At 34.4% G+C, this 72,089-nt stretch overlaps 6 protein-coding genes, 1 long non-coding RNA gene and 1 other non-coding gene across 8 annotated transcripts; 4 read left to right on the forward strand and 4 right to left on the reverse strand.

The window, feature by feature from the left end:
* Positions 1-6,944: 6,944 nt before the first annotated feature.
* LOC101256876 (probable carboxylesterase 11) lies at positions 6,945-9,777 on the reverse strand. The gene is made up of 2 exons (XM_004239127.5): positions 8,842-9,777; positions 6,945-7,763 (listed from the first exon to the last, which is right to left on the reverse strand). Exons 1-2 carry the CDS (start codon positions 9,501-9,503, stop codon positions 7,220-7,222), a joined length of 1,206 nt encoding a protein of 401 aa, XP_004239175.2. The 5' UTR covers positions 9,504-9,777; the 3' UTR covers positions 6,945-7,219.
* A 7,595-nt stretch (positions 9,778-17,372) lies between these two features.
* LOC101253286 (stemmadenine O-acetyltransferase) lies at positions 17,373-19,261 on the forward strand. The gene has a single exon (XM_004239451.4). It carries the CDS (start codon positions 17,373-17,375, stop codon positions 18,666-18,668), a length of 1,296 nt encoding a protein of 431 aa, XP_004239499.3. The 3' UTR covers positions 18,669-19,261.
* Positions 19,262-20,057: 796 nt separating this feature from the next.
* On the reverse strand, positions 20,058-28,835 carry LOC101257170 (serine/threonine protein phosphatase 2A 57 kDa regulatory subunit B' theta isoform). The gene is made up of 2 exons (XM_004239128.5): positions 27,040-28,835; positions 20,058-20,632 (listed from the first exon to the last, which is right to left on the reverse strand). Exons 1-2 carry the CDS (start codon positions 28,195-28,197, stop codon positions 20,282-20,284), a joined length of 1,509 nt encoding a protein of 502 aa, XP_004239176.2. The 5' UTR covers positions 28,198-28,835; the 3' UTR covers positions 20,058-20,281.
* Positions 28,836-31,036: 2,201 nt separating this feature from the next.
* On the forward strand, positions 31,037-32,061 carry LOC138348614 (uncharacterized). The gene is made up of 2 exons (XM_069298164.1): positions 31,037-31,534; positions 31,591-32,061. The coding sequence occupies exons 1-2, from the start codon at positions 31,037-31,039 to the stop codon at positions 32,059-32,061; spliced, it is 969 nt and encodes a 322-aa protein (XP_069154265.1).
* Positions 32,062-45,888: 13,827 nt separating this feature from the next.
* LOC138348616 (uncharacterized) lies at positions 45,889-50,112 on the reverse strand. Its single transcript, XM_069298166.1, has 5 exons — positions 50,095-50,112; positions 48,301-49,615; positions 47,939-48,027; positions 46,849-46,980; positions 45,889-46,620 (listed from the first exon to the last, which is right to left on the reverse strand). The coding sequence occupies exons 1-5, from the start codon at positions 50,110-50,112 to the stop codon at positions 45,889-45,891; spliced, it is 2,286 nt and encodes a 761-aa protein (XP_069154267.1).
* A 10,665-nt stretch (positions 50,113-60,777) lies between these two features.
* LOC104647336 (uncharacterized) lies at positions 60,778-63,690 on the forward strand. Its single transcript, XR_002027691.3, has 2 exons — positions 60,778-61,464; positions 63,374-63,690. It is a non-coding gene; the product is annotated as an uncharacterized lncRNA (long non-coding RNA).
* Positions 63,691-65,009: 1,319 nt separating this feature from the next.
* On the forward strand, positions 65,010-65,081 carry TRNAW-CCA (transfer RNA tryptophan (anticodon CCA)). The gene has a single exon. It is a non-coding gene; the product is annotated as a tRNA-Trp (tRNA).
* A 398-nt stretch (positions 65,082-65,479) lies between these two features.
* Positions 65,480-67,424, reverse strand: LOC101257469 (mitotic spindle checkpoint protein MAD2). The gene is made up of 6 exons (XM_004239129.4): positions 67,154-67,424; positions 66,568-66,698; positions 66,354-66,474; positions 66,050-66,153; positions 65,825-65,946; positions 65,480-65,739 (listed from the first exon to the last, which is right to left on the reverse strand). The coding sequence occupies exons 1-6, from the start codon at positions 67,240-67,242 to the stop codon at positions 65,680-65,682; spliced, it is 627 nt and encodes a 208-aa protein (XP_004239177.1). The 5' UTR covers positions 67,243-67,424; the 3' UTR covers positions 65,480-65,679.
* Between the last annotated feature and the right edge of the window lie 4,665 nt (positions 67,425-72,089).

Below are 72,089 nucleotides of genomic sequence, written 5' to 3' on the forward strand. Positions count from 1 at the left end.
TAATACCTCAAAATCTTTGGCTTCCTCCTTGTCCATTGCAACATAATCATCTTCTCCACTCGTTTTTTAGTCAATTTTACTAGAAGATTTTTTTTTGTTATTTTCTTTTTTAGATTTGACAGTAAAACCCGCAATTGCTTCAAAATCTTGAGTAAAATCCAATGAAAAATATGAATTTTTTACATATTTAATTGTGTGCAAATGTATACCTCTAGTGATTCTCTTTGTTATGCCGTAATTTTGCTATCTTTAGAAAAATCACTTCTAAAATATTCTAAGTATAAAAACATTTTAAGAAAAATACTTGGAAAAGAGTAGCCACTTAATTTTTTTAAAAAGAAATTAAGAAAACTTGATTTAAAAAGACTCTAACAGATTAGTGCCTCATTTTTTTTGGCACTTAATGGAGGTCTGAATCTTAATTATTAAGATTCAGCCAATTAAGTACGTTTGATTTTAGGTTTAAATCTGAATTATTCAAATTCAGCCCATTAAGTTCATTTGTTTTATTTTTTGAAAAACCTCTTAATGGCTCTGAACAAGTCTGAATGAATCAGATCTGTAGGAGACTCTTAACAACATTCAAACTCATTTAATAAGCAATCAAATAATCGCTTCTCTGCTTTAAGCATACTTTATTATCTCATAACTAAAAACTTTATTTCTCGCTTTTCTCAATCAAACACCATTTTCCTCTTGAATTGGTAAATTTTCATAAATCCTTTCAAGTTTTTTATATTAATGATTGTGTCAAGAACACTGTTGGTGTATTAGTGTTTATCAAGGGTTTTAAATGAAAAAAATTGTACTCCAAATCATGATTATTAAAAATTTTAGAACTTTTTTTTTTTTATCAAAAGTGATATATTTTGTTAGAATGAAATTTTTATGATATTTTATTAATTTAATGTTAATTTCACATGCACATTCAGATATTGAAAACTAACAACATTTATTATTTAGTGCTCAGATTTAGAGATCACGTCTTAATATTCAGATGTGTATTCAGATCAAAACACTTGAATCTTAATGCAAATCTTAATATTCAGATGTGTATTCAGATCCAGACCTCTTAATCTTAATAGAAACAAATGAGGTCTAAGTCTTTAAAAGTTTAGAGAAAATAGGTAAGAGATTCTTATTACTACTTTAAGAAGGTATTATTAGCACTTAAAGTGTCTAACTTGCAGTTATTCTACGACTTAGGATAAATATTTGACTAACTTGAAGAAAAAATAATTAAGTGTAAAAAAGAAAAAAAAATTAGTGGGGGTAGGGGGGTGGGAGGGGGTTATAGGAAAATGAAACTAATTTAATTATATGAAAGTGATCAAAAACTTCTAAAAAAAAAGTTTAAAATTAACACTAAAAAAAATGACCTTAAGATTAACATTTTAAAGACGAGATAGAAATTATTTTTTTTTAAAAAAAATATATATTATGTAAAAATTTATTTAAATCACTTTACAGATAATAGTTTAAATCAATTTGGTCACTTAAATCATGAATTGATGAATAAATAAAAGTTTTGACAAAAAGATTATCAAATAAAGTATAAGAAATAAAAAATGTGAAATTGTATTAAAATAAACTAACATAAAGTATATAACTCATTTTTTGGAGAATTTAATTAAATTAAACCAAATTAAATAAAGGATTAGAGTTAAACAAATAAATCACAAATAAGCAATAAGCAATAAGTATAAGTCAAATAACTAAGAAAATAATTGACTTAAGCCCAAGTGAATGACTTAAATGATACATGTAACATTTGAATTCAAAAAATTATTTTAAAAATGAAATTCTAAAAATTAATAATTTTAATCTATTTATCTAACTAATTTTTTTTTTAAAACCTCACTCACACCCACGCCACAACTCCTCTTTGTCAAAGCGTGTATTACTTTCACCGACGACATAACAAATCATTGTCTTCACCTTTTTAATTATTCTTCATTGAACATTACTTCTTCAGCATGGGTAGTATGATATAGTTGCACACTCAAGCTAAAAATTCATTCATCTCTTAATCGAATATAACATCAAAATTTTTCATCAATTACCTTTATTTTCTTTCCATTACTAACCATTTTTCATAATTATATGAAAAATAATAACGTATTTTATCCAAAAAAAAAATGATTCGAATACTTTCTTTAAAATAATGGAGTTATACTGGAAAATTTGAGACTTAGATATATGTAATAATTATAAAAATGAAAGGATAAAAAAGAAATAGAAGAATGGGAGAGAATCGGAGAAAAGAGAGAGAGAGGTGGACGGGCGTGCAATAAATAATGTTGAATAAAGATGACGATTTTTATCAACAAGTTGATTGTATTGGGAAGAAGACCGATCTTTCCTCCTTTTTTTCTTTGTTAATTATTTTTTCAAAACAATAGTTATACAAGTTGAAATTTTTTTAAAAAAAAAGAGAAAAAATATTATTTGAAACTTGTTTAATGAGCTTAAAGAGGGTGAAACATACTTTTTTGTCATGTCAACATTTTGTGTTTATGGGAATTACTTGAACAAATAAGGTATTCAATAAGTACAAATCATAATTGAAGTGTCTAAATGACATATCCGGACAACTTTCAGTGGTTGTGGATGACTTAACGTTTTTATATACTTCTCATTTTATAACACATTATCAACACAAGTCTCTAACCAATTGAGATTTATTTAGGTCGAAATTATCTTCTTCTTTTTTTGTTAAAAGTTAATCAATTTTGTTTCCGATTTAGGTACACATCTATATGTTTAAAACATTTCTAATAGGACTTTCGTAAGTCTTTAATTTGTAATTTAATTACTCTATACATGACTTCATTTAGGTATTATTTGATTGAATTGAGCTGATTCAAAACAAATATGATAGTTCAATCAATTTTAAACCTGATCAAATGATGATGGTGAAGATTGAATTTCAGCCATTCATAACATTTTGACCAATGACTCTTATGTCATCCTTTCAAAAAATACAAAGACTTCCAAAAAATCAAAAATTTGATCCTATTTTTGTGTTTATTTTTTTCTCCCCTTTCCTTCTACCTACCACCATCGTCGTCGGCTTGCTACCGCTGGCCGGACACTCTGTTGCCATAAAATCTCTCCAAAGTTTTTTCACTTCTTCCTTCCACCCAAATCCACAAGCCAATTCATAGCCAAACTTCGTAGATCTAAGAAAATCGAACACAAATCATCACTTTTTCCTTAGATTTATGAAGTTTCTGTCATTCCCATTTTGTACCCTTTTTATAATATGTGTAGAGATCTTCAAGGCTATCTGTTAATAATGAAAAAAGTTTAATGAAGTTTTTCGATGACCCCATTCACTCGAAAATCTATGTGAATCCTTTCCCTCTCTCACTCTCTATTTGAATCCGCCTCTATCACAATCTTTTAAACCGTATGAGTCATTTTAGTCGAAGTATGTATTATTTTGTTGGTGTTCTTTAAATTTTATCATCTAGAGTTTTGCTTGAATTTTATTTATTTTTATTTTTGTTTTGATTTATTGTGTTTGATCTTCAAGATAGGTTAGATGTATGAATTTTGTGTTAGTAGGTTGGTTCATCTTTTGAATCTTGGTCTTGATCTTGGCTCTACCCTATTGGACTCATTTTAAATGTTAGATGATCAATTTAGTTATTATTCAATCAATGAATAAAAGAAATGAACCATCTACAAGAGAAATACATTCTTTTTCTAATTAATCCTTCTTTGAAAAAAAAAAGGGAAAAGAAAAGAAAAAAAAAGAAAGAATTTCATTGGGGAAGATAAAGAGTCTCATCATGTATTGATTCATACGTTATCAAGAAGAATGAAATATTTCATATTCTACGACTATTTAAACTTCATTCTTCTTTCATTTGAAAAAGAGAAAGAGCAAGATCATTTGAAAAAGAGGAAGAGTAAGAAAAACTAGACAAAAGAGGAAAGAGTACTAACGTTTTATAAAAAAAAAGATAGAATTTTTTTTAGAATTAGAAAGAAAAAAAAGAATTTCATCTTTAAGTTTGTTTGATTTAGCCAAGTCTATTGTGATATTTGATATTATTATGTTTTATTATTATGTCGTGTGTTTATTATTATTAATGAGGTGTTTAGTTTAAGTTTATCTCACTGTAAAGTTGATAATTAAACTCATGTTTTGCTAAAAAGAAAAAAAATATTTCAAAGTCTTTTTTTTATATTTTAATTTCTGATCGTTTTAAGCAGAAAACAAAGAGGTTGTGTGTTTTTGTTTTTTTCACAAGTATAAAACTGGTCACTTTTACAAAAAAAAAAAAAAAAAAAGAAGAAGAAAATTTGGTCATTTTGTAATTCTTTTGAACCAAAAGAATTGTTTTCTCTAAAATAAACATATGAAATTGATATCGAAACAAAATACAAATGTATTAATATTTTGGTTAGTAATTTAACTATAGAATAAAATTGACTATTTTGTCAATTTTCTTTCAAAAGGAAGCAATGTGATATTTTTATAAAACTCTAAGTTACAAGTATTCCTATTTCTGATAAGGTTGTGATTAGTAAAAATGATGAAGTGTGTACAAGAAAAGGCTACCTCCCAAAGAACTTTTTTAGAATCAATGTAACTTCTATTTCAATGAATACAAATTTTGTTTGTGTTTACTTTCTTAAGTCACATTGTTGCATGAATGTTTGAGACACGTCATAAGTTTGTGGGACTTATGTCTCATATTTTCAAATAAATTTTTACGTTCATCTTTAAAATACTTTTGATTAGAATGATATAAAAATATAAAATGAGGTAGGTATCTCGAAGAATTAAACCTTTTTTCACTGAATATTGTAAAAGAGATGTTCCAATTAGTTTGAATCAAAATAAACAAAAAATAAAATAAAATTTAGAGAAGAATATTGTCTAGCATAGTTCTATTGTTTTCTTAATTTTTATTTCAAGATTCTTCGTGTAACTTTCAATATTGTGGTTTTGAATTGTGAATGATTTGAACCTTTTAGAAATACGTTCAATCTTCATAAATGTCGAAATATTCCGTTGTTCGAGTTGATATCAATCATTTGAAGAATTATATAGTCGACGTTGATGTTTTGTTCAATACTTGCAAAATGTCCTCAGAAAATTACGTACCCTTCTATTTATAATTGTAGGGTCAAAGTATAAATTACCTCTCTCGTCACTTTTGTTTGAACTATGTAAATCATCAAACTCATCAATAATATCATATGATAAGATTAATTGTGATTGGTCAAAATATACTATTTCTCGACTATTTTTATTAGTTCTTGAATTTGACTGAGATTGTCACATCATTTGGACGCATGGTATCATTTTGTTGGTTTTGAATTTGGTATGAATGTCAAGTCACTTTAACATGTGACATAAGTTCGGACTTTAAAGTAAAATAAATCTTAGAAACTGAATTTAATTAAATAAACATATTTATTTGTAAGACTAAAAAGAATCACTCAACTCAAATAAATATAAATTTATCTAAATTTTATATGAATTTAATCCAATAAAATTTATGTGTCATCGACTCTACGGTATGTTTTCCTATTTGGAAATTAGTTATAATTTGAAAAAAAAAGGAAAATAATAAAAAAAATAAAACCAGCGAAATCAATAGGAGCAGACGACTTTAAGACATTTGAACGTGTCCCATGAATAAGTCAATATCTGTTCAAACACACACTTGACAACAGGGATGAAATTGTACTATAATATTCTGCTATCATCTTTTAACCGCCAAAAAATTCATTAAGAGTGTTTAAGGTTCAAAATATGTGAATCAAAAATAATATTTTGTATAATTTTTTATCTATTTAGTAAAAAATTTTAAAGAAAAATGATCGACCGACTACTCTGAGCTATATATAGCTATGCCAGTAGTTATTTTTCTAGAAGATAAATAATTTGAACCATTCTTCTGCAAACTAAGGCCGCAACTGCAAAGAACATAACGTATCAAACAACAAAAGTTACTTTTCCTCTTTGTTGATGAATACTTTACACACATCATATATTATTTTTTAGCAAATTTGAGCTGACTAATCTCAGCAGTTTCTGTTTGACCACATAATGAAATTTAAGAATTTTCACATAGTAGAATATTCAAATTAGAAAATGTCAATCTTTGTTCCTTGATCTGGCTGGAAGATTTCTATAGTAAACTACTATCTTTTCAGATTAACCAACGTAATGTCACTCTTATCTGCATTAATGACATAATATCTCATTCAAGATATTAAATATTAGGATATCCGAGACAAGGTGAAAGTGATTTGGAGCGAAAGATGAGATGCGGGAAGCGAGCTCGATATGATTTAGGAATGTGATGAAGTCACAAAGGATGCCCCAGTATGGATGAATTTAGAAGAGGCAGAGGTAGACTGAAGAAGTATTGGGGAGAACTGATTAGATAGGACATGACGCAGTTACAACTTACCGAGAATATGACCTTAGATAGAAAGGTGTGGAGGAGACGACGAATTAGGGTACAACCCTAGAAGGCTAGTTAGGTTAGAGTGTATTATCTTGTTGTCCTTGCTAGTAGTCGTGGTACTACTCTTGGAGTTCCTTATTCTTCGATTTATATTACTATCTATTGCTTCGTGTAGTTCCATTATATAATTATTATTTTAGTAGTTTTCTACTATTATTTGTTGTTTTTGTTATTATCTATTATCTCTTCTACTTTCATTACGTTTTTTTCTAAACTATATTTGCCATAAATTGAGAGGGGTATATCTGATACAACCTCTCCACCTAACCTCAGAGGTAAAACTATAATCGGCATACATTCTACCCTCTCTAGACTTTATGCTGCGGGACTACCCTAACTTCGAAAGTAAGGCACACCTTAAATACATTGATTGGTGTAAACATTTCATTTTTTACACTAGCAATGGATATAAGTTAGATCCTCTCATCAAATGGTTTCCAAGGCAGCTGAAACCAAAAAGGGAAACTCTTTATATTAAAGAGCAATTTTTCCAAATTTACATTAGATTTCAGTGTTTCCTCTGAAGTCTTAAGCTATGTACATCTCTACAGTCTACATATTTTGTATATAAAAGAATGATCATGAACTAATAAATGAAACAATTTAACCAGGGACAACAATTGAAACAAAAATCTCACTTTGAAACTAAATATGTAATGAAAGGAGGTAGGGCAGATACCCTAAGAGCAGGAACCTGTGCCGTCTCCTTTCTGATTCTTCACTCAGTATGAAAATTCATTGCCTCTGAGGGATATATACTTTTTGACCCAAATCGAGATGTCCTCTAAGCAAGCCTGAGCTTTAGGCGTTTTCTGAAGCACGTAGAGGGTAGCAAAGTCATGCACAGCATCCTTGTAATCAAGAAGAGGGGCATCGACATTCACTCTTCGAAGTTCTTCTGAATAAGCAATAGCCCTGTCTCGCATCCAATCATACTGAGCGACCACTGTAAGCGTGGGTGGCATATGCTTCAAGTCCAAGGGTTTCTCGTTTCCTGGTTTAAGGGGATTAGCAGCTAGGTGGTCCAGATTGAAATCCGTCTCTGGGAGGAAAATTTTCCAAGCAAGAATGCATGTAGCCTTGTCGTAGAGGTAAGAGTTTGCCAGTTTCATCTCTGAATGCGTAGGAATATTTCCAATGAAGAAAGGGTACATAAGAATTTGAGCCACAACTTTTATAGGATCCAAAAGTTTCCCTGCCTCAACAGCATATCGAGCAACATAATTAGCAATGTTGGCTCCGCAGCTTACTCCAAGAAGAACACACCTATAAAATCAGATTGAACCAAAGTTACAAGCACTTTCTAGTATATTTCACCTCAAGTCATATGATCTTTTCAATCTGTCATAAGCTATTTAATAAATTGAAATGTATAGGTGTGAAAGGAAAGTAATTTGGTTCATTTACGCTTCTAAATATCAACTAATATACAGACAATATTCAAAAAGAGAGGCAGGTTTTTGAGGAGGATCATATATCTTAGTTATGATTTCATACTAGAGTCTCGTCTTCCAAACTGAATTTATCACACTAAGTCACTAAAACTCTAATTTGGCTTCTCAAAACTCCCTGTTTCCCAGGTCTCGAGACTTAAAACACCATCACACGGTCATATCTGTTTAGCTTACAGCTCAGGAAATCAAACGTAAACATCATTCAATAGTCGGGGCAGGCCTAATTAGATGTTATTTTTTTTGCATAATCCTAGCAGATGATGTAATCCATATTAAGGAAACTATTCCTCAAACAAGTACCACTATATCCAAAATAGAAGCTGAAATTACTTAACTTAGCTGGTACTCCCCTCAGCTCTATCTTTTCTTTTTTAATGACAAGGGAAACCCACAACCGCTACCCTTTGGGTGCACACAGGATAAACCTCCCACTCCTATGCTATTAGCTCGCAAATCACATAGGAGAGGTAACCCGCACCAGGCTTGGAGCTCGACCCCGAAGGCAAACCCCTTGCTTTCGTTGGCAAGGGGCTTCGAACTTGAAACCTCCAACATGGAAGTCCCAATCTCAAACCACTGGGCCACCCAGGGTCTCCGCTCTATCTTATATGACACTTTTAGTTTGTTCGAAACAGACAAACACATTTCTATATTTGAAGCCTCTAGCTCTAACCTTCTCAATTTACCTTTAATGAAATACCCTGTGACATGTGTAAGATCACAATTTCTTTCTTTGACATAGTTAACAGCACCGAACAAGAACAAAAACGAACAACGAAAGTACAAAATCAAACAAGATAAACGAAGAAATCAAAACTACTAGAAGTGATTTACTAAGGCAAGAACATCAATATTATACAACAGAAGGAATTAGTAACAGAAAATTATACCTTGAAGGATCTAGATGAGCTTCTAACCAAGGCTCAACCATAGAAGCCCCAAATCCATCCACAATTTGCCTTCCCCTATGCTTCTCTCCATTAACAATCCTCTTATCCAAACTTGACCTACTACATTCCGCCAAATTAGCTTGCTTCCCTAACCACTTAATCGCCGCAACCCCATCTTCAAACGCAGCCGGAAACCTACTCTCCGGTGCCAATCTATACCCAACAGCAATCACAATAGCATCACAAGATTTCGCCAATTTCCTACAAAAAACATCATTGGAAACCGTATCAATACCCCCAGTCACCCAAGCACCACCATGAAACTGCAAAATCACCGGCAATTTCTTACAATTTTTCCCATTTTTTCCCGGTACATAACCCCCATAAACCCCTTCACCAGATTCCAAATTTCTCAACGAAATAAGTGCAGATTGAGGGAGGTAAATCCTGAGAGATAGACAAGTCAAAGAATCAATATGCAGGTCCTTAGTTGCAACACCGTCGGTAGAGAAACTAGGGTTAGAAGTGATAATCGATTCATCGGCGCGTGAGACGACACCGTTAAAAGGGTATGAAATTGGGGATTGGATTAGTGATTGCAATCGGCGATTAAGGTTATACTTGAAGAGTAAGCTGTAAACTTTGACAATTAAGCTCGGCATATCTACTCCGATGAGAAGAAGAAACTTTCGGCAGTAGAAAACAGATTTCTTTATATATATGTATATAAGAATTAATTAACGAAATATGTTGAAGATTACAAGGGTTCCACCGCCGGAGTTGAATTTAGTAAGAGTTTGAGAAATTCAAGAAATGGAAGCTTCCATTGATGGAGCAGTTGTTGTTATAACGTGTGGGCGTCAGCCATAAATCACTATGAATATGGCGCCGGATTTATTTAATCTTTTCCAGATACTACGACTAAATCTTTTTTATAGGCCGATAATTATGCTTAATGATTCGACTTATTGATATTTCAATTTTTTAAATATATTAATTTGTTAAATTATTAATTAGATATAGGTCGATTTAGTATTGAGTTGATAATTATTGGACGAATAATATTTCAATCAAATTTAAGAGATTTTTTCATACAATCCAAATTGCTTATAGCACGGATCCGACATATTAAGTACTATTACTATACTTCATCTATACTCATATTTGTCACTGTTGACTTGACACACACCTTAAGAAACACTAAGGGATCGTTTACAAATATTAACAATACAGAGATTAGCATGCAAAATTTATTTTTATCAAGTGTTCGGTTCATTTTTTCCCACCTCATCTTGTGTTTAGATTATAACTCTATAAAAAACTTCTTTTCTATTATACCTTTAGATTATTATGTAATTGCGTTAAGGTAGATAATTGTTGGATAATATTATTTTTTTATAACCTTCTAATTAGCTATGGGAAGAACGATTTAGTTGTTTTGTTATTTTTTTCACTTGAATTATTTGAGGATAAATAGTTGACATCTTAATAAATTAATCACTCACAAAATGTCATTTTTCAATTTTAAAAAAAATAAATCATCTACTTTTAAAATCGAAAAAATGATCAACAATGGCAAAATTGAATAAACCATCTATATATACACATAAAATTGCAAGTTGTAGTTTTAATATGTATGTAAATTTTATATATATATATATATATACACACACACATTCAATTTCGATCACAAACTTCATATACAAATATACAACTTACATTTCAAATTTATATTAATTTGTATTGGATTTATTAGTAACAAACAACTCTCTCTAAATAATTTGTAAGCTAATTTATTTAAGTAAATTTATTAATACAGATTTAAATCATAAAATCAAGAAAATACACAAAATAATTAAAATGATTTGAGGGATATTTTTGTCTTTACATAGGTTTATCTCAAGGTATTATATCCTATGTATTACTAATTGCTCTAAATGAAAGGTATTAATAATACATCATATGATACAATGTAGGATGTATAACTAATCTATGGATTAGTTGTACATAGGCTCAAATTCCTACCAAACATGATAGCGAATAATACCTTACATAATCCATGAATTATTTCTTCTAATGCAGCATACCAAACGATCCCTAAATAGTTGGATAAAATTATTATTCATTTGACTTTATTAAATTTAATGCTTTGAAAAAGGTATTAAATGAGGAGTAAATAATATTTAATAGAAGTAGGACTGGTCATCGTTATGGTTAAAAAATCAAATCAAACCGTAATTCGAACCAAATTGATTAAAAATCGATATTTGATTTGTTTTAATCTGGTTTCAAATTTTGAAAATCTATATTATTTGGTTTGATTTTAGTAAAAAAGAACTGCAAAAATAACCAAACCGAAGTGAGAAATATATTATTCTTAAATAAAATATAATTGTTTTGCTAAATGTTATTAATTAACTTTAAGTCCTTAACATTATCAATTTATCAAGTCCAACAATTAAATTTTATCCTTTACAATCATAAGTTCAAGTCCATCAAAATTCATTATTTTAGTTTTACGAACCCTACCTTACATAAAATATTCACACTTTCTCTTAATTGAATCACTTTGTTCATGTAATAATAACTCTAGTATTGCATAATTGAGTCCACAGTAACTTTCATGCGGATTATTCATGTAATATGTCTATGTCTATCAAGATAAGTATCTCCTCAAAAAAATTATTTTTTCAAGTCGAGAAAACCAAAAAAATCGATATCAAATCAAACAGACAGTTATTTTTGTTTGGTTGAAAAAAAATTCATTTAATTTTGATTTTATTCAATAATCGAACCAAACCGGGTCAGGAACATCCCTAAATAGAAGGATAAAATAGACAAAAAAAAATAATTATCTCTTAATTTATCAAACTTAACAAGTATTAGTTAATAACTATTGTTGAAACTTTGATTGATTGACACATGTATATTTATTTTTATAGTTAAGATTATCTCTTAATTTTGTCATAATTTTTGCCTAAAATTTACGTGGACGTCTATTAAGACCTTAACTATAAAAAAAATTGGTCACCACGCCCAAAACATCCCTATTTAAAGGTCAAACGAGCCGCACAACCAGTAAACCCACCATTTTGTCAATTTTCGTGTGCTATATTTCATTGAATTTTTGGTGATCCAGAATTTTGACATCATTTTTGTAGAAAATTACATGGACATGCCTTAAGACCTTAGCTATGGATTCATTTGGACACCATGGCCAAAACGGTCAATTTTAAAAGTCAAACGAGCCCCACAACAGGTAAATCCCTCATTTTGCCTATTTTCGTGTTCTACATTTCACTATCTTTTTTTTTGTGATTTGAAATTTTGACGTCATCTTTGTCAAAAAATTACATGTTGTTAAGACAATAGTTGTGGAACCAGTTGAACACCACAACCAAAAGGGTCCATTTTGAAGGTAAAAAAAGCCTAGAGCAGGTAAACCCCCATTTTGCCGATTTTCATGATTAATAGTCCACCATCTTTTCTGGTGATCCAGAATTTCAATGAGATTTTTTTGTCAAAAATTTACAAGGGCGTCCATTAAGACATTAGCTATGAATCCACTTGGTCACTATAGCCAAAACGACTCATTTTCAGGGAAAATGAGTCCCACAACAGGCAAACCACCTATTTTGCTAATTTTCGTATGTTGTAGTCCACGAAATTTTTGGTGATTAAGAATACCAACGTCATTTTTGTCGAAAATTTCATTGATATCTATTAAGACCTTATTTATGGAGCCAGTTGATCACCACGGCCAAAACGGCCATCTTCTTCCAGGGTTTGAATTTGGTTAAGGAGCTGTTGAATGCGTTGTTCCACCAGCTACGGAAAATAAGCAGGAACATGCTCTAAAAAAGCAACTTTCAAGGTCAAACGAGCTTCATAGCAGGTAAATCCCTTATTTGTCGATTTTCATGTGCTATAGTATATCATCTTTTTTTGTGATTCAAAATTATGACATCATTTTTGCCAAAAATTTACATTGACGTCCTTTAAGATCTTATCTATGGAGCCAATTTTTCACCCCGACAAAAAAATACTCATTTTCAAGGCCAAATGAGCCCTAGAGCAAGTGAACCCCGCCCCCCCCCCCCCCCCCCCTTGTAAATTTTCGTGTGCCATAGTCCACCATATTTTTTGGTAATCCAGAATTTTTACGTCATTTTTGTAAAAAATTTATATGGAAATCCGTTAAGGCCTTAGCTATGGTGTGAGTAGGTCACCACGACGAAAACGACCTACTTTCAAGGTCAAATGAACCCACAACAGGTAAACCCCTCATTTTACCAATTTTCGTGTGCTATTGTCCACCATCATTTTTGGTTATCTAAAATACCGACATCATTTTCACCGAAAATTTACATAGACATCCGTTATGATCTTAGCTATTGATCTAGGTTGTCACCATAATAAAAGAACATCCCTTTTCAAGGTCAAACGAGTCTTAAAACTGGTAAACCCCCAATTTTGCTAATTTTCGTGTCCTATAGTCCATGGAATTTTTGGTGATCCAAATTTTAACGTCATTTTTGCCGAAAATTTACATAGACGTCCGTTAAGACCATAACTATAGATCTAGTTGGTCACCACAGTCAAAACGACCTGTTTTCAAGGTGAAACGAGCCCATACTACAAAAACCCTTCATTTTGTTAATTTTCGAGTATAGTCCACCATCTTTTTTAGTAATCCGAAATTTCGACGTTATTTTTTCAAAAAATTTACGTGGACTTTCGTTAAGACCTTAATTATGTATTCAGTTGGTCACGATTGCCAAAACATTCCATTTTTAAGGTCAAACTAGCCTCACAGTAGGTAAAATTCCTCATTTTGTCAATTTTCATGTTCTATAATCCACCATTTTTTTGGTGATTCAAAATTTCGATGTCATTTTGCAGAAAGTTTACATGGACGTCCGTAAAAATCTTAGATATGGAGCCAATTGGTCACTACGATCAAAACGATCCATTTTGAATGTCAAACGAGCCCAGAGTAGGTAAATCCCCCATTTTGCCGATTTTAATGTGATAAAGTCTATCATCATTTTTAGTGATTCAGAATTTCGCCGTCATTTTTGCCGAAAAGTTGTTACAAGGATGTCCGTTAAGACCTTAGATATGGAGTAGTTGGTCATCACGGTCAAAAACATATTTTAAAGGAAAAACGAACCCCACAACCCGTAAATCTCCAATTTACCAATTTTCGTGTGCTATAGTCCTTGGAAATTTTGGTGATCCAGAATTCCGACGTTATTTTTGTCGAAAATTTACATGGACGTTCGTTAAGACCTTAGCTAAGGAGTCAATTGTCACCATGACCAAAACAATCCATTTTTAAGGTCAAACGAGCCTTACAGTGGGTAAACCCTCAATTTTGCCGATCATGTTATATAGTCAACCGTCATTTTTGATGATCCAGAATTCCAATGTCATTTTTATCAAAAAATTATATGGACGTCCATTAAAAGCTTACTATAGAGAAAGTTGGTCACCACGACTAAAATATCCTAATTTCAAGGCTAAACGAACCCCACAACAGGTAAACCCCCCCCCCCCCCCCCCCCCATTTTGCCAAATTTTTTGTGCTATAGTCCATTAAATTTTTTGGTGATTTGAAATTTCGACATCGTTTTTATCAAAAATTTACATGAATGTCTATTAATACCTTATCAATGGAACCACTTTCAAGGCCAAATGATCCCCAGAGCATGTAAACCCCCTATTTTTCTGATTTTTGTATGTTATAGTCCACCATATATTTTGGTGATCCGGAATTTCGACGTCATTTTTGCCGAAAATATACATAGATGTCTATTAAGACCTTAACTATAGAGTCAATTGTTCACCACAGCCAAAACCACCCATTTTCAAGGTCTAATGATTCCCACCGCAGATAAACCTCCAATTTTACCAATTTTTGTGTGCTATAGTCAATGAGATTTTCGGTGATCTGAAATTTCGACGTCATTTATGTCAAAAATTTATATAGACGTCCATTGAGACCTTAGTTATGGAGTTAGTTGGTCACCATGGCAAAATTGGACCTTTTTAAAGGTCAAACGAGTCGCACAATAGGTAAACCCCCGTTCTAGCGATTTTCATGTTCTACAGTCCACAGTCTTTTTTGGTGATTCGTAATCCAACATCATTTTTGTCGAAAATTACATGGACGTGCATTAAGACCTTAGCTATAGAGAAAGTTGGTCACCACGATGGAAACGTTCCATTCTAAAGGTAAAACGATCCCGATAGCAGGTAAACTCTCCCCCACCCGCCCCATTTTGCGGATTTTCATATGCTATAGTCCATCTGATTTTTTGTGATACGAAATTTTAACGTCATTTTTGCTGAAAATTTACATGGACGTTTGTTAAGACCTTAGTTATGGATCAAGTTGGTAACCACATCTAAAATGATCTTTTTTCAAGGTCAAACGAGTCCTACAATAGGTAAACCCCCAATTTTGCCGATTTTCTGTGCTATAATCCGCCATCTTTTTTAGTGATCTGAAATTCTAATGTTTTTTTTGTTCAAAATTTACATGGATGTCTGTCAAGACCTTAGTGATGGATCTAGTTGGTCACCACTGCCAAAACAACCCGTTTTTAAGGTCAAACGACCCTCATAACAGGTAAACCCCATATTTGTCGATTTTCGTGTGCTATAGCCCACCATATTTTTTGGTGATGAGGAATTTCGACGTCATTTTTGTCAAAAATTTACATGGACGTTGGTTATGACCTTAGCAATAGAGCCAGGTGGTCACCACGACCAAAATAGCCCATTTTCAAGGTCAAATTAGCCCCACAGCAGATAAACACCCCATTTTGCCAATTTTAATTTGCTATAGTCCATGATATTTTCAGTGATCTGAAATTCTGATGTCATTTTTACCAAAAATTTATAGGGTTGTCCGTCAAGACCTTAGCTATGGATCTAGTTGGTCAACATGACAAAAATGGACCATTTTCAAGGTTGAACGAGCCCCACAACAAATAAACCCCTCATTTTGTCAATTTTCATGTGCTTTAGTCCATGAGATTTTGGTGATTCGAAATTCCGACGTCATTTTTGTCAAAATTTTATATTGACGTCCGTTAAGAATTAGATATGGAGTCAGTTGGTCAACTACGATCAAAACGACCCACTTTCAAGGTCGAACGAGCTTAGAGCAGGTAAACCCCTCATTTTATTGATTTTCGTGTGCCAGTCCACCATCTTTTTTGTGATCCTGAATTTCGACGTCATTTTTGTCGAAAACTTGTATGGATGTCTGCTAAGACCTTAGCTATGGAGACAGTTGGTCACCACGACCAAAACGATCCATTTTTAAGGTCAAACGATCCCCGGAGCAGGTAAACCCCCCATTTTTCCAATTTTCATGTGCTATAGTCCGCCATTTTTTTTGGTGATCCAGAAATTCCGACGTCATTTTTGCTTAAAATCAACATGGACATCTCTTAAGACCTTAGGCATGGAGCCAGTTGGTCACAACGACTAAAACATGCCATTTTTATGGTCAAACGAGCCCCACAGCAGATAAATCCCCCATGTTGCCGATTTTCATGTGTTATACAGTGAGAATTAGATTTTCGATGAAATAATGAAATTTTTTCTAATTCTTTTGTATAAAAACATACAATAACTAAACGAAAACTCTACAGAAATAACAATCGAATAGTTTTTAACGGAAAAATTCAGTGGAAAATAGTAATTTTTTAGTAATGAATATACTTTGACAGAACTTATAAGAAATTAAAATAAAAAATTGTCAATAAAATTTAAGGGATTAAGAGCACATATTCCCCATGGTAAATACGTGGAAAATTAGTTTTTTGACAATAAAATATGTTCCAAAATAAAATCCACCTCAACATGATTCATTTGGATGCATAAAGGTCAAAATAAGCCGGTTGGGTAATTCTTCCTTGTAATCCTAGGAATGACGCACAAAATTTTAGAATTTTCAAATATTTAAACACAAACTAAAATATAAGATAATGTATCAAACTCAATTCATAAATAAAATATGTTTTTCATATTTGGCATTTCATTAAATCCTGTGTAGTTTTTATTTTAAGTTGCAGTATTCCACCACTAAAAAAAGTTCATCGCGAATCGATGAGAAGTTCGTGTCATAAAATATAATTTTCTCACCTATTTTCATAGAACCAGCTAGCCCACTGTGAAAATGTATGATGAAAAATAAATTTTAACATTTTTTCCTCATTAATTCAATCAAAGCATTTGAGTATTTTATGAGAATAGTCACTGAACATTTTCCAGTCGATAAAATACTAATCTTATAGTATTGTTAGTTTCCTATTCAAGCCATAATAATCATTTCTTAGTGACAAGACGGCCATATAAGCTACATTCTGAAAACATGAAGACACACTGCATTTATTTATACATATTTTTCCAATTATATATCATTTTATACTATATAGCTAACTTAATTTTTGGTCTATTTATTGTCATCAATTTCATCAAAGAGAAAAACACTACTAGTAAACAATTTTGTAAGTATGAAAATTGAAATAGAAATCATCTCCAAATTGGTAATCAAACCATCTACACCAACCCCACATGAACTTCACAATTACAAACTTTCATATCTTGATCAAATTACTCCAAATATTTTGATGCCACTTGTTTTTTTCTATCAAGCAAACAATAACTTCACCAAAACACACATATCAAACCAACTCAAGACATCTTTATCACATACCTTGACAAAATTCTACCCTCTTTGTGGATGTCTAGACGTAGCCAACACCCACGTCAACTGCAACGATGAGGGTGTTCCATATGTAGAAGCCATAGCCAAATGCAATCTCTCAGACTTCCTTCTTGATCCACTTCCTAACGAACTTAACAAGCTCATCCCTTGTGATTTACATGATGTTAAAGAGTTTTGCTTACTAGTACAAGCAAACTTTTTTCAATGTGGAGGAATGGCTATTGGTATAGCCATTTCTCATAAGATAGCTGATGCATTGTCCACGTTCATGATTATTAATACCTGGGGAGCTATTGCAAGAGGGAGTATCGACATACCTTGTCCAAGATTTGATTCTTCCATACTATTTCCACCAAGAGATGTAACAAAGTTCAAATCAAGCGTCATGATTGAGAAAGACAACATTGTGACTAAGAGGTTTGTGTTCTCTGCCTCTAAAGTATCAGCACTCAGAGATAAGTATACTGAAAAGGGCACTGAAAATACTAGACCTCCCTCGAGGATTGAAGCTTTATCAGCTTTCATATGGACACGTTTGATGGCAAGTATTCATGCTGAAAGAGATGAAACTAAGATATATGGCATGGTTCATACGGTGAACTTACGTACCAGAAGTGATCCTCCATTGCCTGATTCCTTATTCGGGAATGTAATGCAAGTAGTCGTTACAGTACCAGCTACAGATAGTAATGATAATAATAGTACTAATAAGGAACAAGATTTTGAGCTAGTAAAAAAAGTAAGAGAAAGTATAAACAACGTAAACAGTGAATTTGTCTCAGGTCTCCGGAAGAAGGATCAAAAACACTTGAGTTTCATCAAAGAGAAAGCAAATGAGCAGAGGAAAGGGGAGCTAGTCGTGTTCAACTTCACTAGTTTGTGTCGATTGCCTTTATACAAAGCTGATTTTGGTTGGGGAAAACCGATATGGGTAGGATCGGCTAGACTTGTTCTCAAGGATGTTATTGGTTTCCTAGACACAAAGTCAGGTAATGGCATAGAAGCCTGGGTAAATCTCAGAGAAGAAGACATGGCTATATTTGAAGCTGACAAGGAATTGCTTTCTTGGTGTAGTGACTGATCCTAAAATTTGAGTCTTTTGACATGTTATAATATTGGAAGTTATGTTTTTTAAATTCTTATATTCATCACCTAAAAGCTCTTACTATAGGACCTTTTACAAACAATACAATATTCTCACTCGAAATACACCTTTGTGGTCAAGCTAGCCCTTCCCTGGACCCGTACATAGCGGGAGCTTTAGTGCACCGGGCTGTCCCTTGTTAGTTGATCACTCAAGAGAATCAATTACAAGAGTAAGATATAAATAGGTCCATCTCCCAAGAGATGGATATAGTTCACAAGTTATATAAAGTTTACTCTCATCACAGAAAAGTTAACTGGCTCAACGCCTCAACCTATTGAGAAAATATTTATGGAAATAGCAGTTAACAAAAGGAGATACCTTTGAAGACGATGTAAGGCAGACGTTGGATAAAATAAAAAAAGGGGATATTTCGATCAATTGGACATTGCAGATTCAGATACTCCCTGGATTTTACCTTCAAATTTGTTCTTTTTGTTGCAAGTAGTTAGTAGTATATTCTTGTTTTGATATAAAGCATCATGTAGCTTTTGGTTCATTTCTCTTATAGCCAGCTAATGCTTACAAATGGACTATCCTGACAAAGTTTAGTTCCTAAGTACACGAAAACATTACGAGAGCCAACACATTCAGCATCTCTTTGTTCACAACGATTTGCTAAGATCATTCAGTTCCACAGAAAGCCAAATGAGAAACAAACAAACAAATTAGTAAGACTTTGATGCCATAAGTTACAGGCTTCCTAATGACAATCTGCAAAGTTCACCCTCTGTTGTTTATTATGTTTCAATCATCACACTATTTTGAGGCTCTTTTGTAAGCAACCTCTCTACCTCGACGTGGTAGTTCCTTAAAACTCACTTGTAGAATTCCACTAGGTATGTTGTTATTGTTGTACTTTGTGATATTCCGGTTACACCAAGCATAAGTGACTAATCTATTATTCCCATCAGCTTCTGTAGCTTCTCTGATTGGGAATGTATGTAAAGAGTGTGTTGAGCAAAATGCCAAACTTACAACATCTTTTAATCGATACCACATCTTTTTTTTTTCTATTTTGATGACAAGGGAAATCCACAGACTACCCTTTGGGTGCGCACAAGGTAAAATCCCGGCTCCTATGTAATAGCTTGCAAACCACACATGAGAGGTAACCCACACTAGGCAAGACACGTGCAAAGAGCTAACTTGACCTAAAAGGCAAACCCCTTATTTTCGGTTGGCAAGTAATTTCGAACTTGAGACCTCTAAAATGGAAGTCCCAAGACCAAATCTCATCATAAGAATTATAAGCATTGTTGAAGAGTGGTCTTTGCCAAAAGTTAACCAAAAGAATGAAAGTAAATACGTTCAACAAAGTATAACTTTGATAAAAATACTTGCTCCCATATCATTTCCAAATTGCCAAAGTTAACACATATAAACAAATTATAGTTACAACTACAGCTATCAGGATGAAACTGACCAGGGGAAAAAAGGCAATGACACAGAAAATCCCTTTTCCCCTTGATGAATTCATTGCTTCCAAAATGTAAATTTAACCAGAATTATGAAAATTAAAAACAAGGAAGAACAAGCATATCTTAACATTAAGTTCGAGAATGCCCGGTGGATGGCACAAGCACAGCTTCATTGCTTGTAGTATTTTTGGCCGCAAGTTCTTCTAATCGTTTCCATGTAGCTTCACGTTTTGACTTAATCTCATCTTCCTTCAATTCATCTTCTTGAAAGTTGTGCAAGCACTCCTTGAATAGCTCAGGATCAAGATCATAGAATATCTTCCGAATATTCAGTGACAAACTGTGAACAGCCTGATTCCAATGGTTTCTGGCATTTCTTTCTAGTGCAGGAAAGATGATAGGCAGTATCACTTTTCGATGTTGCTTTATCAAATTCTCAATATGATCGTTATTCCACAAGAATAAAGCCCTCTCCGCCACCTATAGTGAACACAAACAGAGTCTTCTGAATTGACAAATTTGAAAATCAAGCAAGAGCAAAAAAAACAAAAGAGAATTTGTATCCAAGCCAACTCCTGAAGCAACATGGTAGAGACACGAGGCCATGATCTTTATATTCCAAACATTCTCTATGAGCTCAGTCAGTTCACACGAACAATATCAGTCGATCAACAATTTGTGAAAACTCATTATGCAAAAACATCAAATAACTGAATTTTCATCCAGATCAATAACCAAAAATGTAAAGAGACCTCTATAATTAAGCAATCGATAGTTTTCCAACATAGTTAAAAATCAATAATTTAATAAATGAAATAAAAAAAATTAAAGAGGACAGGAAGAAGAAGAATAAGACACAACAGAAGAGCAGGAACAACTTGCATTTTAGTTCCTCAACTTACACAAAGCTTCACCACTGACCTCCTAAATCCCACTAAGCATATTTAACCTTCAACTAACTGGCACAAGCTTTTTGGTCTGTTAGTAGAGGGACCAAAGGTGAGCTAGCTCTAAACAACATGTCGCGCAACATGCACCAACATGCAGCCACACTCCCTGACTTCAATTCCACTTTACTGAAAAGTTGAACATTCTTGTTGTGACACAATATTAAAATAACTCAAGAAGATGAAAATAGTACAACAGAGAATAAGTACAAGAAGTGAATTTGTTTAGCTATATTCCTATGGCCTATACTAAAGATATGGAGCTCACAAAGACCAAAAAGGTGTCAGTGAAATTGTAAGGGCAAAAATTACTCTAACTATATAAACATAAAAGACATTTAGCCTTGAGAGAGTGAGTTGGAGTTGATACCATCAAAATACCTATAGTTCCTTTCAATCTAGACACACCAAAATACAGGCAGGAACTTTTTTCCAAATTTTCCTCATGAATGTACCAATTTTCCAGGAACTCTAACATATAAAGGCATCAATGATATTCACACGTCCACAGGCATGACCCAACTAAGTCCAAAAACTGAAATAACCATGTCCCGAATAGCAGCAACAACTGTTGATTTCTATGCTTTGTTGATACATATAGCATCTGTTGACAATATGTATGTTCCTTCTGCTGAGATTGTCTTGACTCAAACATGCTTCATAAAGTATCGTCCAGTTGAAACAAATCATTACTGAGGGTGATTGTCTTTTCCAAATTAGTTTCCATAGCCAATTATGCACCATCTCATTTTGGGCACAAAAGGATGAACATTCTGCTTCTACAGAGTATAGACTATCAGCTTTACCCATCTTAGTCTGTCTGAAATTTGCTTATTGTTTGTGCAGTCACCAAGTCCTTCAAGTAAGTTGAGTAGTTCATCAAGCTCCAAATCCTTCAAATTCCTTTCTATTAACTGGACAAACAGGTTTAACGGGGTAAATAATGTTCTATTAGCTTACACTGTCAAGTACCAATTACCTTGGGTCTAACTCAACCCCAAGCTAGCACAAAGGGAAGATTGTCCAAGCTTATAAGGAGCTCAGGGTTTTCATCCTTCATCGATCTGGGATTTAACTGGGTAATTGGTTTGCTTATATGATTTTGGACTATCCACCCCCCGTTAGCTAGATTTTTTTGCCAGTATTTTGGAGACTGGCATCTACACTATAATTTGCAAATTTGAAGCTCAACTTCAAAACTTCAAATGTCACATTACAGGGGTTTATGCCCCCAACTGTTATGTAGAAAGAAGGCTTGTTTGGGAGGAAATAGGGGCAATAAGGGGTTTAATAGAAGGGCCTTGGGCTGTGGATGGAGATTTCAATGTGGTGAGGTTCATCTAAGAGAAAAACTGTTTGAGAAGAACAAAAGACGTGAGAATTTTCAGATTTCATAGAAGATCTGAAGTTGCTTGACATTCAACTAGGAGATGGCCAGTATACTTGGTTCAAAGGAGACAATCAAGACATTATCTCCAGTACCCTCTGGCATTGCCTCCAATAGTTTTGCAAGAGATTTAAGGTAGATCAGAAAATACTTTTTGCTGGAAATGTACATCATTTTTCTTATTAGAAACAAGCGGGAGAAAGAGGGGGAAAGTAGCATGTATCCTGCATTTTAACTCAAGTTTTCTAAATTAAATGTAGCTTTGTTAAAGGTAAGAGTATTTTACAGATAATTTATCAAGAAGGAGAAAGCCTAACATGCATGGAAGAGGCCCCCACGCAAACGCACAGAGGTGGGGGCCTCTTCCATGCATGTTAGGCTTTCTCCTTGATGATAAATTATCTGAAAATACATCAACTCCCTCAGTCTCACTTTATTTGTCATAGGTTGACTTGGCACAAAATTTAATAGAGTAAGAGTTTTGAAACTTGCTATTTAAATGTTTCATAACATTTGTGGGGCTAAGCACGTGGAATTTCTTTTATTATAATAGATCATGGTGAGACTCAAATCAGGAGCTCTGTGCTCTGGTGAATTCGAGTGACATAAAAATAAAAGAAGAGGTAATCTATAACCACATGTATGGGAAACCATGTTGAAGCGTGTGACCCTCTCATCTAAGCACTTAGGGGGTTGGCTGCGAACAGGTTATCCCATATTAATTATCCATAACTTACCCCACCATGGGATAACTTATCCCACCACTATTGTATAAATTGTGGGATAAGTTATCCCAAACATGGAAACCAAACAAGATACCAAAATTTTATCCCTGGATTATTTTTTTTTTTTGTCCAAGGATTATTTTTTTTTTATCCCTCACACCAAACGATCCCTTAAGCTGTTAGAAGGAACACACTTTTATTTACTCAACTATGTCTTCAATAATGCCTAACAAAGTTTACCGGAGAGAGTAACTACTTGATTGTCAGATGCACCAAATTAGACATAACCTTTTACTTTTACCATGATATTACAACGGATGACCAAACCAGCCAAAATTAGTTGCTTCAATGACTTCAGAGGAATGAACAAGAAGACAACACTTACTACAGGACTCCAAAAGTGGAAGCAACTAAAATAAATGTCAAACAACGGTTCAGATCTCCATGTTATTCCTCAGAACTAACTAATAGTCTGTACAACCAAAAGGGACTCGGCTTTTTCAATCTAATAAGCATGTCTTACAGCTAAAATACAAAGATCCAACATCAGTAACATGCTAGATCCCAAAGCCCCAACTTTAACCTCAAATCCCTAAATGGTTGCTCATTGAACTGGTTGAAATAAAGAGATACAACAATCATATCAGTCCATGAAACTGAACTACAGTCTACAAGAGTAGCACTGGTAAAGCAGAATTCTCTGGGATTTGTTAGAGTCTTACAAGTGTGGAAAAACCACTAAATGATTCATCTAATATCCCCCTTAAAGCTAAATGTGATTACAATGTTTCAATATCTTTAACCATCATTTTTTATGGGAAAGTTCAGGTTCCTTTTCCAATAAGCCCTTCTTGAGAAATAGTAAAATCCACCATCATCAGCAGTGGCATTTCTAACAAAGGATTCATAATTTTGAAAAACACCTAATTTAGTATTTTTGAGCAACTTTTGCCACCACACTAGATGTTATTTCTAGGAGATCAATTTTTTTTTTACCATATTTTATATACATACACACACACACACACACAGACAAGTAATTTGCTTTTAAATCTACTACACATTGCAACTTCCGAATGGAAGGGATTCAATTCCTTACATGTGGCCACCACTGGTCAGCAGTTGATAAAATAGTTTAAACACATAAAGTACAACATATCTCAGCACAAGATAGCAACAAGGAGAAAAATTTCCCTGCAAGTAACAGGAATGGAAATCAAAAGAGCCACAACAACAACATATCCAGTGAAATCCCACAAGTGGGATCTGGGGAGCATAGAGTGTATGCAGAGAGAGGCTGTTTCCAAGAGAAAATCATAAGTAGAACAAGCTCAAGAAATCACAGAAGACCTTCTCTTCTTGCCGAGTTTCTCTTTTTTGCTTATATTTTCTCTATTTTAAGAACATGAACTATGTTTCACATTCTTTGTATTATTGAAGAACCAAAATACAGCTAATAAATCGATCTTTATGCTTAGTTAGTATCTTTTTAAAGGAAGAAATGTAATTTATGAATAAGCATCCAGAAGATGCTGAATAAAGTACATCCTGGCCAAGAGCCTTTAAAGCTCTTGTACATATGGCTTTTATGCTAAAGCTAGTTACATCATTATATTACAACAAAGAAAAATATGCTAGAAACTTTTGACATTTTTTATGTTTTTAGTTATTCAACAACTTTAGTGTTTGCTTGCTATCTACTGTATAACATCTGTCAATTGCATCAGTACTTAGCAGTATAGAATAACAGACAGCTAATTTAGACGATTCTATTCACCTTCTTATGATGGAACTAAGGTACAATGAATGCACAACAATAATCTAAAATAACACAGGACCATACCATCTCAAACTCAAAGGGTAGCCCGTAGCAGCTCCATAAAAGGCTCTGAAAAACACTAATGCTATTTCTAAAATTTCAGAATATTTAGGAAAACTGTAACGGTACAATGAAAGCTTCATTTCCCGTAACCAAAAAATCCACTACTGCATAATCATAACTCATCTCTAGACACCATAAGACATGTTGCACATTCATCAACTGTAGATACAAACAAAACTATGACTATCACTGCATTGTGACCTCAAACAACCACAAGAATATAAATGCCTAATCTAAAAGGTAGGGGAGAAGGCAAAATGATATGGGGAACTTTTCAGATCAACCTAAACCAAAAGAAGAAAATAACTTGCTGACTGCAAGAAATTCAGTCCTTTGAAAAGGAAATTGTCTACTTGAAGAAGAAAACAAGATTTGAGAGGAAAAAGAAGAGAAAAAGAAAAAAAACTAGAAGAATTGCATATCAGTCAATTTCTCGAGCTTCAATAATTTTCTATTTTCTGTTTCCCATCCAACAACACATCTCCATCGCAATTTATGAAACATTTTAGATAGTATGCCTTCCTATCCAATGTCAATATTTGCTATGCCTGATGCAATTGAAAGAAAGATGAACTCTAAGAGGAATAAGTTCTTATGGGACAGAAATAGTAGCAACAAAAAGTTTCACTTAGTTTGATGGCAAGTGGTCACTAGTGGAAAAGAAGGGGGTGGATGGGAATTAGAAACTCGAGATTGCACAATAAAAGCATGCCTTTTAAGTGGCTTTGGAGATTTATCAGGACGGAAGGGGTAGTCTAGATCAAAATAATTGAACGATCTATGGTAGCAGACCAGGCTGAAATCCCCCTTCACATATTCATACACTAGAGGGGGAGTATGGAAGAGATTTGTAAATTGTGGGCCGAGTTTCCATAATTCACCAAATTGGAGGTGGGGAATGGATCAAAAATTAGATTTTGGACTGACTTAAGAATTGGTGATGAGTGCTTGAAACAAAGATATCCTCCTTTTTCAGTTGTTGCAATAATAAAGGAGGAATTGTGGCTGATTTTATTCCTACATGGGATGGCAGATGAAGTTTAGAAGGAATTGGAATGAATGGGAAATTGAGGACTTTTGTCAATTTCTCCTTCAATTGGATCATACCCATATTGATCAGAGTAAAGGGGATTCACTAGTATGGATAGCGAGTAATGATGGAACCTTTTCATTTAAAAAGTGATATAGCCTTCTAATGAAGTAAACAAGATTTTGGGATACTAGTTGGCCATGGAAATGGATTTGGAGAACTAAAGATCCTATGAAGTATAAAGGTAGCTTGTTTTAGTTGGATTGCAGCATGAGCTTGCCTTGCTCAGGATTTCTCTTCAGAAAAATGGTAATAGATGTTACTTATGTGAAGAAGAGTTGGAGACTGTGAATCACCTTCTTATACATTGCACAATAGCTAGACAATGGATCTCTTGGATCATGCCTCAGACTGTGACGGAATTATTGGAGAGTTGGCGGCACCAGAGAACATATAAAACTTAGAAGCAAATATGGAGAACTATATCTTTGTGCATATTCTGGACTATTTGGCTAGAAAGAAATAACGCTTGTTTTGATGGGCAAAAAGACCATATTTCTAGACTTAAAAGAAGTGTTTACATAATTTGTTTTGTAGGTGTAAAAGTAGTTCCCTTGAAATATAGATCAATATATGGAGTTTCTGGAGTTGCTAGAGAGACGTTGTGTTTGACTGTATGGATATTCCCAGCAGTCTTTCGTAACTTTTGGTTCTGGTACCTTCTCGGTACTTAGTTAACCTTAACCTTATCAACAAAAAAAAAATTATGAAACATAAACATAATGTACTCAAAGCATACATGAACCAACATTGCCTACAAAGATAAGAGATTACTGTTCTATAATAATATCATACATGCAAGTGCTTCCATGCTTAATAAATAGAAGAAGTATATATAGATATAGCTTACACATACCTGAAAATGCAAGCTAGTCAAACATTGAGCAATACGACGAAACAACGGCACCATACACCTTTGGAAATCTGGTGGTTGAGTAGCTTCCAAGATTTCCTCCAACTCACCAAGGAACATGACCTCTTTTGAGCTATTTGTTACTGGCCAATACTTTAACAATCCCCTAATAACTGTATCAGCAAGTTTGCAGTCTTTCTCCACAAACTGTGTCATACAATAAGTTAACTGTTGATGGTACATGGCTAAGCATTTGGGTTTATGCAAGGGAATCAATGTCCGTACAAGAAAAAGCTTGTGTTCCTCTTTTAGTGGCAAAGCAAACCCATTGATTATGCTGCCAAGAATTTCCAGAAGCTCCGCAATCCCATTATGTTTTTCAGTCTCAAAAACGAAACGATAAAATATGTTATTAATAGCCTTCCTGATGTAAGGCCGGTGTACCATAAACTTCCCATAGACACGGTGCAGTATTATTTTCAAGTACTCCCTCTCCCTAGGATCCTCAGAGTCAAAAAGATCAAGCAATCTGAGTACAAAGGAATGATCTATATATCTTTTGGCAACTTTTGCATCAGTTTCAGGTGATGCAACAAACCTCAGAAGGAACTCATACACAATTTGCAGATGTGGCCATGTAGGATCCATCGCAGGTTCATCCTCTTCCACATCAAAGGCCAACGTCTTGTTTTCTCGAGGCTGGGGCATGAGTTCCCTAAACAAATTAGTCGACACCATCTTTACTACTGCTTGCATCACCACTTCAGTAAATTTCACATTTGCAGACGTGACGTACTCCACGAGCTCCAACAACGTCTGTCGCTTGATCTCCTTTTCTTTAAGGTTTTTTGTAGGATCAGTAAAATCAAACAAAACACAACACATATTAAGCTTCCTAATAAACAAGTTTTGTTTCTCAGCATTGGGAACATCCCTAAAACTAGGCAATGCATCATAAGAAGCTGCAACGAGATTCCCATTAAGCTTTAAACTCCCATCTCGAACAAATTTATCCCCCGTTGAAGCTGAAACAGAATAAGGAGCTGAAATGACAGTATTAGCTGATACCCCAACCTTTTTACCTCCTCCATCACTTTTCTTTGAACTAGTTGAACCAGCCGTTTTCGACTGCTTCTTCTTACCAAATATCTGCTTGATCATATTTCTCTTTAACCACCCACTTTATACAAACAACTAAATATTCAACAGTAAGAACAAGTAAAACTTAATAAAGTCATCAAACTAAAATCAAGATTTCTTCCTCAGCTAAAACCCACATGTCACAAACACAGAATTCAACAAAAATGATGCATTAAAACAACCCCCCCTTTTTTTTCAACCCAACTCAGATCAAGAATCAACCAGTACCTGAATCAAACCCATGTGTAAAGTTTGAACCTTTTTGACTTAAAACTTAAAACCCAGATGTGCAAAGATAAATTATATCAAAGAAACCCCACCTTTTCTCAACTTTCTTCTTCCACTACCAAAATGGGGTTTACAAATAAAGTATATTTCACACACGCACGCTCTCTTCACTTTACCCCAAAACAAAGTTCAAATTTTTAATGGATAAATTGCAATATAATTGCTCTTTCTTTGTTTATACTTACAGAGGAAGATGGAATTTGGTGAATCAATTTTGGGGTTGTTTGATTTTTGTTGTTGTTGTTGTTGTTTGTTGACTGAGTAAATATTGTTGTTGCATTTGTATGAGTCGGACCAAAAGACCACAGGCCCAGTCTAATCTTCTTTAATTCTTTCTACTTTCTTAATTGGTAGTAAGTTTGGTATAAGTCAAATGCCCAAACCGGACGGAAAGCAACTAATAATATTCAAAAATATTTTAAATATTTGCTAGTAGTATTATTTAATTTTTTAAAAATATAGGACACTTTGATTTTATCATTCACGAGAAAAATTTAGAAACAAATTGCAATTTAATGGATTTATTTTAATTATATACATAAAAGTTTTGAAATGATCTGATCTGTCGTTATGTAAAGGTAGCTCGTGTGGAGTTCTAAATTCTTTTTAAACAAGTTATCAAATTTAAAATTGAATACACGACGATTTTGATAGAAATTTAAATTGATTTAAGCTGGCGTCATTCTGCCATAGCAGAAAGCTTCTCACTATGGCAATGCCGATATAATGCTTGCACGGCTGCTAATAGCTCAGCTAACAGAATCAAATCATAGATAAAAAAGATGTTTTTTTAAAAAAAAAATCCTCTCACTTTTTATGTAGAAAACATTCGAAGGTTACTCCAATAATTCTACAAAATCATCCTTAGTTTGGAACCATAGAGGAAAGACATTTCAACGCCTAAAAGAGTTAAAACACTGGGATTTTTAGTTTACATTCGTCTAAATTCGCCCCATCGAGTCAAAAGCATGCGTTTAGCGTTCTTGTCTGGCGTCCAAGTAGACTAGATTTTCTTACTAATTAGTTAGACTTGTCTCATATTTCATAATATTCTTATAGGCTAACGAGAGATCTCATGATTAGCTTTCGAACACGGAATATTAAATGATTGAATATGTGGTTAGTTGTGGTTTAGGCCAAAGATGGACTGACTAACTATGATTGATTGTAGGGGTGTCAAAAATGAACCTAAACATAGGTAACCCATCCAGAAATATAGGGGTTAGGTTCAAGATAATTTAAATTGGGACAATGTCAATTCATTCAAGTCTAACCCATTTTAAGAAAATTCTCAATTGAATCCAATTCAATCTCCAATTTCAACCCGTTTTAAAACTCTTTACTAAGATATTTTCCTATTGTAAAGGTATGAACTATTATCTATTTAACATCTTTTAAGATTTATCTATTCATTTCTTACTTTTTTTAAAAAAAAATTCTTGAGCTGAAATTTTAATCTTGATTATAAAAGTTAAATATCACTGTGTTAAAATTATTGATATTAATCGGGTCAAATTGGACGGTCAAGACCCAACCCTTTTTTTAACCCATTTGAACCCAATTCATTTGAGCCCAAAGTAAATTTGGGTGTGTCAAGACCCAACTTGATTTCTATTTCAACCCATTTTAATATCACCAATATCAACTCAGTCCGCCCATTTAACATCCCTAATTGATTTTATGATATGCTTGGGTGTTAGACTGGGTGTTATTTGTAGTTTTGATGATTTGACAAACTTAGGGACCTTGTAAAGGTACCAGGTTTCTTACTTGAGTATTGCAGGTTCTTACTTAAGTGTTGCAGATGAAACAAACCCAGGGACCTAGGTACCAGGCTCTCATGATGGTGAGCCAGCCGACTGCCAGTTGGAGACGGTACAGAAAGTAGGTGCACACTTCCCGATGGCGTCAGAAAGTGTGACTTTTCCAACCAATGGCAAAGAGGTTTAGGAAAGTGACTTGTCGATACAAAAGGAACTTTCCTAAACATTTTGAAGTACTTTTTGCAACTTGATAAAAACTTTTCAAGAACTCTTGCAAAGGCTACTACAAAGCAAAGGCAGAATTATTCCAAGAACAACAGCAATTTCTGGAGCTTTTCGTCTAGTTGTTTAGGAATACATTCTCTTGTTCTTAAACTGTAAACCATTCCTGAATCTATAAAGGAATTGGTGTGTATTGTTAAAAGTCTAGGTTGTCCAGGTGGGATAGCTTAATGGGTAGATTATTTTCTACTTAGGCTTGTTAAGCAATAGAGGACTATTGTTTAACTGTGAGATTGATAACTCTTTCTTACATTTGGTGTAATCGTGTTTTAATTTTACTTTTGAAGATTAGTGAAAACGATTGAAAATCTTGTGAGACAGGTCGTGGTTTTACTCCCTTAAGCAAGAAGGTTTCCACGTAAAATCATCGTGTTGATTTTACTGCATTTAACTTTCTGTTTTTATTCATTAGTGTAGTAAGGGACCTGGTCCATTACTTGTTAAGTGAAGGCATATATTCTATCAAGTGGTATCAGAGCAGGCACTATCTATTTGGTTAACACCAAGGAAGTGATATTTGCTCTAGAATGGCAGCTCCACTTAACCCCGAAGAAGGTCAGTCGTCAAACAGACCTCCTCGTTTCAATGGACATTTCTACAGTTGGTGGAAAGTTAGAATACATGATTACCTCATGGCTGAAGACAGCGAGTTATGGGATATTGTACTGGATGAACCATTTGTTCCTACGATGGAAGAAATGGATGGAGAGAAAACTATTCTTGTCCCAAAGCCTAGGCAGAAGTATGACAAAGCTGACAGGAAAAAGATTGAAAAAGGTTTCAAAGCTAAAACTCTTCTTGTCTGTGGGATAGAACCTGATGAGTACAACAGAGTTTCAGCCTGTGACTTTGCTAAGGAAATTTGGGACTGCTTGAAGACTGCACATGAAGGAACTGAACAAGTCAAAGAATCTAAGATTGATATGCTTACCTCACGATATGAGAACTTCAAAATGAAGAAGGAGAAACAATACATGACATGTTCACCAAGTTGTCTTCCATTACAAATGAGCTGCGAAGTCTGGGTGAACCTATAAGCATGACCAAACAAGTCAGAAAAGTGCTTTGAATTCTTCCAAAGTCTTGGGAGAGCAAGGTTGATGCCATTACTGAAGCCAAGGATCTGAAGGTGCTGACTATGGATGCTTTGATTGGTAATCTGAAGACTCACGAGATGAATCGAAATTACGATTTATCGAAGAAGGAAGCCAAGAAGGACAAGTCATTGATGATGAAGTACAAATCAGATGAAGATTCCAGTGATGATGATATGACATATCTCATCAGCAGATTTCAAAAAATTGTGAGGAAAAACAAAGTTTATAAAAGAGGAACAAATGGTACTCGTAATGCTGCTCAAGGTGATACTTGCTACAAGTGTGGAAAAGTTGGGCACTTCATCAGAGAGTATCTTTTGCTCAAGAATGAAAGCAAGGAACATCAAAAACCAAGAAGTGACAAAGAGAATAGAAGGGACCTGGTACTCGGCAAGAGAGATCGAAAAGTTGCTGCAGATTTGGTTGTCAAAAAGGCTCTTGCTGCATGGGGGTGATTCCTCAAGTGATTCAGAAGACCCTGATGCGCCAAAAGATGTGTCCATGGTTGCTGTACATGAGGAGGAAACTGTCTTCAATGAAATGTTTGCTCTCATGGCTCACACAGCAGATGAAGAAGAGGACAATCAGGTAACTCTTCTAGATATGAAAAATGACTCGGATAAATATTCTCTTAAAAATTGAGAACTTTGGCAAAAGTCATGATTGATTTTGTGATAGAGTTAACATCTGAAAAAGACACCATGAATGCTGAACTTGACAGTTTGACTGAAAACAAAGTTAAACTTGAAGAGAAAAAGTCAAGAATGGTGTCTCTAGAGTCAAATAACTCTGAACTTAAGAACCAGTTGTACCAGATTACTGAAGAAGCTGAAAAATTGAATGGAATGTCTAATGGTTTGCAAGCTAAAATTCAAGAGAAATTGAAAATATCTGAGAAAAAACTTGGTGTGTCACTTGAAAAGAGTAACAAATTAGAACAAGATATTGTTAAACTTAAGGAAGAACTTGAAAAATCCCTTAAGTGGACAAAATCCTCAAAGTTACTGTCAAATGCAACAAGTCAGAGTAATTTCAATAAGAAAGGACTAGGAAGTCTGAACATCACTCCTCCTTATAATCCTCACAGTAAGTATGTGTTTGTATTTGACAATTTGCTATGTCTTCAATGTAGTAAGAATGGACATTTGAAGGGTGAATGTTCTAGCTGGAGAAACTCATGTGAAAGGATCTCTAATTATGCTGAAAGGCAAAATGTACCAAAGGAGAGACCTGGTCCTTCAAAACATGTATCAACTCACAGACTTTCAAAGAAAAAGTCTGTCCCTGCTCCTATGTCCTTTGTTAGAAAGCTTCAAAATCTACCATTTTGGACTAAATATAATCTAATCACTCCTTTGTCTGCCTACTGGGAACTCAAGCTGAAATGGGTTCCCAAGCTAAACAAGTGATTCTTGGTGCAGGTGAGTGAGAGGAGCAACAGTCAATGTTGGTATATGGACAGTGGATGCTCTAAGCATATGACTGGTGATGTAAATAACTTCCTCTTACTCAAGACACCTCCTCCAAGGAGGAGGTGTCTCTTTTGGTGATGGTAAAAAGGGGTACATTTTGGGAGTTGGCAAAGTAGGAAGATCTCTTGAAGATTCAATTGACAATGTGTATCATGTGGATGGGTTGAAGTACAGCTTGTTAAGTGTGTCACAAATCTGTGACAAAGGAAATTAGGTCAAATTTACTTATGAGAAATGCACTGTGGTGAGTCTAATTACAAACAAGGTAATTCTCACTGCACACAGAAGTAAAAATATGTATGTGACAAACTTGGAAACGTCTCATGGAGATGACCTGACATGTCTTAGTGCTCAGAATGAGAATGCTGATCTCTGGCATCGTAGGCTAGGGCATGTAAGCTCATCTTTATTGAACAAATTGATTTCTAAGGACCTGGTCCGAGGTCTGCCCAAACTGAAGTTTGCTGAAAATAAAATCTGTGAAGCTTGTGTTAAAGGAAAACAAATCAAATCATCCTTTAAGCTCAAAAATCAAGTAACATCATCAAGAACACTGGAGCTGCTTCATATGGACTTGTGTGGACCCTTAAAAGTTCAAGCAGAAATGGCAAGAAGTACATTTTGGTGATTGTTGACGATTACTCAAGATACACCTGGACGAGATTCTTGAGATCAAAGGCAGACACAGCTGAAGAGTTGGTGGTATTCTTCAAAATGATTCAAACCAAATTGAATCAAGTTATTTGCAGTATTCGATCTGATCATGGCACAAAATTTGAGAACTCAACACTGGATAGATTCCGCATGGAGAATGGTACGAGCCATAATTTCTCTGCTCCAAGAACTCCTCAACAAAATGGAGTAGTGGAAAGAAAGAACAGATTCTTGGTGAACATTGCCAGAACTATGATTATTGAATCAAATCTTCCTCAAAATTTCTGGGCTGAAGCTGTTAACACAGCATGTCATGTTACCAACAGGTGTCTAATAAGAGTTGTTTTGTATAAGACCCTATATGAGCTGCTCAACAACAGAAAGCCAATGATGAGCTACCTTACAACATTTGGATGCAGATGCTTTGTGCTGAATAATGGGAAGGATGATCTGGGAAAATTTGATCATAGAAGTGATGAAAGAGTGTTTGTTAGATATTCTTCATCCAGCAAAGCTTACAGAATATTCAACAAATGAACTCAATGCATTGAATAAAGCATTCATGTTGTATTTGATGAAGATGGAAGCTTGAAGAATGATGGATCAAATGATGATGATGATGTGATGAAAATGATCAAATCAAAGAAGACTGAAGGAGGTGAAGCTGATGCATATCAACAACTGAAAAATGACTGTGATGATCAGAATCATAGTCTACCTGAAGAGGCTGCTGAGGTTGAAAAGGAAGATATGGTACCTGGTACTATTCAAAATTCTAGCCAGAGTACATCAGACTCCCCAGAAAATGATGCCACTCTTGATGAAGAAGAACATGCTGATCAGCTCAATCAGTTTGCTCCAAGGTCAGGATGGAAGCATAGTTCATCACATCCTCTTGATAATCTCATCTCTCCTTTGAATTCTGGAATTCATACTAGATCCAAAACAAGAAATCTAGTTGCATTCTCAGCATTTATATCATCTATTGAGCCTAAGACTGTGAAAGAAGCATTAGGTGATGCAGACTGGATCAATTCTATGCAGAAAGAACTTCATCAGTTTGAAAGAAGCAAGGTATGGTACCTGGTTCCTCGACCTGAAGGCAGAACTGTAATAGGAACTAGATGGGTTTTCAGAAACAAGATTGATGAAAATGGAGTGATTACTAGAAATAAATTCAGGTTGGTGGTGAAAGGATACAAACAAGAAGAAGGAATAGACTATGATGAGACTTTTACACCTGTTGCCAGAATGGAAGCTATTAGAATTTTAATAGCCTTTGCTGAATTTATGGGGTTCAAGTTGTATCAAATGGATGTGAAGAGTGCATTTCTGAATGAAGATCTTAAAGAGGAGGTGTTTGTCAAGCAACCTCCTGGTTTTGAAGATGCAGAGCTACCAAATCATGTGTTCAGATTGAATAAGGCACTATATGGTTTGAGACAAGCTCCAAGAGCATGGTATGAAAGGTTGTCAAAGTTTCTGTTGAAGAATGGGTTCAAACGAGGAAAGATAGACAATACTCTGTTCTTATTAAAAAGAGAACAAGAATTACTTATCATTCAAGTTTATGTGGATGACATATTTTTGGAGCTACTTCAGAACATCTGTGTGAAGAATTCTCATCTTTAAGGGGAAAGGAGTTTGAAATGAGCATGATGGGTGAATTGACATTTTTCCTGGGTCTGCAAATCAAGCAATCAACAAATGGAATTTCAATATGCCAGGAGAAGTACATTAAAGAGCTGCTGAAGAAATTCAATATGTTTGATTCTAAACCTATTGATACTCCTATGGGAACAAATTCCAAGATGATAGTAGAAGAATCTGATCCTCTTGTGAATCGGACAATGTACAGGGGAATCATTGGCTCCTTGTTATATCTGACTGCTAGCAGGCCTGATATTGTGTATAGTGTTGGAATGTGTGCCAGGTTTCAAGCATGTCCTCGTGATTCACACTTAAAGGCTGCAAAACATATTCTCAGATACTTGAAGAAAACAGGGGACCTGGTTCTCTTCTATCCTGCAGATGACACTTTTGATCTGGTTGGTTTTGCAGATGTTGATTTTGCTGGTTATCAAGTTGACAGGAAGAGTACCTCTGTAATGGCTCATTTCCTTGGATCATCACTTATCTCTTGGGGTGCCAAGAAGCAGAACTATGTGGCTCTTTCAACTGCTGAAGCTGAATATGTAGCTGCTGCAGCTTATTGTTCTCAGTTGTTGTGGATCAGGCAACACTTGAAAGATTTTGGGATTCACATCAAAGCAATTCCTCTTATGTGTGACAATACTAGTGCTGTTAGTATGGGAAAGAATCCAGTCCACCATAAGAGAACAAAGCATATTGATGTTAGACATCACTTTTTGAGGGATAATGTTGAGAAGGGAAATATTGTGCTTACATATTGTCCAACGGAGGAGAAAATTGCAGATATCTTCACCAAGGCTCTCAGCAAGGATCAATTCTAGAGAAATCGATTGAAGTTGGGCATGTTAATCTCCAAGTGATGCTCTTAGCTTCCAACAGTTAAACTCCCTTGATGGCTAAAATTGCAGTGCAGGCATCCTTTATGTGAATATTTAAATATTGAACAAAGATAATTTTTGTGCCTTTTGTAGGTATACTCTCAGTAAGGACTTGCTTAGCAAGGGAAGCAACTAGAACAACTGAGGAATAAAATTTAACTGTACTATGGTACCTGGTGTCTGTCCAGGTTAGCATTTATACATTAATTTGAAACTAAAAATATGACCGTTGATAATGCCACTTGTCAGTCATCAGTTACTCTGACCGTTTGTCCCATCGTTTCTCTCTCAAACGATGCATCCAATCATGGACCTGGCACCTTTTCTCTTTCTTTAAAAACCCTTACTTCTTTTTGAAACTCTCATCTGTTTCTTAACTTCTTCTTCCTGTTCACGAAGGGTTTTTAGCAAAATTTCAAAAGGCAAAATTTGTCTTCTTTTTTTTCTCTTCACCGTTCAAAGAAACTATTCTCTAGTGTGAAAATCATGTCTTCCCCCTCATCTTCTTCCAAACAGATGTTGAATGCTCTCAATGAAATAGAGCCTCTTGCCTTCTATTCTCCGACCACTACACAAGCCAGACTTCCTCCCCCTTCCAGTTCTCAACAAGACACCCCTAATAACCCCTTTTTCGCCATAGATCTAAACAGTTCTGTCCTGCCTACCGAACCTGGTCCGTTTCACGACATGTTGCCTGACAATATGTTTGAAGGGGATCTACCCAAGCATAAGGCTTCTGAGTCCAACATATTGGCAGCGAGTGAAGAGCTGGTGATTGAAAGCTTGGCCATGATGCGGGAAGAAGCAAGGGCAGAGCATATTGAAGTCTTGGAAAGGGAAGAGGTAAGACCCACTCAACCTATCTTTGATAAGACCCCTGATATAGGAAGGTACTCTTCTTCATCTTCCTCTGACTCTGCAAGCGAGGAGGAACCTTTAAAATGGAAGGTTGAGAGAAGAGAAGGGGAGAAATCTAGAAAAGGAAAAGAGAAGGTTGTAGAGGAGGCCCCTAGGAGACGACCTACTACTAGGTCTGCTGCTAAAAAGTTGATGGTTGATGCCTTGAAGGCGAGTGCACGTTCTACTGCTGCAGTTAGAAGTGCAAGAACCTTCAAGGTATCAAATTTTAAATTACCTGAAGCTAATGTGGTTGAGTTGTCTGGAGAAGAAGTGGAAAAGAAAAATAAGAAAAAGAGGTCAGAGAAGAAAAAGGGAAAGGCTACAGAGAAGGTTGAAAAAACAAAGTCAAAAGGGAAGCGATCTGAGAAAAAGAGAAAGCGGTCATAGGGACCTGGTTCCCAAGCTAGGAAAGTTGAGAGTGTCAACATGCAGGAGGTGGTTGACAGCCTGAGAAACCAAGCTGTCTTGGCAGGAAGAATTTTTGATATGGGGATTATAACTCTTCCTGGCATGGACTCTCTTCACGATATGGTAGAGATCCAATCTTGGTTACACTTGTTCAACAGGAAATCCCCCATTCTCCATGAAGAAGAAGTGCGTGAATTTTACTATAATATTCAATTCAAGGACGATGGGAGCATCCTCACACGAGTAAATAACATTGTTGTATGTTTAGATGAGGGTGTATTGAGTAAAATTCTTAGGGTGCCTAGAGAGGGGACCCGGTCTGTACTGGGCAGAACTTGCTCTTCTGAGTTTGCTGCTGTGATTTCTAAGACACCCACAACCAAGGTTGCTGGGTTTTATAAGAAAATCATGAAGAGTGAGTACCAGTTAGTCTTTGAGTTCATCAACAAAGTTCTCCTTCCTCGCATTGAAAAGAGGACAGTAGCAACTGCTGCTGACTTGTTTGTGATGGAGATGTTGTGCAACTTCGAGGCTCTGAACCTCCCTGGTCTGATGCTTGAGCATATCCATAAAACTATCATTGAGAGAAAAGGAATTCACGGAATGGGTTATGGATATTTTCTCACGGAGATATTCAAGCATTTTCAAATTCCTCTCAGTGTGGGAAAAATGGGGACAGTTAAGCAGACTATCTCCGAAAGTACCTTGGTTGAGTGCGAATGCATTGAAGGAAGAGGCTATCCTAAGAGCAAGATGGCCCAACTTATTGATGATCAAGATCAACTTAAGCACGAGGTTGAGGAGCTTACTGTGCGGTTAAGTGGTAGAGAGTCAGAGATTGCTATACTCAAAGCAGAACTACTTACTGCACAGAGTGAGGGACCTGGTTCTTCAGTGGTTCAAGCTCTGGAGAAAGAGAATGCTGAGTTGAAGGCGAAGATAACTGCCCTGCAGGAAAAAAGGCCATCAAGGACAATGATGCTGCCAATGCACGACTCACTCTTGTTATCCAGTCCCTGTCTCATCCTCCCCCCTCTTCCTAGCCTGTTGAACAACCCTTCCTGTGTCAATTTTGTTGTGTGGCTTATTAATGTGTTGATGTATATTGAGTTTATTTTTAATGTATTTATGTTATTATGGCGTGCTGATTAATTTATTCCTTTGCTGTTCTCATAATCTTCGTTTGTGCATGCTTTTCCATTACTGATTGATTGCTTGATAGCTTTGATCTTGTTCAGTGTTTATGTTGAACTCACTAGTTTACTGCATATCTTTTTTATGATGCCAAAAGGGGAAAGTAAAACTGTGTGTAGCAAAATGATAATTCAGTGAAGTGGAATATATAGTGAGGGGGAATGTACAGTGAGGGGGAATATAAAAAGGGGGAACAAAGTTGGAGAAGATTCTTGATCGTTGTTTGTCATCATCAAAAAGGGGGAAAATGTTATTTGTAGTTTTGATGATTTAACAAACTTAGGGACCTTGTAAAGGTACCAGGTTTCTTACTTGAGTATTACAGGTTCTTACTTAAGTGTTGCAGATGAAAAAAACCCAGGGACCTAGTAGAGGTATCAGGCTCTCATGATGGTGAGCCAGCCGACTGCCAGTTGGAGACGGTACAGAAAGTAGGTGCACACTTCCCGATGGCGTCAGAAAGTGTGACTTTTCCAACCAATGGCAAAGAGGTTTAGGAAAGTGACTTGTCGATACAAAAGGAACTTTCCTAAACATTTTGAAGTAGTTTTTGCAACTTGATAAAAACTTTTCAAGAACTCTTGCAAAGGCTACTACAAAGCAAAGGCAGAATTATTCCAAGAACAACAGCAATTTCTGGAGCTTTTCATCTAGTTGTTTAGGAATACATTCTCTTGTTTTTAAACTATAAACCATTCCTGAATCTATAAAGGAATTGGTGTGTATTGTTAAAAGTCTAGGTTGTCCAGGTGGGATAGCTTAATGGGTAGATTGTTTTCTACTTAGGCTTGTTAAGCAATAGAGGACTATTGTTTAACTGTGAGATTGATAACTCTTTCTTACATTTGGTGTAATCGTGTTTTAATTTTACTTTTGAAGATTAGTGAAAACGATTGAAAATCCTGTGAGACAGGTCGTGATTTTACTCCCTTAAGCAAGGAGGTTTCCACGTAAAATCATCGTGTTGATTTTACTGCATTTAACTTTCTGTTTTTATTCATTAGTGTATTAAGGGACCTGGTCCATTACTTGTTAAGTGAAGGCATATATTCTATCACTGGGGAAGGTAATCGTGGTGATCGTATTATGCTTAGGAATATTTGGAAGAATCTTTTGTGTAGGTGATTTTTGTTTGCTTCCAAGTTATGTAATGTTGCATGTTAACTGTTTTGTAGTATTATTTGTACACTGCAGTAGAAAAAAGTAAAAGACTAATGTGAAATGACATCATGTCAATAATCTCATGCGATGAACCTTATCGATGAAAAAACATAATCAAGCTATGCATGAAGAAGAATGAAAATTATAATGACCCTGAGTTCTAAAAATCATTAACGAAGAATTATGTTTACTTTGGGGCTCAATGAGTGAAGGGATATTCATTTATGATATCTCACATATCGAAATGAAAAAACGTAGTTTAAACCCTTAAACTGGAGCTTGAAGGTGAAAAACTCTAGTTTCTTACTCTAAAGAAGTTTGATCACACTGTCTGATAATTCTAAGTGTTGACATGAGGGTAGGGGTTTAGTCAACTAACTTTCCCTTTCATTGCACTTAAAATATGTCAAAACATTATAATGTAGGAGTTAAAAAGAGTGGGAAAAGACCACAACAACTTTGAAAGAAAACAAGTCGACAAGTTCCACAATGGTCATTTAAGGTCCGTTAATTAATCTACAAGTTGTAGATCCCTTAAATAGAAGTCAGACTGAATATTGAATTTCTAAGGTTATATTTACGAGATCAATCTACAGTCCTTGATTCCATTGGAGGATGTCAGATATATTCCTGGGATCAAGAAAAATCTGATCTCTGTTGGTCAGTTGGATAGCACGGGATATGCAGCAGAGTTTGGGAAAGGTTCGTGGAAGATCGTGAAAGGTGCTATGATAGTAGCTTGTGGCACCAAATCTGGAACCTTGTATACCACTGCAGGGTGCATAAACATGACCGTTGTTGCTGAAGGTGCTTCTAGTTCATCTCTGTGGCATAACAGACTTGGACACATGAGTACTAAAGGAATGAAGATGCTGGTTGCAAAAGGAGCATTAGAGGGTCTGAAGTCTGTTGATATGGTCTTTGCGAGAGCTGTGTTATGGGCAAATAGAAAAGAGTAAGCTTTACAAAGACTCCTAGAGAACCAAAGAAAGTGCGGTTGGAAATGGTCCATACAGATGTTTGGGGACCATCTCCAGTATCATCACTTGGAGGATCCAGATTCTATGTTACCTTCATTGATGATTTTAGCAGGAAGGTATGAGTTTACTTCTTGAAGCATAAGTCAGATGTGTTTGAAACTTTCAAGAAGTGGAAAGCTGAAGTTGAGAATCAGACCGGTTTGAAAGTCAAATGCCTAAGGTCTGACAATGGAGGAGAGTATGACAAATCAAAGTTCAAGGCACTCTGTGCAGCTTAGGGAATCAGATTAATGAGAACAGTTCCTGGTAAGGCAAGGCAGAATGGAATTGCTGAGAGGATGAAAAAAACATTGAATGAGCGTGCAAGGAGTATGAGGATACACTGTAGGCTGCCCAAAACACTTTGGGCGGATGCTGTGAGCACAACTGCATACTTGATCAACAGGGGACCATCAGTTCCTTTATGATTCAAGATTCCGGAGGAGGTGTGGACAGGAAAAGAACTCAAGTACTCACACTTGAGGACTTTTGGTTGCACTGCTTATGTTCATGTTGATCCAGAAAAGAGAGACAATCTTGATGCCAAGGCTGTGAAGTGTTACTTCATAGGATATGGTTCTGATTTGTTTGGTTACAGGTTTTGGGATGACAAGAATAGAAAGATCCTGAGACATTGTGACGTGACATTTGATGAGTCTGTACTGTATAAGGACAGAGAGTAGAAGGTTCTAGAGATTACAAAGCAAGTGGCAGTTGAGGTTGAGTTGGAGAAGAGTAACCCCAGAGATGTCGAAGAAGATACTCAACCAACTCCTACTGAAGAATCTGAAGTGGAGCAAGTTACACCTGAGCAGGTGTTAAGGAGATCATCCAGATCCATCAGGGCACCAGATAGGTATTCACCTTCATTACACTATCTATTGCTGACTGATGAGGGGGAACCAGAGTCTTTTGATGAGTCCCTACAGGTGGAGGATTCGATCACGTGGGAGCAAGCCATAGATGATGAGATGAGGTCACTTGAGAAGAATGACACATGGGTGTTGACTGAGTTACCTGCAGGGAAGAGAGCTTTGCTGAACAAGTGGGTGTTCAGAATCAAGACTGAACCAGATGGCAAAAGAAGGTTCAAGGCTCGTTTAGTGGTTAAAGAATATTCACAAAGGAAAGGTATTGATTATGCTGAAATATTTTCTCCTATTGTGAAGTTAACCTCTATTCGAATTCTGTTGAGTGTTGTTGCATCGGAGAATTTGCATCTAGAGCAAATGGATGTAAAAACAGTGTTTTTACATGGAGATCTGGACAAAGAGATCTATATGCAGCAACAGGAAGGATTTGTGGTTCCAGGCAAGGAACACATGGTGTGCAAGCTCACCAGGAGCTTGTATGGACTAAAGCAAGCACCAAGGCAGTGGTACAAGAAGTTTGACTCCTTCATGGCCAAGAGTGGATTCTGCAAAGTTAAAAAGAATCCTTGTTGTTACTTCAAGAAATACACTGATTCATATGTCTTTCTACTCTTGTATGTGGATGATATGTTGATTGCAGGATCTAGTATGAGGGAGATTAACAATCTGAAGACAAGGTTGTCTGCAGCGTTTGAGATGAAAGATTTGGGTCCAACAAAATAGATTTTGGGGATGAAGATTTCTCGGGATAGATCTGCTAGAACTTTAAATCTATCTCAGGAGTTGTACATTGATGAGGTGCTGATCAGATTCAGGGTTAATGATGCTAAACCCAGGACTACTCCATTGGCAAATAACTTTAAATTGTCAAAGAAGCAGTCACCCAAGACTGCCGAGGAGCGTGATCACATGACACTTGTTCCATATGCTTCAGCAGTTGGTAGTTTGATGTGTGTTATGGTCTGCACTAGACCTGATATAGCACATGCAGTGGGAGTTGTTAGCAGGTACATGGCGAACCCTGGGAAAGAGCATTGGGAAGCTGTGAAATGGCTTCTGAGATATTGTCACGACCCAAAAATGGGTGTGATGGCACTCGTCTTATCCCACCAAGACAAGTCAGCTAAAACCCAAAATCTAACAAAGTGCGGAAGTAAATGACAATCCAACAACAATTTCTATTATGAAACCAAGTCATATTAATTCAATCCCCAAAACCAGGTTGTCACGTGCACAAGCCTCTAATGTAAACATTAGAATTGAAAAAAAAATAGAAGTCTAAAATGAAGTTGTCTTTCAAGTAAAACAAATTCATAAACTGGAGTAGGAAAGTTCGCTGAGATGACAAGCAGCTACCTCACAACCCTCCACAAGATGCCTCGGAAATGAAAAGAATGACAGGTATCACGAAGATCCGGGCTCGTAACCTACAAAAATTTGTAGAAGCAAGGGGTGAGTACCAAACTACGCGGTACCCAACAAGCAAACCTCTAAACACAAGTTAAGTGAACAAAATACGGGCACTCCTTACACCCTATCTAAACCTCCACGCTACAGTCTAACAGTTTACAGTTTACCAAACACACAACTCAATAACCACACTCTATCAGTTTACACATTCTCAATAACAACTCAATATTCAACAGTCACAAGCTTCACAGAGAAACTCACAAGATCAGCAAAACACGTGTTCAAGTTCATCAATAATAAAATGTGCAATGCCATGAGATGCAATGTCAAGTATAGTGATGCATGTCTTCCTAACGATACACACCCGTTGTCTCTCAGTCCGGGACCCATGGGGGACATATCTGTCCATGCATATGTCGCGGTGCACGACACGATCATCGATAATAGTAACCAACGTGGCAGGCGATACCTCCCTCGAAATATAATATCCATCGCGGCGCGCGATACGACCCTCGAAATGGTACATCCTCTTATCAAATAACTCTTATCACAACCATGTTTCAAATGCAGTTTGAATTACATACTAAAAAAAGATAGCCGTTTTGATATCAAAGCACAATTTGCAACAAGGAATACAACACCAACAAATAAGCAACAAGTCTCCAGATCATTCTCAACATCACACAAGGAAATACGCGAATTTCGTACGCTTAACAAGAGTTTAGAAATCCACTTGCCTTAACCACTCGAATAATCATTTTGGGACTTGAGCCTTCCCTTTCCGTTGAACTTCCGAACCAATGCAATCTATTCAAATATATATTCACAATAAGGTTTCGAAACTAACAACATCTACATTATTAAGTGTTTGACCTTGAACTTAAAATTCCCCCAAATTTATAATCAAATTCATAATTCTTGATGTCAACTAACATTTCAACTATCATATTTTCCAAGTTTCAAGTCTAAAGTTAAGTCTAAATTTTTAAAAGTTATCCCTCAATTCTTAAAGCTAACGTAAAATAGGGGTTGACCAAGAATCAAATTAAATATATATATATATATATATATATATATATATATATATATATATATATATATCATCAACCTATACCTATATGTCAAAGTTTTTTTTTTAATTCCTTTGAATTTTGAAAGCCGCCAGAATGATGTAACATCATCATATGGCTTCACAATGCCCACTTCAATTTATATACCCATTATTAATATTATCACAATAATAATAATTAATTGTTGCCTCCACTAAGCCCCATATTTCAATACATACACCAGCGACTTTATTTCAACATTTCTTTTTCATTTTTTTTTGTATTTTCTATCACAACTAACGAGGTAGTAATACTTGTTAACATACACATAAGTCATTATATGAATAACACATATTACTGGTTTACCTGATGAAGATCTTGTGGCTGCCTTCGGCGTCTACAGGTAAAGTTCTCCGACTCTTTTCTCTTTTTCTGTCTTTTATTTAATTAATAAAATAATTATGTAATAAATGTGACAAACCCTAAACAATTTAATTCATTTTAACCCATGATTTATAAAGTATTATTAAATGATTACTTTAGTCCATTAACTATCGATTTATTAACTCAAGTTACACTAATATTTAAAATTTCCAAAAATGACTTTCTGAGTCATTACATTATCCACCACTAAAAATCATGTTCGTCCTCGAACATAGAGTAAAAGTAATTACCTGAAGCTTCAAAAAGTTGAGGATATCTGGCACGCATGTCAGACTCAGTCTCCCAAGTTGCCTCTCCCACTGATTGGTGCTTCCATTGCACCTTCACTAAAGCAATCTCTTTGGTCCTAAGCTTTCAAATTTGCCTATCCAAAATAGCTATAGTCTCCTCCTCAAATGCCAAGTCTGGACCCAACTCTACAGAGTCAAGTGAAAGTACATGAGATTCATTCAGAATATACTTCTGAAGCATAGAGACATGGAAAACAGGATGAACTGCCCACAAACTAGGTGGCAAGGCCAACTTATAGGCCACCTCTCCCACTCGGCTCAAAATCTCAAAAGGTCCAATGAACCTAGGGCTAAGCTTGCCCTTCTTTCCAAACCTCATCACACCCTTCATGGGTGATACTCGGAGCCAAACATGATCACCCTCCATAAACACCAAGGCTCTAACTCTCTGGTCTGCATAACTCTTTTGTCGACTCTGAGTTGTCAATAATCTATACTGAATCATATGAACTTGTACCATAGCATCTCTAAGCAAGTCTGTATCCAAAGAGTCCATCTCCGCCGAATCAAACCAACCAATCGGAGACCTACACCGTCTTCCATACAACGCCTCATATGGGCCATCTGGATACTAGAGTGATAACTGTTATTATAGGCAAACTCTGCTAATGGTAAATGTTGATCCCATCTAGCACCGAAATCGATCACACACACTCGAAGCATATCTTCCAATACCTGAATGGTCCGCTCAGATTGACCATCTGTCTGAGGGTGAAATGTCGTACTCATATCTAACTGAGTACCCAGACCATGTTGTAATGCCTTCCAGAAATGAGAAGTAAATAGTGAACCCCGATCCAATATGATAGAAATTGGAACTCCATGTAGTCGCACAATCTGACTGATATATAGCTCGACTAACTTCTCTGCCGTATACTTCACCCGAATCGGAATAAAGTGGCAGACTTGGTCAGCCTATCAACAATAACCCAAATGGTGTCATAACCACTCGCTGTGGTAGGAAAACCCACAACAAAGTCCATAGTAATCCGCTCCCACTTCCAAGTAGTAATAGGCATCCTTTGAGATACACCCCCGGGCCGCTGGTGCTCACACTTGACCTGCTGGCAAGTCAAACACATCGAAACAAAGTCTGTAATATCTCTCTTCATTCCACACCACCAGTAATGCTGACTCAGATCATGATACATCTTCGCCGCTCCCGGATGGATGGAATACCGAGAACAATGGGCCTCCTCAAGGATCAATCTAATCAAATCACCTGTCTTGGGCACACAAATCCTGCCTCCGATCCTCAAGACACCATCAGAATCAAGAACAACCTCCTTAGCTTCCCCTCTCAATAATTTGTCTCGAATGAGACATAACTTTTCATCATTAAACTGGTGTGCACGGATCAGCTCGACTAAAGAAGATCGAGCCTCAATAAAAGCAATTATCCCATCACTCTCATTTGAGATCTGCAATCGGACAAGACTGTTAGCTAACAATTGAACATCTCTAGCCAATGGTCTCTCCTCAATACTAAGAGATGCAAGACTCCCCATGCTATGAGTCTTCCTACTCAAAGCATCGGCTACAACATTGGTCTTCCCCGGATGATACAAAATGGTCACATCATAGTCCTTCAGCAACTCAAGCCATCTTCGCTGCCTCAAGTTCAAATCTCTCTGACTAAAGATATACTGAAGACTCTGATGATCAGTGAAGATCTCACAATGCACTCCATACAAATAATGACGCCATAACTTAAGTACAAATACCACAGCCGCCAACTCCAGATCATGAGTAGGGTAGTTCTTCTCATGGGACTTCAATTGCCTAGAAGCATAAGCAATCACTTTCCCCTTCTGCATCAACACACCACCTAATCCAACTCCTGAAGCATCACAATACACTGTAAAGTCTACACCCTTCTCAGGTAGAGTCAACACAGGAGCTGAAGTCAACAAAGCCTTGAGTTTTTGAAAGCTCTGCTCACACTCATCAGACCACTGAAAACGCACATCCTGTCGAGTCAATCTAGTTAATAGAGCTGCAATAGTAGAGAAACTCTGAACAAATCATCGATAATAGCCTGCCAATCCTAAAAAACTCCGAATCTCAGTAGGTGAAGTAGGTCGCGTCCAGCCTCTAACTGCTTCAATTTTGGCCAGATCTACTCTAATACCCTCCTCGGACACCACGTGTCCCAAGAATTTCACAGAAGTAAGCCAGAACTCACACTTTGAGAACTTGGCATACAACTTCTCTTCTCTCAACCTCTGAAGTACAATCCTCAGGTGTCGGACATGGTCCTCCTCAGTCTTAGAGTAAACCAAGATGTCATCGATGAAAACAATCACAAGAGAATCAAGGTATGGTCGAAACACCCCATTCATCAACTCCATGAATGTTGCAGGGGCATTAGTCAATCCGAAGGACATCACTAGAAACTCATAATGCCCATATCGGGTCCGAAAAGCTGTCTTAGGGATATCTGATGCCCTAATCTTCAACTGATGATACCCAGACCTCAAATCAATCTTAGAGAACAATGATGCTCCTTGTAACTGACCAAATAAGTCATCAATACACAAAAGATGATACTTATTCTTAACGTTACCTTGTTCAACTGTCTGTAATCAATACACATTCTCATAGTCCCATCCTTCTTCTTCACAAACAATACAGGGGCACCCTAAGGTGATACACTAGGGCGAATAAAACCCTTACTCAATAAATCTTGCAACTGATCCTTCAATTCTTTCAACTCTGCTGGGGCCATACGATATGGGGTATAGAAATAGGCTTAGTGCCCGGCTCCAAATCAATAGCAAAATCGATATCCCTATCGGGAGGAACACCTGGAAGATCAGAAGGAAATACATCGAGAAACTCCTGAACCACGGGAACAGAGTCCATGGAAGGTGGTTTGACACTAGTATCCCGAATAAACGCTAATTAAGACAAACACCCCCTCTCTACCAATTTCTGAGCACGGATAAAAGAGATGACCTTGCTAGGATAAGAACCTCTAGCACTCTTCCACTCGACCCTCGAAATACCAGGCATTGCTAAAGTCACAGTCTTAGCATTACAATCAAGGACAACATGATAAGGAGAAAGCCAATTCATACCCAAGATAACATCAAAGTCTACCATCCCCAGAATGATTAAGTCTACCCAAGTGTCATACCCAGCCAATGAAATAAGACAGGATCGATATACTCGATCCACCACTAAGGGCTTACCCATAGGTGTAGAAACACGAATAGGTACAGTCATGCTATCACATATCATATCAAATTTAGCAGCAAAATATGTAGACACATAAGAGAATGTAGAACCTGGATCAAACAACACAGAGGCAGGTCGGTGGCATACTGGGATGATACCTGTAATAACAACATCAGAGTTCTCCGCCTCAGGTCTCCCGGGGAAAGCATAGCAGTGGCCTCCTCGTCCACCTCCATCCCGGGTGGTACCTTTACCCCCACTCTGCTGAGCTGCAACACCACTACTAGAAACTCTATCACCTCTACCTGACTGAACTCTGCCATGACCTCTACCCTGTGGTGTTGGTGGTCTAGTCTGGAATGAAGAATTAGGTCGAGGACCACCACGACCCCTTTGTGAAGTACAATACCGCATTAGATGATCGGGATCTCCACAAGTAAAATAAAATCTCTGACCTGGGAACTGTTGTGTGGACCCTGAAAACCCACTATAATTGCCTCGCCCTGTAGATCGCTGCTGTGAACCGTACGAGCCCTGACCTGGGCCATAAGAACCCCTAGATGTCTGTCCACCCTCAAATGTCGGCATAGATGCATGAATAGGTCCCCGCTGCTGAAAAGAACCACTCACTCTCTGTGATCCCCTACCCCCAGATGAGGCACCATGAAACTGGCCTGATATACGGGCCCTTTTAGGGTCCCCAAACTCCTCTCTCTCCATCAATTTCGCCTCTTTGGCGGCCCTCACAATGGAATGGAAAGAAGCCCCCTCCCTAGATGTCTGAAACACATCTGACCTGATAGAGAAAGTCAATCCCCTCACAAACCTGCGGATCCTCTCTGTCTCATTTGGAATAATGGCCAACGCATGCCTAGACAACTGGCAAAAATGCGCCTCATACTTTGTAACAGATAAACCATTCTGTCTCAGACTCTCAAACCTCAAGCGACTCTCCTCTCTCACGCTCCATGGTATAAAACAATCTTGGAATGCACTAGCAAACTGCTCCCAAGTCACTGGAGGAGATCCAACTAGCAAACTCCCCGAATAAGTCCTCCACCAGTCTCTCGCTGGCCCACGAAGCTGGAGTGTAGCATATCGAACCCCATGTGACTCAGCTAATCCAACCACCTCTAATAACTCTCGATAGGTAGTTAGAAACTCATGAGCATCCTTGCTTTTCCCACCCTGAAACTGAGGTGGGTCCATCTTTTGAAATCTCTCATACCTACGCTGCTCATCCTCTGTCAGAACAACCACCAGTGCAATTTGACCCCCAACTGCTGGTGCAACATCATTTTGAACCGCGGGATCTACTGGTAGTTGCCCCACCACATCCTGAACAACTGGACCTTGTTGCTGCTCTTGGGTCTGAGCCCCCTCTTTAGTACGAGAGTCATGTGGTGTGGTAGTCGCACCACCACCCTGAGAAAATCCCTCTAGCACACTTAACACCCTCAATAGTGTATCTTGAAGCAAAGGTGTGACTACAGGATCTGAAGGAACCTGGTCCTCCCTGCCATCAATCTGAGGTTCTGTAGAGACCTCTCTAGCACGACCTCTCACTGGTGCTGCTCCACGTCCACGACCTCTGGCTACTGTCGTACTACTAGCACGACCTCTAGCTCGAGATCTACCCCTACCCCTAGCTGGGGCCTCAACAACTGCCTCGGGAAGTGCCTCCCCTCTACCACCAGTAACATTAGTTCTAGTCCTCGTCATCTTTCAAAAGAGTATACAACAACTCAGTACTAACGAAGGTAATTACGCACTATGAGAAAGAATGAACAAAGGGAAGTTTCCTAGTAATCTTTATAGTCTCTCAGAGATGAGTACAGACGTCTCCGTACTGATCCTTGAGACTCTACGCAGACTCGGCTTATATACACGTGAGACCTATGAACCTGGGGCTCTGATACCATTTTTGTCACGACCAAAAATGGGTGTGATGGCACTCGTCTTATCCCACCAAGACAAGTCAGCCTAAAACCCAAAATCTAACAAAGTGCAGGAGTAAATGACAATCCAACAACAATTTCTATTATGAAACCAAGTCATATTAATTCAACCCCCAAAACCAGGTTGTCACGTGCACAAGCCTCTAATGTAAACATTAGAATTGAAAAAAAATAGAAGTCTAAGATGAAGTTGTCTTTTAAGTAAAAACAAATTCATAAACTGGAGTAGGAAAGTTCGCTGAGATGACAAGCAGCTACCTCACAACCCCCCATAAGATGCCTCGGAAATGAAAAGAATGACAGGTATCACGAAGATCCGGGCTCGTAACCTACAAAAATTTGTAGAAGCAAGGGGTGAGTACCAAACTACGCGGTACCCAACAAGCAAACCTCTAAACACAAGTTAAGTGAACAAAATACGGGCACTCCTTACACCCTATCTAAACCTCCACGCTACAGTCTAACAGTTTAAAGTTTACCAAACACACAACTCAATAACCACACTCTATCAGTTTACACATTCTCAATAACAACTCAATATTCAACAGTCACAAGCTTCACAGAGAAACACTCACAAGATCAGCAAAACACGTGTTCAAGTTCATCAATAATAAAATGTGCAATGCCATGAGATGCAATGTCAAGTATAGTGATGCATGTCTTCCTAACGATACACACCCGTTGTCTCTCAGTCCGGGACCCATGGGGGACATATCTGTCCATGCATCTGTCGCGGTGCACGACACGATCATCGATAATAGTAACCAACGTGGCAGGCGATACCTCCCTCGAAATATAATATCCATCGCGGCGCGCGATACGACCCTCGAAATGGTACATCCTCTTATCAAATAACTCTTATCACAACCATGTTTCAAATGCAGTTTGAATTACATACTAAAAAAAAGATAGCCATTTTGATATCAAAGCACAATTTACAACAAGGAATACAACACCAACAAATAAGCAACAAGTCTCCAGATAATTTCTCAACATTACACAAGGAAATACACGAACTTCGTACGCTTAACAAGACTTTAGAAATTCACTTGCCTTAACCAGTCGAATAATCACTCTTGGACTTGAGTCTTCCCTTTCCGTTGAACTTCCGAACCAATGCAATCTATTCAAATATATATTCACAATAAGGTTTCGAAACTAACAACATCTACATTATTAAGTGTTTAACCTTGAACTTAAAATTCCCCCCAAATTTGTAATCAAATTCATAATTCTTGATGCCAACTAACGTTTCAACTATCATATTTTCCAAGTTTCAAGTCTAAAGTTAAATCTAAATTTTTAAAAGTTATCCCTCAATTCTTAAAGCTAACGTAAAATAGGGGTTGACCAAGAATCAAATTAAATATATATATATATATATATATATATATATATATATATATATATATCATCAACCTATACCTATATGTCAAAGTTTTTTTTTAATTCCTTTGAATTTTGAAAGCCGCCAGAATGATGTAACATCATCATATGGCTTCACAATGACCAACTTATTAATATTATCACAATAATAATAATTAATTGTTGCCTCCACTAAGCCCCATATTTCAATACATACACCAAGGACTTTATTTCAACATTTTTTTTCATTTTTTTGTAGTTTCTATCACAACTAACGAGGTAGTAATACTTGTTAACATATACATAAGTCATTATATGAATAACACATATTACTGGTTTACCTGATGAAGATCTTGTGGCCGCCTTCGGGGTCTAAGGGTAAAGTTCTCCGACTCTTTTCTCTTTTTCTGTCTTTTATTTAATTAATAAAATAATTATGTATTAAATGTGACAAAGCCTAAACAATTTAATTCATTTTAACCCATGATTTATAAAGTATTATTAAATGATTACTTTAGTCCATTAACTATCAATTTATTAACTCAAGTTACACAAATATTTAAAATTTCCAAAAATGACTTTCTGAGTCATTACAGATATCTGAGAGGTACATCCAGTACTTCACTTTGTTTTGGCAAAGGCAAGGTGACTCTACAGGGTTTTGTGGATGGTGATCTTGGTGGTGATGTTGACTCGAGCAAGAGTACATCCGGGTACATTTACACCATAGGTGGAACAATAGTGAGTTGGATGTCCAGGCTTCAGAAGTGTGTTTCTCTTTCATCTACTGAAGCTGAGTATGTGGCAATAGCTGAAGCTGGGAAAGAGATGATATGGCTGGCAGATTATCTTGAGGAATTGGGCAAGAAGCAGAGCAAGAAGATTCTTTACTTAGATAGCCAGAGTGTCATACAGTTGGTGAAAAATCCAGTCTATCATTCGAAGACAAATCACATCAGAAGGCGATATCATTTCACTCGCAGGGCAGTGGAGGATGGTGATATGTGCTTGGAGAAGATAGAGGGTGCAAAGAACCCGACAGACATGTTGACAACATGTGTTGATGTAGGGAAACTGAGGTTATGTAAAACCTCGGTTGGTCTTTTGTAGTTGTTTCTATAGATGTTGCGGTGCGGTAAAGATGTTGATGATGAAGAGATTTTTTTTTAGAATGTATTTTTTGGATGACTGAGTCAGTATCCAAGTGGGAGAATTGTTAGGTAGTGGAGCCTGATTAATTTTAGGTTTTCCTATTTATTCTCTATTTTAGGTTTTCCTATTTATTCTCTATTTTAGGTTTTCCTATTTATTCTATGTAACCAAAAATACTTTGATTTATTAATATAAATATACCTCACCGCCGTGGAAGTTTACTTACGGGGTGTTACCACGAAATATTGGGTTTTCTCTTTCTCTCTCTAGATCTCTCATCTCTTTCTCTTGAAAGTTCTTGTGTTCTTCATTCATCTAGTGTGTGCGCGTGAATTCGATCCTAACAAATTGTTGCGGATGGTGTGGACAAAAAGGTTACAACAGAAGAACTTGTACTTTCTTTCCAAAAGAGAATTGAATTTTTTTTAAAAAAAAAACATTAATGTTCAACCATCCTTATGAGTTTCAAATAATTTGCACTTCTAAATTTCTCACTTTTATATTTATATTAAATAAGGTGTATTTTTTGCTTCAGTTATTTTGGTACATTATTTATTATGATTGTTGTTGAAATTAATAATTCATTAATATTTATGTGTCAACGTTTTATCACTTAAACAATTATTGAAGTGTTGTTTTAAATATAAAGAAGTTTCGAATGTATCAATTTTTAATTAAATTTTTTTGTGTAACTGTATCATAATTGTTAACTATGATACATAATTTATATCATTAAGTGTCTCAGGAGTTGATCTATTACATAGTTATAAACAATGTATTATACACATTATATCATATGTACTACATACGTGAATGTAAGTCGTGTATCATATATATTATAACTTTGCAACATATATATTTTATTTGATGTATCATATACGTGAATATAAGTCATGTATCATATATATTATAACTTTGTATCATATATCTTATATAGCATAACGTAAATTAGTTATGTATGTTAAGCTTAACTTCGTAAAACAAAAATGTATACTTTCAAAATTTAGCTGACCATAATGTATAAAAACTAATATATTGAAAACACAATATTTAAGAAATTACAGAATATTGTAATAGAAATAAGTTTTTAGAAAATTGTCTAAAACTTAAGTGACATTGCCTTAAAACCAAAAAAAAAAAAAAAAAAAACCCATAAAACATTGTTTGTGCAAAAAGTGCTTAATTACTAATCTATTTGAACCAAATCTTCTTCAGATTGTGATGTGACTTGACCTTAGGCTTTGGTGAATTGTCATTCTCAATAACGTATCCACTCTCGATCTTATTGCTGCCCTATCTCCACAACAATGATGTGTATGCTAATTTGAACAAAAACAGTCGGATGGTATAACGAGTTAATCGCTTAAAAACTCCACAAATATAGCTACATATATACCACAATTTCTACAAAATGTGCTACACAAAACATAAAAAACATAAAAAAAAAAAAATACTTGATAGACAAGTAACAAAATGTATGTGATACATATTCAAATGACAAGCTATAAGACAAAGGTTCAAATTGAAATTTATTTTTAATACATTCCAAACATCACTAAAAAATTACTAAAATGAGGATTTTAATATATCAACATAGTACAATTAAGTAGTGTCCCCTATTAGAAAAAACACATAGTAAATAATATATTAATTTTCATATGAATGTATCTTCATTGTTTATTTGATACACATATAACAAAAATATTATGATATACATTTAAATCACAAACTCTAAGATACATTACATATAATAGTTCAAAATGAACTTTATTTTTAATACATTCGGAACACAACTTCATATGTAAATTAAAAATAGGGTTTTAATGTATCAAGTAATATCCAACAAAGTATGAGAATATTGTACGAAAAATAATGTATCTTCCCTGTTTAATGTGTCAATTTATATCTATCCAACATATCAAATGTCATAATGTAACTACAATTAAAAATTAGGAGTTTTACATAAACATACTAAAATGCCATATCAAACACAAAAGGTCAAAAAAGGTACGAAAACACAACACATTCTTTGGGCAGTGAAGGTGGGGAAATTGTTGATGCCGCTTTCTTCCTCTTTTTTGGAATTTTTTTTCTGCATTTAATTTTGGAGAAAAAGAAACTTCCTTGTTCGAGTTTCATTACTCTGATTCTTCATTGTGACGTCTCATGCAAAAGTTTTGATCTATTTTCAATCCAATTTTCTTCATCAGAATCATATATGCAATTAGTATTAGAAGAATTTAGTTGAGCAATACCAATAATAATGAAGGAGCCTGATCCATAGTCGTTAGCCAAAAAATTGATTTTCTTTTGAAGAAGAAAACGATGATAACTAAAAACCCTACCTATTCAGATGTTTGAATTTACTTGATTTGAGAGAGAATACCAATTGAAAATCAAATTGATTTTAAAACTGTAACTGCTATGTGGAGTGAATTTAGTGAGAGAAAAGAGGAGCAAATAGAGGAGTGAAAAAGGGAGCGGGCGAACAAGTTTTGACTGATGAATCTTATGTATTTGTAAGTTACAAAAATTTAGTGAAATAAGGGATTTATGAAATATTTTTAAAAAGTAGGAAAAAAATAGAGAATAAGGTAAATAAAGATGTATATATAAGTTATTTTTCCTTAAATTTATTAAAGTAATTGTGCAACAAAATATTTATTGTAACATAAATTCATTGTCGACTGAACCTATAGATAAGGAAAAATAAAAAAAATTATCTTAGACACAACCTCTTATTAATCTAATTTTGACATATTTTACATTCTTTTTGGGATTTCCGTATACAAATACTTGTAATTTTGGAAGTAGTTTTCGTATGAGCTTAATTACTCCTAGTTAACCTTAGTCGATCTCACATCTATGTATCCTCTCACTTGTATTTCTATGTATCCTCTCACTTGAAAAATACAGAAAAATTATTTTCGATAAAAACGATTAAAAAGAGGAAGTAACAAGAAGTAGAAACAATAACAAAATTATATATATATCATTAAAAAAAATTTATCGATTCATATATAGTCTAGAGCCGAATGGCTATAACAATAATAGCAGTAAAATATTGTTGCAATGATAAACTAGCTTGTTTAAGCTTCTCATCTTGTTCGTATATTGATTTAATGAGTAAAGCCATAGTCACATGCACGTACATCACCTATCGATTCAGTCATGAAATAAAGGCTTAAGTCATCGATCGCCCCTCAAAGTTGTCCGCATAATTCACTTAGACACCTCAACTAAGACTTGTACCTATTGAACACCTAAATTGTTCAAACATGTACCTATTAGACACAAAATGCTGATATGGCAGAAAATGTGTATTGCACTTCCCTAAAGCGCGTGAAAAGACTTAAAACAATGTCTTTTTTTTTATTTTTTTTACATTTTTTTCTTCTTTTATTGACACTTGGCATTATAATTAACTTAAAAAATATTTTTCTTCTTTTAGTTACACTTTTTTCAAAAAAAGAAAGCACCCCACTCCATACCTATCATCTTCTTCATACTTTAGTTTACAAAACTTTCTTCATTTTAGCTCCAACATTTTTTTTATATATACAAAAAATCTATATCTTTCAAATATGAATATAAATGAAAATCAACAATGAAGATTCTGATTTGAAATAAAGTCTTCGTATAATTTATTTCAAATCTCATAAAAAGAAGGAACAAATATTAAGAAGATGAAAGAAGATAAATGATTTTTACATATAAAAAAAGTTAGCCGATATTTATTTATCACAATTTTCGAACAAAATTTTTTACTCAAATTCATATATGTTTATTAAATTTATCAAAAACGATATCAAAAAATTTGAAAGAAATAATTTTGGAGCTATCAATGTCATCGATGTAGAGTTGAATAACCGCCAATAAAATTTTCTTTCTTCTTCACTCTTAGTATGAGAAAGAATGTGTTTTGGGGAAGAAGATGAAGACGTGTGTGTGTGTGTGTGTATATATATATATATATATATATATATATATATATATATATATATATATATATATATATATATTATTTTTAAAAAAAAATTAATCTTGAAGTTGTTGGAAAAGAATAAGATTTTGTAATTTGAGAAACAATGTGTTTTGGGGAAGAATATGAAGATGAAGATGAAAAGGGGGTGGGGTGGGGTGGGGTGAGATAAGGTGGGGTAGAATAGGTTGACATTTTCATTTTTTCTTTTTCTTTTTTAAAAAATTAAATATTAAATGTTTTATTTTTTTTTATAATTTTCAGGGCCCAATGCTAAATGTAATTTTTTAATTAGTCATTTTTCCACATCATCGCAAGTGTATCACACACTCTTCACATTTTTTGATGATTATCAAAAAATGTCTAATAGGAACAGTTTTTGTATAGGTAAAAGTGTTCAATTTGTACTACTCTTAGGGTATCTAAGTGAATTATGCATACAACTTTAAGGGGCCGCTGATGACTTAAGCCTAAAATAAATTACTCTTTCGTATTTTTTAATACCATAATATCCGATCGCGCTTTCTCTACTATATTCTACAAATGTATAAAACCATGAACATGAAGGGTATAATTCTTTCAATTTTGCGTTCTTCGTTTTATCAATGAGAGAATTCACTAGGGTTGATGTTGATTTGATGAGGTCCGTAGTCATGTTGAGTGTGATCAAACCTAGGGTTTCAAGATCAATGGTTTTGGAATGAGGGTCTGATCGTAAGAGTTTCTCACACAAGGAAGAAACGGGCGTTTTAATACAAACATCAGTAACTAAATCGCCCTTCACAAGTGTAGATGTGAAGAGGATGGAGAGAAGAGTATATGAAAAAAAATGAGGTAAGAATCAAAGAGGTAGCACCATTTGATTTCTTTAATTACTTAGCCCACAAAATTATAATGAAAGGTTAATGGACCTACCCCTCTTTATATAGGAGGAAGAAATAAAGAAACATTGATTGTGATTTTAATACAATCCTATCTTATAATATGGTTAATTAAGATCTTTGTTTAAAATATGCAAATTGATATGAATAGAAGTAACTAGATTTCAAAACAAATTTTCAATTTTCAAATGGTCAATGAAACATTTAATTGTAGTTTTTTCAGCAAATAATTTATAAAATGTAATAAATACAATTTTGGTGAATATTCTAGCATAACACTATCAAATTAATTATTATCATGACTTATTGATTGTGTATATATATAAATTTTCGGAGGAAAATAGAGGGATAGATCTATTATCTTCGAATTTCGAACTTTGTAATTTAACAGATTTAAAGCTAGGGTTAAAAATTCGGGGTTTTAAATTTCATGAGACTTTGTAATTTGTCCGAGGCAAAGTTAGAGTTAAGAGTTTGGAGTTTTAAATAGAGCAACGTTCACATTTAGCAAACATAAAAATCATATTTGTATATTATAGCTATAGTTTACATAATTGTGCTCCATCGCAAACTTTATGTTAGCTATGGAGCATCAAATTGTATAAATCGTTTGGGGCATTAGATTTGTATAAAATCGCTAAAGTTTGCTATGGAGCATCAAATTGTATAAATCGTTAGGGAAATTAGATTTGCATAAAATCGTTGGCAGCGTCTCAATTCAATTTTATGTGTTTGTAAATCTGTATAAAATTTTAATTTGTATACAATTGAATCGAAACAAAACGTTTGCATATCAAATCTCTCTCTTTCACTTTATACAAATACAAGTTCAGACGAGGCCTAGAGTGAGAAAACCTGAATTTTACCATTTTTGATGTGCTATAGTCCATGAATATATTTGTTGATACGAATCCCGACGTAATTTTAACCAAATTTTTTTGTCGTCGTCCATTAAAACCTTATTAATAGTGTGACCCACCTCTAATAACACCCTTTTTAAACATTATTTTGCTATTGTCTTTGACTTTTATACCCTTCCTCACTCCATACCGCCCCATATCCATCCCTATAATAGGTGATGGTGCATATAGATGTAAAGTATGCCTTGATTACTAAAATACAAAACTATCATAACTTAAATTAGAGTAAATTTCTCGTCGAATAAATCACGATTAAGTATTTTTTATCATCTATATCATCAAACTCACACAATAACAAAATATTTCATCATAATTCGTAAATTAACTTCCACTCTTAATTTAAGACAACATATTCAAGATTTTATTATTTAAAGCTCATACATTTTACATCAATCAACCATATCCAAAGGCAAACAAAGCAAGCTTTTGATCTTGGGGCTTAATTGAACCCAATATCCTCAAAATATATAGAATAAAAATTCTAAATATAAAAATTGTACTGGTACTTTAACAAACAATAAAAAAAAACCTTGAAAAGTTAACAAACATATATTATGACTTAGTAATTTCAATACAAACATGATGATAATCATGTGCACTTATTCCTCATGACATATGGCATATGACAAGCATATTGATTAATTAACACATAACCTAGGGATATGAGATATGCATATACATAATATATAGAATGTGCATATTCATGTGCCATATACAATTATGGAACCTGTCTTAATTAATATTGTTGTTCATATTCTTGTTGTTTATTTTTAGATTTCTTGCCAAGGCTCTTAAACCATTTGAGAAACTTGTTTTTGGAAGCATTTTTGCTTTTCTTCTTGTCATCCTTATGTGGAGGAGCAGGAGATTCAGGATCCCATTGATCAGCCCAAGAGAGACCCTCAGACCTAAATACTTCCATTCCTAGCTACTTTTTTTTTTCTTCTTAAATTTGCATTTTTTTTTCACAAGTCTTCTCTTATTTTGGGGAAAACAATTCAATGGTTACTTTTCATTTTATTGGTTTGTTACTATTCAATGAAGAATTTATTACATTTGTCAATCATTCACTACATATTTATGGTTTACAACTTTCTTCTCTAATTATACTCCAAGCCACTAATTCTATATTTTAAGTACCATTTTTGTTTAAATTAAATGTATGCCAATAAGATCAAAATCTGTAGCTTTAATTTATAAAATATCTAGAGGTTCTCATATGCAAAAAAAAAATAAAAATTAGGGGTGTACATGTCAAATCAAATTGACAAATCAAAGATAGAAACCAATTTATGATTTGGTTTGGTTTGTTTGACGTAGACAAAAAAAAATCAAATTCTTGATTTGGTTTTGTATTAATGAAAAAGAAAAGTCAGATCGAATCCAAATCAACATAATAAATAATAGTTTAATTCTTTTATGCATAAAAAGGATTAATTATAATCGGTTTTGTTAAATATATTTTAGATTTACTTTATAATTTTCATTTTTTAATGTTTAGATCGATATATTATTTCAAATTTCAAATATGAATTTATACAGTAAATATTATTTCAACATTGTCAGGCCCCAAGATTATCCCCTAGACTTGACACCGTGCTTAAAGTTAATCTATAAGTGATTCAAGCTAACATTATAACATGGCATGAGACTAAGATAACATAATGACCGAAAATAAGGAAGTGCAAAAATGAAGTAGTCTATTAAACGACAAATATCTAGTTTAAGACATAAGTTGAATTTACAAAATCTCTACTAAATGAGTTACTATGACAAACTCCTAGCTAAGTATTAATATTTGAAACTCAAAGTAAATACTGAAATAAATGATAAGATTGTCCTCGGAATATGAAAATTCACCTACTAGCAATTGCAACATTGATTGGATCTGCGCTAACCGCGGGCATAATTTTGAGTGCCTGAACTTATATTCTAACACAATGAGGAAGAATTATGTGGTCAGTATTTTGAATGTAGCGAGCATGAAAAATATACATAATAAACATGACATTTGAACACACTGAATTTGTAAAATATGCTGATGCAACGACTAAATAAAATAACATGAAGTTGATATATATTTGTTGACACCAAATTTTGACCATTCCCGATAGGAGTTAGTTAACGAGCTTCTTAATTCTAAATTACTTGAAATAATTAAGTTTTATAAAAAAAGAAAATAGTTTTCAAATTATTTTTATTTGATCTTAGCGCTTTTTCATAATATATATATATATATATATAGTTTACGTAATTACGTATATAATTAGTATATTTTATAAAATATTCAAAAATCGTCTCAAGGAGACTTTTAGTTTTTAGTCTTACTTTGGTTAAAATAAATTTCGGGGAATTTAATAGTTTATATTTTTGAGTGTTTAGTTTTTGCTTGAGTTAATTATTTTGTCTTGTTGGTGAGTTCAATTTATCTAAATTTTAGCCGAATTTGTTAATCAACTCAATTCGATTCTATTCTGCCATTTTGTTTTACCAAATTCAATGTAAATGTTCAATGTTACAGAACATTCCAATCCAAAATTTTCCAGAAACTCCCACTTGACAATTCAGCATAAGCAGATGATCCGACCCAAGACCTCTTCCCTCATCACCAGCGGGAATCCAGAAAACGGCAAGAGAAGGCGTCAATCGCTTGCGACAAGAGCAGCACGCGTACACGCATCAGAAAGGGATATGACGATAGACGCAATTTGGTATATTCTCTTGTTCAAGCTAGGAATTTGAAATTGTTGGGTTTTAGTTCTTATCCGGTTTATCAACATTTTGACCCCGACCCTAAAAAATCCCAAGGAGGGGATGGAAGGCGGAAAACAAGCGTCTGAGAGAAGAACTTGGGGGTTTTCTTTAATAGAGATAGATTTCAAAATAAGTGAGGGTATTTAGGCCCCACTTTCTTCTTTTGAGACATTCTAGCTGCTCGGCGGAGCTCTCAAAAGTTTGTGTGTGCTGTTGGAAGGAACCCGCTGCCTCCTCTTGCTCGTTTGCTGCCCCGGAAGAGGTATGTCGTCTTCCTATCTTTTCGTTTATCTCTAAATGACTGAAAAGTTTTTTTAGTTTCGTTGAGGGTTACTATTAAGTTGGTGTTGTTTCAATGTGATAAATATATTCATCAAGTCGATTTCGAAAGCTATTTATCTGAGATGTTGTTTTTTGTTATTTTCTCCGTTTCGTTGCGTTAAAATAAAGTAATGCCTTCTCTTCTATCTAAAAGATAATGTTATTGAATGCCGGAAGAGTTATTATAGGATCGTCGCTCCTCTGCTATTTGTTAAAAAAAGAAGAAGAAGAAGAAGATTGGATAGTTTTTGGATTGCTATACATCTTAGAGTGGTGGTTCCTTTCGTTTCTTGGTTTTGATTTTGTGGTGATTTCTCTTTTCTCGTATATTATCGGCTTTAAGACTAAAAGCTTTATTACTTCTTATGTCGTTATATTTTCCTGCTGTTAATATTGTTCACACTTGGGAATAAGGTAAAAGCATTGGAAGCGGATTAATACGGGAACTACATGTCATGTTATCTATTATTTGTTTGATGCAACTACTTGTTTTCCAAGTTTATGGTGTTACGGCCTATCTAGTTCTACGCTCTTGGTGTTAAGTGTTGCTGACACATATTTGCCTCTATATGTGATATGCTTTGCTCCTTAATATGTCTATAAATGTTTTATTTTGCTACTTCGTTTATTTTGTTAAGCCCTGTTTGTTTGGATTGTAATTGATCTTTCTTTAGGAAGTTCTAAGAAGCATGATGTTACTTGTCTCTTCTTCATTTGGTTACTTATAACCCTTTATCTTAGGCCCCCTCCCCTAATGCCATGTAATTTTACCCAAGTACAAAATCCTCTCAAGAAGCTCACTGCGAAAGTTTTGATATTCCATTTGTTGTTATTTGCTCTAAGTAAGTTTTATTATTCCATTTGTTGTTATTTGCTTCTAGTGCCCACTGCCTTTTGATGTATAGTTATATCTTTGTAAAAGGCATCTCTCATGCTTCAAGTATTTGATTCTTATTGCAATAAAACTCTAGTTAAAATTTATTTCGTCTCCATTTATAGTTATATCTTTGTGAAAGACATCTCTCATGCTTCAAGTGTTTGATTCTTATTGCAATTAAACGCTAGTTAAAATTTGTTTCGTCTCCTTAGATGTCAAGATTCAGTCGGCTTGCATCTTTGTGGCAGAAAACATATTTGTGACTTGTGGTCCTAGGTAGATTTCATGTGAATCTAGCTTCCAATTTCAGTTTCGGTTCAGCAGCGTGCTCGTTATTTCCGGATCTTATTTAGTGCAGACATATTAGACCCATTAACATAGTATGTTTAGGTCACATTGTGTGGGTAGTTTATTAAGTGTCCTTATAATATATCTTTGTGTTCATCTCTGTAACTTTTATGGTCCAAGTATATTTGTATCTAACTACAATTGAGTTTCAAGTTTTCTAGGTGTTAAGCTTCTTGTTTCTCGTTAGAAAATGTGGGATCCCCAAGTTTTTGTATGGTCTGTAAAGTTTTCTCCTCGTTTTCACTGTCAAGACGTGGTAATTTTCAATGCGAAGTTTGAACTTCTTTGGTCGGTTCAATTAATATATCTTCGGCTTGATGTTAGATTAAAATATCCTTTGAGGTCATTTGGAAAGAGGAGAATTGCTTATTGATGTTTGTTTTATCATTTTGGGATCGACAGTAATTTATTAAAATTGTACGTTTGGTGTGTCGTTACTTCCCCTTTATTTCTAACCCTTTTTTTTTTTTTACTTTTTTTGAGTTTCTTGTCCTGAAGGTGTCGTAATACTACAATTTTTTTTAATCTTGTTTTTTTCTTAAAGAATTGCTATGAATATTGCTTATGCGTTTGTATTTTTTTGCATGTGAAATCTACCTCTGACTCCATTCCTCTTGCATTTAAGGTTCAACTTCCTTTATCGAGTTTGCCGGCTAGAAAGTTCAAAGAAAAAAATCCGAAATCGGTGAATAGGTCCTAAGTCGCAAAAATTCTAAACAGGCCAAGAAGTCGGAGATTTGAAAAAGTGGCATGAACTTAGTGTATTTAATTATTTTTGCGCCTAAACCCTTTGTACATTATTATCTTAGTAGTTTAGGACATGTACAAATCAAATAGGCCCAAAGCCTAAAGCAAAAACAAATGGGTCCAAATATCGGTCCAGGCGAACAAAAGTTGGCTTTGGACCCGACCCTATCTCCCTCTCTCTTTTTTTCTCTCTCACTTTACTACTTGTTTATTAATTGTTGTTAGTTTTAGGATTGACGAATCCAAATCCTTGCAAAACGCCGCTTCGGTTTTAACAACTTAACCAATCGAATAAAATAACTTTGAAATAAATTTTTACAAGTTAATTGGTCACAGTAGTGCTTCACTTTTCAAACAATTCTAAAGTATTTTTCGTTACCTCAAAAATCAAATTAGTTATTTGTTTGGCCAAATGAATTAGTTGTTGGATAACTGCAAGTAAGCGAACGTCTTAGATGCTTTCAAAATCTTCCTAATAAGAATTCCCGAACTCCTTTAAAGTTTTCAAAATGATTTTTCTGTTTATTTCTTTTGAAAATATAGTTTTCTTGATTTTTCTCAAAAAATAAAGTGGTGACTTTAAAAAGTTGAAAATCTGAAAAAATAAATAATTTTTCTTTTTTCAAATAAAACAATATTGATTTGAAAAATATAAGTACAAAGTCATGCAATAACTGGAAAAAAATTTATCAAAAAAATTTATCTGAAGTATGCAAATACTAAAATCAACATAAATCATATGAGCCACTACATGAAGTTCAATATATTGTCAAACTAAAAAGTTGGTGTAATATTTGTCAAGATACGGGACCTGAGTGAGCTAAAGTGGGTTCACTAAGCTAGTGTCTATCTTAGACAGCTCTAAATGACCTTTTAAAATAAATTTAAATATTTCACATATTTTTTGATGAAAAAATTATTTATCTTTAAAAGGTTAATAAACTTTATATAAACTCGAATGCAAACTCATTTATTCAAAATTAAACTATTGTGAGATGTACCTAGATATATATTTTCGTATTTCTTATCAATTTAATTCAAAAAAAATACTATAAAATTTATAAATCGTAGAGATTTAATGTTATAGTCATCCTAATTAAATGTTAATACCAAATTATAAATTAGCAAATGATTAAAGGTCTTTTCTTATAGGGAAAATTAAAAACGATGCATATCATGTTTAATAAAATTACATTGAAAAATTGAACCAATAATAACTAATTGATGAATGCAAATTATATATATTTACTTTGATATTATTAATTTAAAATTTTATTAAATTTGTTTGTTTTTATATTTTAACTTTTAACGAAAACTGACTGAAACCAAATCATAAATATCCTTAAAGAAAAAACAATTGTGCTGATAATAAATATTTCAGAAATAAAACTAAAAAAATAACATCAAAGATTTATTTCTTCTTCTTCTTCTTCTTATTGTTATTATTTCATCCACTTCCCAAAATAATACAGAGATGTAATGACTATCAAAAATGGAAGACTTTAGCCATCCAAGGATCCGTGGCGCAATGGTAGCGCGTCTGACTCCAGATCAGAAGGTTGCGTGTTCGATTCACGTCGGGTTCAAATTTCCCGATTCATGAGGATCCAAATTTTTTTATTACTTTCTTATTTTATTAGACTAAAAACACTATAATTTATGTGCAATCCGTTAACTTCGACAAAAAGATCATGACATTAATTGATTATTTATTTTTAACGGCATGATAACTTTGTATGTAAGAATAAAAAAGGCACACTGATCTTCTTCCCCCGTTACCTCTCTTTTTTAGAGAATGTTGAAGGCAAATTTCAAAAGTCAAAAAAAGTATTTATTTTCTCCGTTCAAGAAATTGCCTGCGTAGTTGGGGGAGACGGAAGAAAGAAAAAAACCAAAATTTCAACATAATTTGAGTTGCGTATAAATCCAAGCCGACGCAAACAACATTATTATGTGCTATGGCAATGTGTAGACAACAAGGACGTGTAAAAAAGTACCCAAATATATTTCACAAGGCAAAAAACATGTTCACACGGAGAAATTGATCTAATTGTTCAATTTCCTTCAATACTCATTCAGGATACAAACTAATAGATGTTTCAAGGTTTACACAATCTAACATACAAAATGTGAATCAATGATTCACAATGACAACAAAAGTAAGGTACAACAAGGATCCATGGTCTAGGACTCATCCCATTCATCATCATTCTTATATGAAACCAATGTGTCAACCTTATGAATCTGCATAGAGAAAACAAAACTCGAGTTAGGGTCACCGAAATATCCAGGGGATTCGTATCAGAATCAAGCAGCAAATTGCTCCTACCTTAGTGTCAAAAGAGTGCAGTTTCACCATTTGTGGATTCGCAATCAGTTTAGGGTCACTCTCAATCCAAGTGAATGGAACTGCAACATCCATATCAGTGTATGCTAACACATCAAACACACCTACAGCCATACACACAAATGAAACAAGAAATCTCATCAAGAAACATCCCAAAAAAGCAACATTGCCATTGTATCGTAACATCCAAGCACAAATGATGCTTACATGGTTCCTCAAGGCACGGCAAATAAGTGATGCTGGACGCTATTTGCCTCATAATCGCTTGAATTTCCCTCATTATTTCTTTATCACTTTTCTCTCTTGAAACACTGGAAAATCAAATAAACCATTTAGCTAATTATTTAACAAACAATCCAACATACGAAGACATCAAAAGCAAGCCAGGGTTGAGTATTTGGCTCTGGACTATTTAAGCACACGAACGAAATTATAGGTCTTCTGCCATAATAACTCCAACATACACTTCTTTCAATCCACAATTATTAACCAAAGATGATTAACATCTTACCCTTTCTGGACAACCTCACTATCAGTTTCGATACTGAAATTCCACCTTTCTAATACCTCACCAGAGGCCTTACTCATGATGACAAGAACCACCCTTTGTAGCTTTCCAGTTTCCAACCACTCTACATGAACAAAATCGTTAAGAAAACAATCATTTCACTACCTAATATATGATCTGAACCAATCTACAGCCTCGTCAAAATTCTACAACTTACCAGCAAGTTGGGCAGTCAAGTTGGAAACAAAGGTCTTGACACCTTCATCTTCAGTAAGCAACATTGTGAGACCATATTTCTTCACTTTCTTAAAACTTTCTTCAGGATATACTCCTCTGTTGTACAAAATGCTAAATACATAATCCCCGCACAAATTCAAAAAAAAAAAATCAGCATTCAGACAAAACCATAAACAACGAACATAAAAGGAATTAATCAATCAACAATGGCCGATGGCCAACGTAAAACTAATTGGAATCAGTCAGATAAATCAATTCATCCGCTCTATTGTAGCCCATTTTAGTCCAATGCAGGTAAATAAACGAAGAACACAAAGCATTTTATTCAATCAATCGGAAAATCAACAACGTATCGATTGATGAAATCTATTCAATCCAATTTCATTACTAATCTGCTCAAACCCAATTTCATTGGGCTGAATTTCAGGTTGATAATTAATTTTCAAAGCAAATTTAGGGGTTTTGTGAAATCTATCTAAATCTGAGATCCGATCACTATGTGAACAACGTGCAAGTCTACATAACCAAAATTTGATATGAAAAAAACAGGAATTCCGAGTTGTTACCTGTTTGCAGCATAGCCAAAATATTCACTGACGATTGCGGCGGAACCACGAAGTGTGATTATGTCTTTGGAGGCTGTTCTTGACGCCATTTTCAGATTAGGAAATAGAAGTAGAAAAATGGTTATGGAGATTGATTGCTTGTGAGAGAATCAGAGATGAATTTAGGGTTTTTATGAGAATTGAGAAACATAGTGGAAGAAGCAACGGCTAGTTTTTGGAAATGACACAAAACAACGGTCAGATGGGTTTAGTGCAAAAATTGGGCCACACTGAAAATTTATAACTTATATAAGTATAGTTTATATAATTATATCTTATGAGTATAATTTAGTTTGCTATGGAGCATTTAATTTGCATATTAAGTTTTTTTTGTTTATAATTTATAAGGAAAATACATAAGTATCCCCAGACTATAACTGAAATTCTAGAGACACACCTTAACTAAATTAACTTCCTATTATCCCTGAACTTTTTTTTTTGTAATTTTGAGCACTTTTTGTCTTATATAATTATATTTTACGAGTATAATTTAGTTTGCTATGGAGCATTTAATTTGCATATTAAGTTTTTTTTGTTTATAATTTATGAGGAAAATGCATAAGTATCCCCAGACTATAACTGGAATTCTAGAGACACACCTTAATTAAATTAACTTCCTATTACCCCTGAACTTTTTTTTTTGTAATTTTGAGCACTTTTTGTCTTATGTGGCACACTTCGTGGCTCCACGCGATTGAGACACGTACGAGATATTTGAATGTCACGTAAGCTAAAAAGGTGCACAAAGTTACAAAAAATAAGTGTAAGGGGAGGGGGTGGAGGTAATAGGACCTTATTTAGTTAAGGTGTTTCTCTGTGATTTCAGACATAGTATAGGAGGGTACTTGTGCAATTTTTCATAATTTATGTAATATTCTACTTAATAAATGGATACATGAACGGTAATAAGGTAACAAAATACTTGCATAATCCCATGATTCAAGTTAATCTTTCAAATCAAATATTTTTTCAAAAAGAGTTCTATAACAATACAAACATCATAACAATTGTTATCCTCGTACCACAAAAGCAAATATAAAATGAAAAATTCATGGTTCGTCAATATTCTTGTATATTTTTCTTTTAAGAAAACTTCATGTTTTAAAGTGTGAAAAAGAATAAGATTGATTTGCATAGTATATAATTGAAATTTTTAAAATTGCAAGTAGTTATATTTGGTCATAAAAATATAAACAAATTGTATATTAACAATTCTATTCTAATTGTTGGTTAAAAAAATCGAGTAATGTTATATGTATGAGTTGTATATGTATACCACTGCATGTGGGGGGCGTATTTTCGTGGTTATTTGCAAATGAAAATAAATCCCTATGAAAACGATAAAAAGTATATGTCAATATGTAAATCGAATATTTATACAATTAATTAATATTTTCAATTATATACGTTACACATATAAACTATTTGTATAAATAAGAACTATTTATGGTTGTATATAACTATAAACTCTATATGTATATGGTTGTATATAACTATAAACTCTATATGTATATAATTATGTGTACATTAATATAGTACTTAAATATACAGAAATATACATATTATACCTCAAATATTTTTTTGTATATAACTATCAAAATATAAACTCTATATGTATAGGATTATATGTATATAAATATAGTACTTATATATATATATATATATATATATATATATATATAAATATACGTATACCTCAAAAAAATTGTATATAACTACCAAAATATACAAATCGCTATATACAAATTTATTTTATACAATTACCTGATATTCTTTAGATTTGTTAATACATAAAAAAATTTACATATACCTCAAGCAATTTTGTATGTAACCATCAAAATATACAAATTGCTACATACAAAATTATTTTATGCAATCAAGAAGATCTGATGAAGATGTTCGCGATTGATTACTATTAGAATTATTAGATATCTTGATTGATTAAAATTGTGTTTTAAGACACTACCTCCTGATCCTGATGTTCTTCGAATCTGTCAATTTCAGATTCACTCTCCTGTGAATCACTGGTTATTGCTTTCCTCTTTGTTCCTCCTTTGACAATTTTAATGCCGCTAGCTATGACGTTGTTAATAACTTTTTGAACTACCATTGAGTCATTTTTTTTCTTGGATCTCAATTCTTCCATTGATTGCTCATCTTGAACTTATATGGATAGACCCCAAAATCTTGAGTTAAATTCATTAAAAACGAGAGTAATTTGTCAACAAAATTGACATGCAATGACATACATTTGGTAGTCCTCATAAATGAAGATGATTCATCTATTCTGATTTTGAAGAATTTATAATCTAATGAGAAAGAACGATTATTTTAACAAAAAAAATAAAAAAAATTAAGAAGCACAATATATATACAATTGTTGAAGAAGGAAAAAATAAAATAAAAATTGATTCACGGCTAAATTTTGGCGGTTACCTGTGAAAGATGAAATCAATACCGTAGCGAGTAGGTGAAATTTTTGCCGATTTGAATTTCAAAATCGGAGTGAATGAGTGATTATAGGAGAAAGAGGTGGAGTAGAAATAGGAGAGATAAAATTGATTTGTATAAATTTATATACAAAATCAAAAAAGATTTTTTACGGTTAGTATAAAAAAAGGTGATGGGTCTCATTAATTATGGCAAAAAAATAAAAAAATTATAATTATAGAAAGTAAATAAATTAAACTTTCCCTTATTATATAATTACTTAGGGATGTTTGTCATCCCATACAATCTTCCCCTATATTATTATAGGAATAAGTTTTTATTTCATAAACGAGTACGACCTAAAATGTTCCTCAACTATCTGAATTGATATAAATTTCCCACTGAGATGGGCTTAGTTGGGCCACAATTGGGTCCAACTGTAATGGGTGATTTGTTATTATAAAAAAAATAATTTTTTCATAAACGAGTACAATCTAAAATTTTTCTTAACTATTTGAATTGATATAAAATTTTCTACTAAAATGAGCTTAGTGCAAAAGTTTGGGCAACAACTGGGTCGGGTGATTTGTTATTATATTATTATAGAAAAAAAAATCATAAAGGATTACGACCTAAAATGTTTCTCAAACTATTTGAATTGATATTAAATTTCCCACTACTTAGTGCAAAAATTGGGCCGCAATCGGGTCCAATTGTAATTGGTGATTTGTTATTATTATTATTAGGGAAAATTATATAAAATAAAAAAATTATTAGTTTAAATTAAATGTTATAGTCATAGTTTATTTTATTTGTAATTCGTAGCAAACATCTCATTTTTTTGCCATCGGGTTCAGTATATAATTATCTGTTTTTGGTATACAACTATTCATTCGGTATACAAATGTATGAAATGTGTTTTGTTTGTATAAAATAAGAGAAAAGTATATATATAGTTACACAAATATATATATTTTTGTCTTATACACTTATACTTGTACAAATACATATCTTCCATTGTCCAGTTCTCTTTTGTCTTTCTCTCTTTCTGGATTTATAAATATACTAATTACACTGTATAATTTGTGTCAAATAAAAAGCGAGAGAGAGATTTGCATATTGATTTCACGTATACACTTATCCAAAGAACACGTACATATACAAATTACAGGAAACATTTTATATACAAATTATCCAATTGTATAAATGAGTTTATACAAAACTGGACAAATTAATATATAAATTGGAAGTGTCTAGCGAATTGTACAAATCAAAGGATGCATAACAAATATAAAATTTGTTATGAAGCGCAATTATGTTAACTATAGGTATAACATACAATATACGTAAAAATTGATCTTATTATTATAGGAAAAGTACTTTTTCATAAATGAGTATGACCTAAAATGTTCCTCAACTATTTGAATTGATATAAAATTGTCATCCGTTCAACCTTTTGAGACAAAAGATTGGCATTAAGGGTATTCGGGGGCCAAAAGGTGGAAGGAGACTAGTTTTGTACCAATTTGAATAGATGAGGATATTTTAAGTCATTTTCCGTTTAATAAATAATTACTGATTTTAGAGATACTTTTTATTTATTACCAATTATAACAATGCTATGATAATTGTTGCATGTATTCAAAGTGAATTCTGCATGCAAATATAAATGTGCTATAAGTATTTGAAATATATAATACCTGTTTGGCAAGAAATTGAAATAATGTATTATAAGGGTTAAAGAATGACAAAAGTCTCACATCGGTGGTTAATGAGATGAGTGGACTCCTTATAAGGTTTGGGCAATCCTGCTCCCTTTGAGCTAGCTTTTGGGGTGTGAGTTACTCACCCGATGTTGGGACCCCCAAAATCAAAATTGTCCACGCACCAGATGCTAAGCATTGGGCGTGAGATGGGATGTTACAGAATGACAAAAGTCTCATATCGGTGGTTAACGAGATGAGTGGACTCCTTATTAAGGCTTAGGCAATCCTCCTCCCTTTGAGCTAACTTTTAGGGTGTGAGTTAGGTCTAAGACCTAATTTTACAATGTGATAAATGATAAATGAATAAAACTTGTATTATATGTGTTTTATAAATTATTCAATATAAAATATCTTAAATTTATATTATAAATATCCAGTAAAAAAGATATTATTGCTTAAGTTGATAAATATTTTCTTAATATATCATGTGAAATGTCAAACGACAGGCCATAAGCTTTACTTTTCATTTTTTAGCCCATTTTTATAGTTACCTAAAATGATCATTCAACAATAGCGATATTTTTGGTTGTTGTCTTTCCTCTGTTCTTCTTTCCTTCTTTTTCTGCTGATTGTCCTTCTTCCTCCTCCTCTTCCTTTAAAATTTAATATACCATAAATATAAATTCTTTCGAACAAATCATATATCAAAAGATTTAAAATATTGAGATAATTTCATATCTAAAACTTGAGATTGTTTAGAG

The sequence above is a fragment of the Solanum lycopersicum genome, chromosome 5 (genome assembly GCF_036512215.1).
Source record: "Solanum lycopersicum chromosome 5, SLM_r2.1".
In the NCBI taxonomy this organism is placed as follows: Eukaryota; Viridiplantae; Streptophyta; class Magnoliopsida; order Solanales; family Solanaceae; genus Solanum; species Solanum lycopersicum.

Bases quoted from the DNA above. Each gene is read 5' to 3' on its own strand.
- LOC101256876 (XM_004239127.5), bottom strand. From the start codon at position 9,503: ATGCCGAGCTTAATTGTCAAAGTTTACAGCTTACTCTTCAAGTATAAC. The intron at 7,764-8,841 runs GTATAATTTTCT...CTGATTTTATAG, and splicing joins GCTCATCTAGATCCTTCAAG to GTGTGTTCTTCTTGGAGTAA.
- LOC101253286 (XM_004239451.4), top strand. From the start codon at position 17,373: ATGAAAATTGAAATAGAAATCATCTCCAAATTGGTAATCAAACCATCT.
- LOC101257170 (XM_004239128.5), bottom strand. From the start codon at position 28,197: ATGATCAAGCAGATATTTGGTAAGAAGAAGCAGTCGAAAACGGCTGGT. The intron at 20,633-27,039 runs GTATGTGTAAGC...TGTTCACTATAG, and splicing joins TGACTAGCTTGCATTTTCAG to GTGGCGGAGAGGGCTTTATT.
- LOC138348614 (XM_069298164.1), top strand. From the start codon at position 31,037: ATGGCAGCTCCACTTAACCCCGAAGAAGGTCAGTCGTCAAACAGACCT. The intron at 31,535-31,590 runs GTGAACCTATAA...ATTCTTCCAAAG, and splicing joins AAATGAGCTGCGAAGTCTGG to TCTTGGGAGAGCAAGGTTGA.
- LOC138348616 (XM_069298166.1), bottom strand. The intron at 46,981-47,938 runs GTAGAGAGGGGG...TTGACTCGACAG, and splicing joins TTATCCGTGCTCAGAAATTG to GATGTGCGTTTTCAGTGGTC. The intron at 46,621-46,848 runs GTTGGATTAGGT...AACTTGAGGCAG, and splicing joins TGTATTGTGATGCTTCAGGA to CGAAGATGGCTTGAGTTGCT.
- LOC101257469 (XM_004239129.4), bottom strand. From the start codon at position 67,242: ATGGCGTCAAGAACAGCCTCCAAAGACATAATCACACTTCGTGGTTCC. The intron at 66,699-67,153 runs GTAACAACTCGG...TTATGTATTTAG, and splicing joins TTTGGCTATGCTGCAAACAG to CATTTTGTACAACAGAGGAG. The intron at 65,740-65,824 runs GTAGGAGCAATT...TTCTCTATGCAG, and splicing joins TGCACTCTTTTGACACTAAG to ATTCATAAGGTTGACACATT.